Source organism: Equus quagga, chromosome 13 (genome assembly GCF_021613505.1).
Source record: "Equus quagga isolate Etosha38 chromosome 13, UCLA_HA_Equagga_1.0, whole genome shotgun sequence".
Classification (NCBI taxonomy): domain Eukaryota; kingdom Metazoa; phylum Chordata; class Mammalia; order Perissodactyla; family Equidae; genus Equus; species Equus quagga.
The window spans coordinates 49,034,754-49,106,842 of NC_060279.1; the positions used below are offsets into that span (position 1 = coordinate 49,034,754).

The following is a 72,089-nucleotide window of genomic DNA, read 5'->3' on the forward strand; positions in this document are numbered from 1 at the left end:
TCAGCAGCACAGACGATGCTGCAGCACACAGCATCTGTGTTTTCCACCCAACATCATCGGACATTTTCCAGGAGCCTGCTGATGCCTGTCTTCTGGATTCATTCCACACAAACATCCAGCTGAGGGGAGACTTAACTGATGGAAGCTCAACCCTCCTGATAGTTTAAGGTTTTCTTCTTTTTTATTATTATTTTAACTAATAACTTGTCTTGGCTATTCCTCATTTAACAATGGTTCAGTTGATGGAGAGAGGCACTTAGGAGCAGGGATGACCCGGCTGGCGAGCAGACCATCGTATCTGAAATAAAAATCAATTGCCTACCATGCAGATTGCAGAAGAAGCTGCAAATAAAATTACTGTAAATTTAATTAAAACATTCCAGCCAAGTCCATACATTTGGTATTGATTACCTGGCCTGCAATTTCAGGGAGTTAATTAACACAGCCTGTGCCTGGACAACAAGCAAAAGCCAGAGCAGGCACTGGTTGTCCTAGCAACAGGTAAGCGAAAGCAGCTCACAGATTAAATTGAAGGAAATACAGAATCTTATTGAATTAGACTTAAATGCAATGATTTAAAAATATGAAGAGGGAACTTAAAGTTCAAAATGCACTTCATGAACATGAGACATTGTGTGATTCTAATTGGGCCAGAATGGAGTGTTTGTACTAAAGGATGAGAAGACAGAGCGGGAAGGGTGGAGACGGGGGTCGCTCCAGATAATCCACTGCTGTTGAGATCATTTCCTCAGCACTGCTGGCTCAGGGTACCAACTCCTGCGAGAATTCATTTCAAAAAGAAAAACACCATTATGAATAATCTCTTAGGTCCATAAGTAGAATGAGTTCGTTTATTTTCCCTTCTCCAGAATGGAGGCATCCTATGGGAAGAAAGCACGTTCTCAGAGATTGGTTAGTAGGATGACCGTCACGGAAACTGCGTCTGTAGCCTGTGTTAACACACACACCCAAGGCCACTGCCTGCACGAACACCCAGGGCTCTCTCCTAAGCTTTCCCTGCACTAGAGGTTTTATTTTTTTCAGACAAGAAGTAGATTTCTGAATTTGGTGGCTACAGCAGAGAATAACTGATGATTGTGGACCTGAACAAAAATTAACCATGCACTTACAAAGAGGTGGCATCATTTATGCACATCAGAAACTGTACCCCCCTCCCCCACCCTCCCTCTCCCTACATGCTCACCTTGTCCTTGGATGCCTGAAAGTTCCTTATCAAGTCTAGTATTCTAGCTTAGAGCTTTGCGCCCTCTTAAAATACAAATAACTTCAGGAGGGGTGATGTAATTACTATGATGGTGATTACAAGTAATAAAAATTCCTAGTGACCTAGTGTCTACCACATGCCAAGAATGATGCTATGTGCTTTTCTCTATGTTGTTTCATTAAATATTCAAAATAAACTCTAAGAAACAGGGGGTTTTAACATAGGGGAATTTGAGGTTCACAATGTCAGTTACCCCAAATCACACTTCTGGTGCATGAAAAAGATAGGATTCAAAGTCAGTCCATCTTTCTCCAAAGTCTACGCTCTTTCCACTATACCAGCAATTTTCCAGCTTTTGCTAAGGAAGCCCTCCCCCTCACCTCCTTTTTTTTTTTTTTTATTAAAAGGGAACCCTCTGTGGCACTCTTATTCACAAACTACATAAATGCCGAGAGGACACGGGGACAGAGCCCACCTACTCAGCTGCCCTCACACAGAGGCCCTGAGACTCCTCTGCAGCAGCCTGGGGCTCTGAAGACAGTGTGGCGATGGCCCTTGACACCATACTGAGCAGAGAGAGCAGCCTTGATGGTTGAGTCCGTCTCCTGCCTCTCCCTCCCTCGTACCACCGCCACAGAATCCCAGCTGGCCCTGCGGGTCTTGGCTTTTTTTCTCACTAGGTATCAACAACAAACAAACACATAATCAAAAGGAAAAGAGAGATTGTACTCCAAAATGTATTTTAGCTGATCTTAGAGAGCATTTTACAGGGGTGTGGTTTCCTTTCCTAATCACATTTGATCTAAGGCCCAGAGTCAACATTAACTGAGCTGAAGAGCAGAGCCCCGGGAGACAAGCTCCAGACCCAACATTAGCCTAACTCCACAAGGACTATCTGTGTGTCCCTAGACAGGTCACTTCCCTCTCTGGGCCCCAATTACCTCCTCTATAAAATAGAGGGTTAAGCTGTATCACGAAACCATGTATCATTGTAACAATGTTTGTGTGTAACACCTGTACTATTATTTTTGTTAACAAATATACTTTAAAGGAAATTTTATATCCTATCATAAATAAAAAATAAACTAAAGCCAAGTCAGCCCCAGTGGCCTTGTGGCTAAAGTTTGGCACACTCTGCTTCGGGGGCCCGTGTTCAATTCCCAGGTGTGGAACCACATGACTTGTCTGTCAGTAGCCGTGTTGTGGCAGTGGCTCACACAGAAGAACTAGCACTTACAACTAGAATATACAACTATGCACTGGGGCTTTGGGGAGGAAAAATAAAAAAGAGGAATATTAGCAACAGATGTTAGCTCAGGGTGAATCTTTCCAAGCAAAAAAAAAAATAAAATAAAGTTATTTTCTAATATGTATCCACAGAACCATGGGACCAATGAAAAATAGAGTGTCTATTACCACTTAACAAATTGCAAGTCCCATCAGTGGTCTGTGTACTAGGCTTTGAGTAATGCTGGAGACTTCAGGAACTTTTATCTCTAGATTATTTCAAGAGTCTCTTCCAGTTCTGCCCTTCAGGGACTAAACTTCTGCTCCAAGATGGAAGGGAGATGGCTGAGCAGCATGCAAGGGGACAGATGGACATCCAAGGCAGGTGAAAGGAAGCAGGTAGTCCACAGCTACACACGGTGGAGATGACCGGAGGCAGAAAGAAAGTCCGCTAGGTGGTATCACACCCACCTAAATCCTATTAACCACCCACTGACCACCTGTAGTCCCCACCTGCCCTTGGAATTTCTTCCACCCTAGAGAGCCGAATGATAAGCAAACACATGGACCATAACATTGATCCTTACATGTGGACTCTCAGAGTGGACGCAGGACCCCACACAAATTGCACACAAGGTCCTTCTCTGCCCCAACGCCCACTGCTAACTTTGACACAAAGCTGTTCTTCCATTCACGAATGCCATTTCACCCATGTTGTCACATCTATGAGATAAGCGGGTAACTGATGCTCCTTTCGCTGATGAAGAATCTAAGGCTTTTAGAAGAAAACGAGTCACACTGGACACACGGACCTTAAAATCCAGTTCTGTTTCCTCCAAGCCACAGCTGCCTCTAGATAGATAATGCTACACACAACTCAAAATTCTCACCATAGAACTCAATGACTACCTTTCACAAACTTTCTAGTGCATAACGTTTCTCTTGACCAAGATATAGGAATTGTTCCAATTCAGGGGTCTGGGGCCAGGGATGCACAGAATGTGCAATTTCTCCAGTGGCTGAAGGTGGTTTTAAGATGCACAGTCAGTGAGCCACGCTTTGAACACCTGTTCTACCAGGTCCTAGAATAAGGAGGGAACATGAGATCCTGGGAGGCAAGACACCACATCTGCTGCTTTCCTCTCTCGGCTTGTTTCTTCCTGTGCCATGACCCCATCATGCCAGGGCCTGAAAGAGTCTTCCAGCCTTCACATTCCAGGCCTGGGCAGCGCTGCCTTCACCTGGAGTGTGTGGTCAAGTACGCTAATTGGCATCATGCAAATGCCTCCTCTCTTCTCACTTCACAGGCAGACTGTGTGTGCTTAGTCGAGGGGCAGGGGGAGAGCAGCGGGGATACGACCAGCTGCTCTGGAATCAAATTGCCTTCACTCAAATCTGGATCTGACTTTTACTAACTGTTTGAGTATAGGCAAGTTACCTAACGTTAACTCTTCTGAACTTGTTTCTTCAACGTAAAATAGGTAAAAAAAAAAAAAAAAAAAAAACCACTCAAATGACCGAAGATCAAATGAGCTATTAACCCTAAAGGACCGAATACAATGCCTGGCATGTAGTGAAGTTTCAAAAAAATATTCCCTGTTATGAGGATGACTAATATATTTCTTCCTCTGCTCCAACCCTGACTAACTGTTTCTGCTGTTTACAGAAGAAGCAAAGAACAGGCAGAACAGCCTCTGTGCCACAGGCGTAGGCCATGTGCTTAGACAGCCCTGCGCACAGGTGCTCCGTTCCATCTTCCCTAATAAGACAGCGTTAGAATTAAGATCGTAGGGAGTTGTATGTCAGCAGTCGGGGAGGCAAAGGAGGAGTCCACAGACCCTCAGCTCTAATTCTCCAGCCCAAGGTCACTGTTCAGTCGCCATTGGACCCTCCCTGCCTGTGTGTTTCCTCAGCCCATGAAATGGCATGAAGTTTCTCGGGCTGCAATTAGGAGAGTGCATACAGACCTGTATCTCTGTGTGGGACCTCATTAAAGGGAGTGATGAAGTGAAGGTCGGCCGTCTGTACAAGGACAAGGAGTGAAGAACCAAACAACAGAAAGCCAGGAGGCTAATGAGAAACAGAAAGTGCGTTCGGCACTAGGCATGAAAAGAGGGAATCTATTTGGGAGCAGAAACTCGTCAGAAGCTCCCCAAAATTGGCTAAAAAAAATCAGAAGATATAAATGTTTATAAAGATCTTAAGTTTAGAATCTTCCAAAGAGAATAAAACAAATGCAACAAAACTTTCTAGAATGTTAAACCAAAACAGAGACCCTACTTCTCATTATACAAATTTCTGCTGAGCATCTGCGATATTGCAAGACTATTATGAAGGGAGAAACATGTCCTTTAATAACAAATAATCCCATATCCTGGTGCTATTCACTATTCTACGTCTCATTGCTCCTCTATGCAGCAGCTATGCCCCGAGTGCCTCCAATCTTCTCAAGCCCCTAGAAGGTGAGGAACTGAAGGGGATGTTGTTTTGACTGCCACTGCATATTTTCCTTCTGTAATAGCGCGGTGCCCATGGCCACGGACTTGGGCAGTGGATCATCCCAGTGTAGCCCAGCCCCGTGCTCACAGGAACGGTCTGTGGTGGGCACACAAACCCAGCCTGGTCACAGCCCTGCTCTGAGGCTTTTTCACTGGAGATGACGACCAGACGTCTCTTTATTCTACTGTCGGGGGATAGAGGACCGGGACTCTGGCTGTCACAGGGCTACACCCTCCAGCGGGCAGAGGAGAAGGGCCACAGTTAGAGGACATGAAGTGACACACAAAGAGAAGCAAAAGTGTGTGTGCGCACACACACGCTTATATGTGTACACACACTTGTATGTGCATAGGAGAGAGCAAAAGAAACAGGGACGAAGGTAGAGTATCTTCAAAGTGTTTGAATCTTGGAATCTGTAAAACCTAAACCCAACTTTACTTTTGCTCTTTCCTTGTTTGGTTATAAAAGCTAAGAAATTATCTCGTTAGGTTGGGTTTCTGCCACTTGCAAACCGAAGTATGCTAACAAAGAAGAGGAAATAAAAAAGAAAATAGGCCATGGGGGCTGGCCCAGTGGCACAGCAGTTAAGTTCATACATTCAGCCTTGGCAGCCCAGGGTTCGCCAGTTCAGATCCCCGGTGTGGCCCTATGCACTGCTTGTCAAGCCATGCTGTGGCAGGCGTCCCAAATATAAAATAGAGGAAGATGGGCACAAATGTTAGCTCAGGGCCAGTCTTCCTCAGCAAAAAGAGTAGGATTGGTGGCAGATGTTAGCTCAGAGCTAATCTTCCTCAAAAAAAAAAAAAGGAAAATAGGCCATGATCTCAAGTTTCAAGGAACCTAAAACCTACTTAAGGAGGCAAGTGTAGCGATTTGAACCCCTAACCGGCACGAATGTACACTTACAACATCCCACAAGAATCTGCAAGGCCATGGAACAGAAGGCTCTTGGTTCTAACAGTTGTGTTCTGTAGCACTAAGCAATATCTGGTATTCTCTCTCAAACTGCTTCATTTGGGGCCACAAACCAGTTCTTGAAAGCAAGGAGATGAGGGCACAAACCTCATAGAAACCTACTATTCCAAGGCCTATACAGTGGGCCAGGGCTGCATTTCCCAGAGAGGGTTCCTTGGAACACTCATCTGGGGAGACGTGGAGCTGAGTCTGCTCTTTTCAAAATGGCACGCCCTGTGCCTAGCAGGGAGTCCAGCGTGTGGTGAGCACCAAATTGAAATTTATTAAACAAGTGACTAAAGCTGCCAGGAAAAGTTAGTCTATTTGCCCAAAAAATATGAGAAATGTTACATGTTTTATCCTCTTCTTAGAGAAACATGTTTCACTTTGTTTAGTACACTGTTCCCCCAAACCTTTTATCACTGAGGAAGTCGTTTTGCTGCGTAACACCAGTTAGCATTCCCACCTCATGAATCTAATGTGTGGACCAGGCATGAGCAAACACTGGACAAGTGCCACTAGTCAATAAGAGAACCGTTCCCACAGCCTGGCCTAGGCACAGCTAGAGCACGCTAGTTAGGAAGCATAGAACTTTCCAGCAGCATCTGCTCCATATTCCCACCCTATTTCCATTTCAACATGTTGCTTTCCAAAGGGGTAGGAGCCAGGGCTGTAGATTCTTAACTGAGCTGGAAGACTACCGCTCCATACACACACCCTACACCAGCCCAGACACAAACGTTGGCAGGTAATCTTAGCCAGAGAGTATTTAAATATCGAGGCAAGGACAAAAGCCTCAAATCTGAATGTAGCAGGCTGGCACAAATTAGGAAAGATTAATAGAGTCAGACCCACACTCTTTGAGTCATTTTTAGATAATCAGCAGGTTCTCACTGGCATTATCCTAATCCAGCCACCACCATGGAAGAAAATTCACTCGATGGCTCTTATGGTCAACTCCACGGGAACCCAATAAGCTATATTAATGTGCAGAGAAGATCAGGGCCAGGGCCAAAGGGGCAGAGAGCTAATTCTAAGTACGAAATGCTGCCAGAACTCAGGAGCTCTGCTTCTCAGGAAAGGCTGACATTCTCCCTTAGAAAACTAAATCATTTCAATGATTAATTGCATCCATTGAGTTGGTCTTTGCAAAGAGGGCTCTAAGAGCCGTGCTCAGGAGTTGATTCTTGGAAGTTCTTAGCCCAAAATACAATCGGGTGAGTGGCACAACGGGGGAGCCAAGATAGCTCTGACCTTTTCAACAATGGATGTTTTTTTAGATGTGGGAATTGAAACTGGAGCTGCAGCCACTCGTTTAAAGACAAGGAAGGGGCGGGGGGGGGAGGGCGAGCATGTGGTCCTGATTCAGGTGGGCCCCTTCAGCAGTCACTTAAAACCTTTGCTGTAATCAGCTTTACCAAACCTGCCTGACTTTAATGGTTACCTCAGGAGCTGATCTGTCAAGCGCGCTTTTCTTCTTTCTTCTGGAAAGAGAGCCTCCACTTCATCTGAAGAATTACTCATCCTGTACTCCATGTGATCCCATGGCACAGCCAACACATGACCCGCCTCCTGTCCCCAGGTGTTGACATGTGCCTGGGTATTAACCAATCACACTATGTGATTCACTTGGTCCCAGGGATTGGTCCCGGGAAAAGCATGTGACCCACACCAGCCAATCAGAATATTTCTTCTCATGGTTATCCTGTAAATTCTGAAAGAAGGAATCATTTTTCCCACTGGATGTTTGACTTTATTTTTCTAGAGTTGCTAGCAGCCATCTCCCTCATGTGAAGTAAGAGAGAACAAGACCAACACAGACAGTACCAGAACAAAGAGATGGAATTGGTGAGGCAGGAATGATAGCTGGAGCGAGAGAGAGAGATTTGATGACACTGTTTGAGCTCCTCATTTTAGGCATGCCTGAGGCCACTAAACTCTCTTTTTTACTGAAGCTAGTTTGTGCTGGGTTTTCTGGCACAACTGAAAGAATCCTGACCTGTACAGTGATCTCCCCCAAACTGGATTAGTTTATCTTCTCTGAAAATGGCACTAGTTACAATTGTGTTTTAATTGTCTGCCTCCATGAGTAGACAGTGAGCTAAATGAGCACTTCCAGGCCAGGGGAACCATGACTTTATCTCCAGCTCCTTGACCCATAAATGACAATAGGTTGGTGTATTCATTTCCTGTTGCTGCTGTGACAAATTACCACAAACTTGGTACTTAAAACAAAATAAGTTATTATCTTATAGTTCTGGAAGTCAGAAGTCCAAAATAAGTCTCACTGGGCTAATGTGAAGGTGTGGGCAGGGTGGTTCCTTTAGAAGGTTCTGAGAGGAGAATCTGTTTCCTTGCCTTCTTCAGCTCTTGGGGCCATCTGCATTCCTTGGCTCGTGGCTGCTTCCTCAGAGCACTCCTACCTTTTGCTTTTGTTGTCACATCTCCCATTACTCATTCTGCTCCTCCTGCCTCCCTAAGAACGCTTATGATTACATTAGGCCCACCTGGATAATCCAAGGTAATCTCTCCATCTGAAGAGCTTCAATTTACTCCCATCTGCAGAGTCTCTTCCAGGTTCCTGGGATTAGGATGTGGGTGTCTTTGGAGGGCCATTATTCAGCCTAGCGTAGCTTGTGTGCACAAAGCATTTGTAGAAAGAAAGTTTGTGAAGCATTTGCAATCTTTCCAAAGTCCAATGTTGTAAGCATCTTAATATCAGGGAAGGCAAAGGAGTACAGCAGAGGACAAAGAAGAATATAGCCACCAGATGCCCTCTGTGGGCTTCAGGGTCCTCATTGTCATTTTACCATATTGAATTAAATGTCTGAATCCCTAGTGAGTTAAGCATTGCCTTTATTCAATGTACGTTATTTATAGTTCCCCACAGAAACATAAACTTCTAGCATTGACAAAAAAGGAAGTTGGGGACCCAAATGGCCTTCCCCTTAAACCATGCTCTTTCCTGGGATCTAAGCATAGATGTGGCTTGCCCTAGAGGAAGAATATCACAGATTCTACAAGTGGGAAAGATCCATGCTCTGGGAGATCCAAGGAGGCTAGCTTTGGAGATGCTGTCTGGGGCTCCCAAGATCGCTCTTGAATGTCTGACATAAGCTGGTGCTGATTCACCCATCAAATTTCATGACTTAGAGAGAAACACATTGTGATATGTGTCAATCAGCTCAGCTCCCATTACCTCCCCTAGCTGATCTCCAGTTGCCTGTCAGGTTAAGAAAACCAAGATAGGAGTCACCAATTGTTAATAATAATAGTATTATCTATTGACGCTTACTATGTGCCAAATGTATTGTCATGCACATGCAGTAGTGTCATGCTAGCTGCTGTAACAGATAAACTCTCACATTTCAGAGGCTTAACATAATAAAAGCTTATTTTTCGCTCACAGAAAGTGCAGTCAGCAGTGGCAGGGGAGAGAGAGTGGTTATGCTCCAGGCAGCCAGAGACCCATCCTGTGAACCCCCATTCCCTCGAGCCTCAGAGACCTTACAGAGAGCTGGCAGGCAGGGCAAGATCGCGGAGGTCTGCCTCCTGGAGGCTTTCATGGGCCAGGCTCACACGACTTTCACTCATATTGTACTAGCTGAAACCCAGTCATCAGGCCACACCTAACGGCAGGGGAGGCTGCGAAACGTAGACTGGCTTTGTGTCCAGGAAAACGATGAACAAGTTTTCAAGGAACGCATAGCAATCCCCACCACCACACATTTCTCACACAATCTCAGCTAATCCTGCCAACAATTGTATAAGGTGGGCACCATTGTCATTTCCATTGTACGGTTGAGTCTCAAAGAAGTCAGTACCTCCCCAAGTTCGTGCAGCCCAAATTGTGCTCAGAATACAAGTCGTTCTGACTCCTAGACTCAAGCAAGGGAGATTCTGCCTGCCTGCTCCAGCGTCTCCTCAGGGATATTTGGCAATATCTCTAGATATTTTGATTGTCACAACTGGGGCGGGGTGGGTAACAGTACTAGCATTTAGTGGGCAGAGGCCAAGGATGCTGCTACACATCCTACACTGCACAGAAAAGCCCCCATAACAAAACATCATCTGGCCCAAAATGTCAACAGTGCCAAGATTGAGAAATCCTCTTAACATTACATATTTCTACTATTCTAAGGGTGAGGGGCTGGCCTCCAGAGGTTCTCCCACTGGAAAAGCTCCTGAGACTGACATGAAACTGTTAAATTTAAGTAACAGAGGGCTTTTTCCCTTTAATGCAAATGGCAAAGTGCCAAATCATTTAACTTATGATGGAAATTATTGCTCCAATAAAAATATATCCTTTGGAAATAGGACTGCAAATAAGCAGTGACATGAAACAAGCCTGAGTCGGGTCCAACCAGAAGAGCAAGTGGGAGAGGGGGGTGGGTGCCAAAGGAAAGCAGGCATATGATTTATTTATTATTAATATATATTTTTTAGCAGCGTCTGATCTTGCCTCATGTGCTGGAATGGACACTTATCCAAAGTAGCTTTGGCAAAATGGTTATTCTTCACCATGATTCTGCACCTATTTTGTGACAACACAGGTGAAAGATGAGATGCTTCTTGCATTAAGAAAAGTGTTTGATTTGCCGATCCCCAAAGCTCTCCCTTCAAGTACAAGGAGAAGACAGAGCTTCTCTGCAGTCAAGTGGAACATCACGCACCTTTGGATCAGGAATCCTGGCTTAAACCTTGGCTCCCCCTTTCCCAGCTCTGTGACCTTGGAAAATTACTCTTTGAGTCATTTTCTCACCTGTGAAATAGGAATAATAACCATAGATAGTTCACAGATTAGTGAAGATTAAATGAGAAAATCATGTACAGATATCAGCTCAGAGCCTGGCACATAGCTAGTCCTCGAATGCCAGGCCTTACTGACCTCCTCCTCCTCATCACTAGGTGCACTGCAGAGAGGGACAGAAGTAAGAACGTGCTAAGTCTTGGAGGCATAATGTCACCACGAAAAGACTTAACTGTGGCTCTGAACACACGTGGCAGAGCTCCAGCTTTTCTCCTTGCTATTACTGTGAGCTTGGCCACATCAACTCAAGGCCTCTGAGCCTCAGTTTACCCATCGGTGAAGTGGAGATAAGGCCTTCCTCTGGCATCTTCTCTCAAGGCAGCCATGAGGAAGTGGAAGTGTGGCAGGAAGTCTGCCAGGGTTCAAGCACAAGTCATGCCAGTCACTCGCCGAATGACCTTGGGTGAGTGACTCAACTCTTCTGCGCCTCCAGTTTCTCCCCTTGGCAAATGGGGAGAACAATAGTTTTCATCATGGTGGAAGACATATAAGGGCAGGGGTCCTGCCTGCTTCATTTGCAGCTGTATCCCCGGTACCTATGGGTCTGTCTGCTACAGAGTGGGCATTCAACAAGTATTTGTTGAAAGAATGAATACCCTGTCACATAGGGTTGCCATTTGGCTTAAATGGGATTATACCTGTGATGGCCATAGAATGGTGTCTGGCCCGTAGTATGTATAGAAGAAACACTGGCTATTATAACACTGTCAGCAGGTGTTGTCCAAATGAGGGGTCACTAACTCTAAATACACACAGCAACAGCCTCGGGTTTGGTTCACCAGAGCCAGGAACAGCCCTGGGTGCAGTCAAGACAGACGTCGGAAGTGCTCCTTCCTCTTTAGCTGGCTCTATACTCTGAGGTTTGCCACCGTCCCCCTGGCCAGGCATTATGCGAACTTGATGCTCCCCCCATGCTTACATCCCTGGGTTTCTTCTCCCAACTAGGTGTGCACATTAGACCTCTTGTTGAGTATCCATGGTAGTTCATGAGTGACTCTGTCTGATGCAGCGTGTCACTCCATGGGTCTCTGCAGCTTTGACTCAGGAAGATGGTCCATCCGAGGAAACTTTCAGCATTGAGACCACCCATGTGTACTGTTTGTACACATGGGCCTGTGTACAGTTCAAATCATCACCGTAGCAGACATTCCTAACTGGCCCTCATGTATGGATGGAAATAGCCACTCACCTTCCAGTCTATCCTCTCTTTGGTGGCTGCAGAAGCTGTAAAGCTAAATACTCTACTTCTCAGACTCCCCAAGGTTCACGATGTCATTTCAGTTTGGGCTCTCAGATGCACAAGCTTTAGAAGGTGGCAGTGAGGCAGAGACCATGCTTCTCTGGCAAGGGTTGCCATAACAATATTTGATTTTTCTACAGCAGGGTTAACAGAAGTCCAGGGAAGGGACTCTGGCTTTGTGGGTGTTAAGAGGCAGGATGCAGGGCACCATCTTGCTGGTGTGGATCCAGAAGTGGCACGGCTCTAGAGCCAATGGTTCTGATGGCAGCTTCCTGATCCCTGGATCGCATGAAGGTGGTGCACCCAGGAGCCAGGATGTGGTAGGGCAGCTTCTCAATTCTCCACCTCCTGAGTATAACAGGGGCCATTCCCTATGTGGGCCAATTCTGTATAGCTCTTCTGGAAGTTTTTCCTGGAACCAATCCTAGCTCTTCCAACCATTTTCTAAATACTGAATATCCTGCAAGTTGCTTTCTGCTTAAGACAGCAATTTCTATGTTCTGCCACTGAGCCATGACTAGCAGACTCTGCTTTCCCACTAGCAATTCCGATTTTCAGCTGAAGCCCCATTCTGTCCCTCCTCAGTTCTCCTTGGTCTGTAGGGGTCATATATACAACCCAGGCCTAACCCAATGGAAGGCCTGAGTCTTCTTCACATAGTCACTGCTTCAGGGGTGAGCCTGCGACCCCGGCCTCCCCAAGCAGGCTGACTCTCAGGGAGCAGTAGGAGTAAATCTCTCTCATTCTTTTCTGCCAGATGTGAAGTTAGCAGGCATCCTGCATCCATGAGAAGAAATCCTTCTGAGGATGAGTTCTCCACAGAGAAAGCTGAGCCAGCCAAGAAATGGAGACTAAGAAATCACATCTGTGGTGGCTTGAGCTCTTGCATCCACCTGCACCCAAAGTAAGATTAACCCTTAGAAAGTTAAGGTATATAAGCCAAGAGGGTCTCATTCATTTCTTTTTTGTCCAATAAGCCAGTGTGGATTACATTATCCAACAGTAGCAATCAAAAAGTCCTGATTGTCATACTACCCAATAGAGTAGTTTATGCTGTGGGCCTGTCTCTGCTTCTGGAAGTCAAAGGTTAGTGTAAATGTTTCCTGGGAAAGAACCAATTATGTCCATAGAATGTACAGAATCTGCTCTTCTCTCTACCCCTGGTCTGCCCACGGCCCCTTCCTCCTGATGTCTGTGCACGTGCATCCTAAGGATGATACTCCAGAAACCACCAGTCCAGAAAGCCCTTGCCTGTATAACTCACCCCACTAGCTTGGGCTTCTGAGAGAAACGAGGAGTTGTTTGTTTGCCACTTATTATAATTGATTTGTTTTTCCCCAACTGTGCACTCAATCTCGATTCCCTCTGCTGTAGACAGCAAATCTAGAGCTCAGAGCTCCGGGAAGTCTATTATTAGCTGCATATCGTTTGTCATGTGAGGAAGCATGGATTTTGGTGGCCATGGAGTTGACGAATGTTTTGGGAAGAGTGAGCAGGAAGTAAGATAGTTTTGCCTGGAGGAGAGAAGTTTGAAGGATTCTTAAAAGAGTCAAGAAGGATTCTAAGAGAATATGCCGAACTCAGTGGACTTGCCACAATGCTGGACACAGGGGTCCTGCTGGCAAAAGTCATAGCCACCATGGTGCTTTTACAGTGACCACTGTTTCTAGGCATAGTTTGGAGTTCAAAGGGTCTCAGATATAAGATTATTCTTTCGTTGTAATGGACTAGATGAAAGAAAATTGTGGAAGAGACAGGGCCTCCTTCCTGCCCGAGATACCCAGGGGAGTCTTCTAGTCCACCTTCCTGGTGCCATCTGCCACCTTCTCTTCAAGGGAAGCTTCTGGGCTCCAGGTCTCAACTGCTCCTACGTCAGATCCATACATCCCTGTTTCCAGTGGTGCCCATACGAGAAAGCAGTATGGTAAACACATGCACATCAACCTTTGCCAACACACTTTATATGTAGTCCCTTCTCCTTTGCATGCCACACTCTAGACACCACCTGAAAGTGGGTTTTAAGACTATATGGACAGTCAAAACAGGAGAGATTCGAGGCAAGTCATCAAATTACATCACCACTCTGCCACTAGTTTATACCACAGAGAGGAATGTATTGCCTCCTCGAAGCTAGCTAAAATGAAAGAAGCATGTCTGAAACAGCTTCCAATGCGAGCTTATATTTACCTAGCACTGTACCATCACCCTAAATTTGGACTTATAAATTCACCTCCTTTGATCTTCCCAGGAGCTCAGAAGGTCTGCAAGGCAAGTAGTTACATCAGCCCCATTGTGCAGGTGAGGAGATATTCAAGCCCAGAGACGTCCAGTGACTTGCTCAAGGTCAAATAGCTATTATGAGGTAGAGTCAGGACTCACATTCAGATTGCTCAATATTTAACCCAGCACATCCTTCATTCTTGTCTACAGTACAAGATGTCCAATTCCCTACAAGATACATTGGCATCTGCAAATTCTCCGCAGGGGTATCCACCATAATTAGAATTGGTGACATCAATTTATGACTGTCTTGTTTTGAAGTTCCTAAGAAGACTTAGCAATTTAACATGTCAGAGACTATCAGGAAATCCAGCCTTCTCATCTTGCCATCACCAATAATTCAGGGATAAGCTATGCAGAAAACAGACAATTCAAGCTTAAGCTTATCCACCATTGCTTCTTTTTGAGCAGAAATAGCCAAATGCTCTTACAGCATCTCTAGAAAACAGCAGTGACCATCCCTTATTTTAATGGCATGATAATTGAACTGAAGACACACTGGAATCTGAAGACACTGGAAGGTACACGGCATCCTCCTGCATTTGCAATTAGGGAAAATCGTGAATGGTGATGCTCTCACAAAAGCCACCAGGCGTAGCCACAGGGAGAAGTCGCATAGGTAAGAACAGAAAGCCTGTGATTAGCAGATAAGAAACTAAACTGGAAAACATGAACAGTACTGTGTAAGTTCACCAACTGCAATATCCCGACCCTCACTGTGGCTTGCATTACCCAGGGAAAACTTCAGATGAACTGGATTTATTTCAAATGCACATGGACATCCAACAGATGTGCTAAATGAGCAGACTCGACACCACTTTTACTTTCTCTCTTCAGTTGCTTTCAATATTAAGATTGAGGCATTAACAGTTAAGTATTCCTCCTGCAGGATGGAGCAGAATATTACAAACCGTCTTTGCAAGGGGGCTAAATCATGACTGACAAAACAAAATTTGTTAATACAATGGTTTGAGGCACTTGACAGAGATTTTTGTCAACAGTGTAGATTAAGGGATTCAAAAAAATGAAACTTGCAGATGAAATGGCTTTGATGTTTCTCATGAAAAGCATTTTGTTGACAGACTGGATCAGAGCGAAAAATGTGCATTTTCTCAATGCACGGGTTTTAAGTCTTCGACAAAACATGTATTAGTCCTGCTGTTTTTGCTCATTTGTCATAAACTCGAACGGCCTTGCCTTTAGCCATATGGACAGTGGAAAACCACCTTACAAAATGTTGGTTTGGTCCAAAGCAGTCATGAGGGATGGCCATGTCCTTTTTCAAGTGCTTATTGACTAGTTCCCAAACACATTATTTTATCTCATTCTATTAATTCTTCTACGCATCGGATTCTTTTTCCATTTAGAAAAGATCTTCTGATGTCAATCAAGACAGTTTGGGTTATCAGCAGCAGAAACCAAAAAAGGCTCCTAAGCCAATGGTTCTCAAAGTATGGCCCCTGGACCAGCAGCCACAGCATCTCCTAGAAAATTATTTGAAATGCAAGGTTTTGTTTCCCACCATAGATCTACCTGAAGGTGGGGCATAGAAAGCTACATTTTAACAAGCTCCTCAGGTGATTTGATGCACAGAAATGTCTGCGAACAATTGACTTGAGTAAGAGCCAAAAAGAAATAGATTGGTTCACACAACTGCAAAGTTCATGGATATACGAGACTTCAAACATGGTTGTATCCAGGAGCTCAAACAATGTCATTAGGACCCTTGCATCAATTTCTCTGCTTTCCTCTAGAGTGGCTGAGCTCTTAGTTAACTTCTCCCTTTCTGGTGACAATACGTCAGGAGCTCTAGGCTTATGTCCCATCTTCTTGAATACTACAAAAGAAAAAAAAATGTTTTTCCCCTGATAGCTCCAACAGATTCCAAGATGGGATCCCATTTGCCCTATTTGGTCCAGCTCAGATCTTGTGCCCTTTCTTGAACTTATCACAGTAGCTCGAGGATGTTAAACTCTGAGCGGCCAGTCTTGTTTTACCTACAGGAGCGGTTGGCACTGTAAAGTCATAAAGAAAGAGAGTAAGGAGGAATGGTCACCCATAGAAAATCCAAAGCGGATCTAGGAAGATGGGGGAATGGATACTAGCCAGGTGAAAACAAAATATCCATGAGAGGTTTAGTCTTTGGTCTTCCAATAAATTTCAGATCAAAACAAGGGTAGCTTCCTAAATCCACACATCTTATATTAGCATTGCTCTAGATACTGAAGGTGGAACCCTGCCCCTCTAATCCCACCCTCCTCCTCAGGCCCTCTCTGGCTTCTTGGTAAGTGAAAAGAATGGAGGATTAGTTCTTAACAAATGCAACTCAAAAGCTGCTAGCAAAGGAACTGGGAGAGAGGATTATTTAGCAGGGCCTACATGTCTCTAAACAGAGTTCCTAAAGATTGATGATGAGGAGGGTTCTAGAAAAGATTCCTTAAGGAGCATGAGGCACAGCTCTGCATAGATGGGGGTGGGGGCAAGTGGCCACCTTTGACTCTGTGGCCTTGTAGTATGGCTGCTTCCCTCAGTAGAGCCTTTTGTCCCCTATAGTTCACAGAGGAATTTATTTAGCAAAGGAATAAAGAACTCATGTACACGGCATGGCTTTCATCTTCAAACCAAGACTGCCACTTTGAGCTGTCATAGTTGTGCCATCTCAGCAGTCTAAATTCAATGTTTTACAAAAGAGAGAGAAGAAAGAAAACTTTATCCACATCCTGTACCAGTGTCTCTATCTAGAACAAGGAAATGCTTCCCTTTTTGGAACAAAATGGAAATGCTCAGTAAGTAATCTCCTTCTAACTTGAGAATTACTATCAAGAATAAATGTCTTGTCAAATGCCTCTTATAACATTGTTCGTAGTCCGACTTGCTGATTGTCTGCGCCCTGCCCTCCACACTTGGATCTCCCCAAGGGCAGAGGTCATGTTTAATTCCTCCCTGTGTCTTCAATGCTGGATAGGAAATCTTGCACAGAGGCAGCGTTGTATATGTATGAGTCACATTAAATTAAGTGGAAAGAGTGTCATTTCTCATGTTTCCTTTCTCCTGTTATTAAGTAGCCCCATTGCAGCATACACTTAACTGTTCTCTGCTTTCTATGCCAGAACGTTTGTTCCCTCCTCACTAGGCAGTCTGTTGACAAGATGGGCAGTTTGAAGGACTACCTAATGCCACCTTTCTTTCTTCTACAATCTAGCTATATGAGGATGACCTTGAGACATTTTTACGCCCAACTCCCTCACGTGACCACTAGAGGGCAGCAGAGCACACAGTGATGGCACAATGGCCATTTTGTCCAGCTTTTGTCTCCAGCTCTCCATTCCCCTCAATTATCCCAGCTTTCATCCTTTTGTTAACTTTGGCTTTATGGGTGCAAGTTTCAGTACCGGACAGCCTGGTTTGTTTCAGAGCGAGGAAGACCATTCCTTTTTTCTTTCTGACTTTGAATGTGATTCCTTGGAAAAATAATTTCATTGGCAAGCCAAATTACTCAAAGTTTACAAAAATACATCTGTTTTTTTAAAACATGGTTTCTCCTTTCAAAAAGGAAAATGTTAAATCTTATGTACCTATGTTAGGCTACAGCTTTCCCCTCTGAGCGCCTTTTCTATAAGATCTTTAGCTGAGCTGTTCCATCACTGCCTCCAGCCTCCATTCTTCTCCTGATCCCAAATCCAGTCTGGGAAAAAGCTCTCATTGGAAGGATAATTAAAGTAGATGAACAAGTCCTTCAGCCGCAGTTAATCCTGGTAAGCCTAATTCAGCTTCTATAGATGGAGGGATAAGTATGTTCCCCCATCAGCATCATTCATAGCTGGACCGGAGCCTGCACCAATAAATCACTCCCCAGATAAACGCAAGGTCATGGAGACCAAGTTTCTACATAAGTAAGATTTAATTTGGTCTAGGTTTGATCCAATTGCGCAGGTCAAGGAATCACTGTCAAAAAGAAAAGGCTACTTAGAGCTAAATTTCAGGAAGAACCAACACTTTGAATCCTTGCCTCCATGCGAAAATTCTCTTCAAGTTCTTGGAAAGTGCCGTTAATTTAACGTGCAAATCAGAAGAAACTTTTAAAATAACAACTTAGCAATAATTATTAAAATGAATGATTCCATTTCTAGAAATCTACTAAATATACATATACATGCATATGCACATTCACATTAGGATACTCATTGCAGCATTATTTATTATAGCAGATAATTGGAAACAACCTAAATGTCCAACAAGAGGGGATTACTTAAATATATTTTAATACATCCATACTATGAAATACCATATGGCTAAAAAAAAAGAATGAGGTAGACCTATATTCAATGAAAGGGAAGAGTGGCTGAGAAATATTAATAGCAATGTACTAAAAAACTAAATATATATATTTTTGGTTTTGAAAACTTTGTGTATGTATGCATGTAAATGAATGGAAATACAGACCTGTATTTACAAGGTCTGGAAGAATTCACAACTGGTTTAGGGGAATGTTGTCAATCTGAGAGAGGAGTGAGAAAGTGGAAATTTCACCATATTCTGTTATTACTTGTGCAGTGAATATTTTTTAAAGTATAAAAAGTTGCTTACACAATTGGCTCGAATTAGCCAATGCCGTGCCTGGTCACTTGTGATTCTTTGTTAACTAAATTGTATTTATTTCAGGCACTATTTAGCACTTGGTCTTTCTATCCTGAGGACAAAATAACAGTTTTAAGTTTTCACTCTTCAAGGATTTTTGGAAGCTGGTATAACTGTGCTGGCACGAACAGAGCCTATGGAGAAATGGAATACACATCGTTCTCAAATTGAGAGTGAAGACCAGCCTCTTACTATTAGCTTTGCCCAAAGACATGCAGACATTCCAGAGAATGGAAGCTGGGAAGAGACTTAGAGTTTTACTCAGTGCCCTCTCATTCACAAATGAAATGAGCGAGGCCCAGTGAAGTCATGGGACATCCCCAGCCCACAAAGGTACAGCCAAACTCTCTGGGTTCCCTGGCCACCTCATGGAAGGATCATATTATTTATTATCTGAAACCAGGATACTTTTGAGGGTGAAAGGTGGCACTATTCGTAATTACTCTGGGATGACAGCTGTCAATCAGGACTGTCCCAGGCCAAGTGGACACATAGTCCCTGTACCAATCCCCCCCAACCACACTAAACTCCACAGAAGCATGTCTGTGAAGTTTGTACCCCCATCACTGCCATCTCCCAATACAAGACCTGCGTGAGGGCCGGCTCTTCCAACTCTCGCTTACAGAAATCACCCTAAGTGCAGTCGTTCCTTGTTATTCTCATTGAATACTCACTAACTATCATTTTCTTGGCTTCTCAGAAGAAAGAAACTATCTAGCAAATAACTTAATCAGTCCTGGGAGAAATAATACCAAAATAAGACTACTGCTCTTCTCTAACGTTCTCTCAGTTCCTCTCAGAGCCCATGCAAGACGACACAGACATCCAGTTCTGGCTTTCTACCCTCCCCTGATACGGTTGCCAGATTTAGCAAGTGAAAACACAGAACACCCGGTTAAATCTGACTTTCAGATAAACATGCAATATTTGAGACGTACTTATACTAAAAAATTATTGCATATTTATCTGAAAGAAAAATTTAATTGGGTGCCCTGTGTTTCATCTAACAACCCTGTGACTTAATCTCACTCTGCCTCACTTTTCTGAAGCTCCAAAATGTGGAAAAGATTGGTGGAGCTTTTAGAACTACTGATTGCTGCCACTGGGAGAGAAACCACAGCGGCACCTATCGAATAACTATGTGAACATTTCCTCACATCTACCCTGTGGGAGGCGCGTTGGGCCAATGATCAAACCATATTTCTCTTTGTCCTCCAACTGCTCAGCAGGAAATAGAGGAGAGAAGATAAGACCCGATTTTGCTGGTCAGTCTGTCAGCTAAGGAGGGCATCCTTACAAATCCTTCACCATCTGACCTCCATCTCCCACCCTTGCCCCACTTCCTCTATCCTCACTCCCACCCCAGCCCTGCCGTGCCCTCCGCACCTCCCTGGACCACGCCACTCACCTGTGGCTTTGTTCAGGCTCTTACACCTTCCCAGAAGCTTTTCTCATCTCAGCCCAACAAAATCCTTATCTTTTAAGTCAATTGGAAGAGCACCTCCCCTTACACAGCCTCTCTCTATCCCCTTCACCTGCCTTATTTTCTTCACATCACTCTTACCACCTGACACTGCATGCTATTGTTTTTGTTTCCTTGCTTGTTGTCTGTTTTTCCCCTCTAACACGGAAGCTCCATAAGGTCAAAGACTCTGTTGACCTTGACCACCACCATGTCTCCAGTACCTAGAAGAGTGTCCAGTGCTTACACACTGCTGGACAATGATTGGACGGCAAGTCACCTCTACTGGGAAGCCTCTTCTTACCTCCCCTGGGAAAAATTAACGACTTTCTCCTTTGCAGTCCCACAGCCCGCTGATCCTCTTCATCTAGGCATCCAGTCAAAAAACAGTTATTGGGTACCAACCATGTGCAAAGAATTTAGCACATCACGTAACTTAGTCATATACTTATCTATCTCCACTCTAATGAATGAAATTCTTGAGAGTAGAGAATGATTTATTCATCTATTTAATGGTCCCAACAATTACGACAGTATTAGAGGTGCTTATTAAATGGATTCATTTAAATGACTAGATATTTGGGGACATATAGTAAAAGAGACATAATTCATTCCATTATTTTATTTATAATTGAGATGGCATTATTTTAAAATTGCTTTTACAATAGAATTTTTAAATTTAAGTATCTAGTTTGGGTTAGTATGTGGGTAAAGGGTCAGTTTCATACTTTGCAGGTGGAAGTGCGCACGGGGGGAGCCTTCCTGGAGGCTGGCCTGGCTTGCTGTAAAGAAAGTCTGACGGTACGGTGCCCTTGACATCACAATTCCTGCCCTATGAATTTGTCTTAAGGGAGGAAAAAGTGCACAGAGGAGGTTCCTGCCATCGATGTTTACGATGACTTGTGGGTAGAAATAACATGATCAAACTTTCAATGTGGAACTATGCACTCCTGGAAAATCATTTGTTAGCATATTTAAGAATATCAAAAGATATTCAAGATCTAATATTAATTGAAAAGAGTGCTAAAAGTAGTATTCCTACTATGATTTTGATAAGGAAAAAGAATATATATATACACACGCACACATGCGTGAACGCACACACACATACAGATGAGCAGAGTATAGTTATGTGCCACATGATGACGTTTTGGTCAATGATGGACCGCATATATGACAGTGGTTCCACAAGATTAGTACCATATAGCCTAGGTGTGTAGTAAGCTGTACCATCTAGGTTTGTGTAAGTGCACTCTATGAAGTTCACACGACAACGAAATAGCCTAATGATGCGTTTCTTAGAGCATATCCCCGTCATTAAGTGATGCATGACTGTACATAGCCAAAATGTTACCAGTAGTTAAATTTGGGCGTAGGATTATAGGTGCTTTTAATTTTCTTTAATTTTTGAATGTTTTTTGACTGTTTCAAAATTTTTACAATAAAATGTATTACATTCAACACCAAGTGTGAACCCTAATGTAAACTATGGACTTTGGGTGATCAAGACATGTCAGTGTTCACCCATCAATGGTAACAAATGTACTTCTAGTGCCAGATATTGATAATGGGGGACATTCTGCTTTGTGGCGAGGGGAGAACCAGGGGTATGTGGAAACTCTTTGTACTTTCTGTTCAATTTTGATCCTAAAACTGCTCTAAAAAATAAAATCTATATTAAAAAAATGTATTACTTTGATAATAAGAAAAAATGTAACTAAAAGAAAAAAAAATGTCTTGAGAATTGGAGATCAAGTAAAGCTGGAATGAGTTACCTGAGGATGTTGGCGAGAAGTCAGCCCAGCTGAGATAAGGTAGCCTAACGCCCAGAGCTCTGAAATCCTGGGTGGATCTGCCTGCTCGCTCCCCCACCTCTGCCAGGGCATTCCTGAGAGAAGGGGAAGACACTGGAGAATGTTCAGTTGCACGCACACCACACATACAGGCACACAAATAGGCATGTTCCCTTTTCCCCTCACAAGACACACCTCCTTACTTACACTCACAAAGGAAAACCTGTCCTGAAACCTTTCTCCAGATTCCCTCTGGGAAAATCCATCTCAGGGAATCCTGTGCCTCCAGAAGCCTCATCAGGAAAGGACTCTGGGGAGTATCAGGCTCCATTTTGATAAGTCCATAACACATCTATTGCATGTTGACATTTTCGACAGTTTTTTGAGGGGAAGCTTGTTTTGATTGGATCTGGAAATTATTTTAGCACTGAGAATTTTCCCACTTGACAGTAACCAAGAAAGTTTCAGCTCCTGATTAAAATAAAGTAGCAATGATCAATTCTGGCAACCTCAGAACACGGTAGAAGACTTATGAACAACATTAGATTTAGCTCTTTTAAAAATGCCTTCTTCTGTGCCATTTATGTCTGTAATCTTCTGATTCCTAATCATGGGCATTATAACCTTCCAGGGTCAGTTTCCCAGTGGAAAGTATTAACAGTGTCCTGACTCAGTCATTCACCATGTCATCAGGAAATACATAGAAACACCATTAAAGGAGCTTGGCTATATGAGCAGGTACTGTGAGGCCTGGTTATCCTAGGAAGCAGATAAGGCATATCTCATAAGTGTTCTTAGGAGGATGAAAGAAAATGAGGCGTCAGGGTCAGTACTAAGGAGGTACACAATAGGCATAGATGTTGAGTAGTGGTTGTAGGCAGAGTTATCATTGATTGTTATATTGTCATCATAATTAGAGCATGGTGATGAAATCAGGATGAAGGAGACTGAGGATATACATGCTGGGTCATTTTCCAGCTGTGTGTCCATGTATGTTTCCTCTGTCCTTTGTGGATCTCAGTTTACTTCTACAAAATCAGGGTGTTATACTAGAGGCCATCTGTTTCCAAATTCAACTGAGCATCACATTTTTTAAAATATAGATTCCAGGACCAGACCCCAATCCTTCTAATGAAGGAGAATTTATGGGGGTTGGAGTCCTAGGATCTGTATGGCTTTAAAGGTCCCCAGGTGTCTTGACTTGGACACAGTTGGTCCACAAAAAAGAATTCAGACACTGCTGGTTTATATGTATCACTGGTCTTTTCCACTTCTAACATCTCCTAATTCAAAAGAATCAAAGGGATGCCCAAAGGACCACTGCGTGTAGAGATGTGATCATCCAAACCTTTATGGATTTTAAGTGAGGAAATACTGAATACGACCTGAGGTGATAGACAAGGTGGATACTGCAAGTGCACCATACAAAGCTTAGATCTAGGGTTCACAAAAAATAAATCTGTAGGAGTGTAGCTAGACTAGAATATTGCCCTTTTTGTAATATTTACAACATACTCAAATCTTTTGGCTGGTGAAAAATACCTACTTGCACTGGAACTTTGTTTTGTGCATTTAAAAATACAACCACCAGAATTTCAAAATTATCCAGTTACGTTAATGTCAAATAAATGAGAGAGAGGGCTTACCTGAAATTAACACAAAAATATAAACCTTCAGTCCATAATCAACACCTCTGCACAAAATTATTCAGATCAGCCATTCTCACACAGTAAGGATTCAGAGAGAGTCTTTAAATGTTACCCTGAATAATCCTAGTCAAAGAAGAATTTTGCATGAATATGGAAGTTACCACCATAAGTGACTGCAAGCTGAAAATTAACTTAGCACTGAACACAGCACAAATCTTCAGGAAATACTTGGTTGGTCTCAAGGTTTACACGCCCCGTAGGCTCTGGGGGAGAGTGAAGGCGGCGATCCTTGCCTCAGGGGCCCTCATCTTGACAGTGTTTAATCACTGCATATCCCAGCTCATGGCCCTTCTAACCCCAGTGGCAGAGAACGTAGCAAGCTTCATGCAGTTTGTCCTCAAAGAGGAAACAGAGGTAACTCGCCTTCCGAACCCATTACACTATAGACGGGATATGCTCTTCTGAAAAGAAAGCCAGCAAATTAAGGTTGCTATAACTGACCACATCCCAAATGAGGACATAGGCTAAATCTTTTTCACGTTTTCAGGATTGGGAGACTATCTTGAGTCATTGGGATTGCTCTTCTGGCCAGATTTCTCTGTGTATGAGTGAGACTCACGGATGTTATACCTCTAACATGCTGGTTGACTCCACTCAGCCAGATGAACATGGAATCCTCAACTGCGTCTGCTCTTGCATCTAGAGGAAGTCATCCTTGGAATAAAAGAAGAACTGGACAATTGAATTGTTTTCAGTTTCTAGTTCAATGGCTGCATTCACTTAGTTATTAATTAATTAAAAATATTTCTTGATTGCCTCCATGTGTCAGGAATTATTCTAGGTTATTGAGATAGGGAAATGAATAAAGGTCGTATTCCATCAACCTCACATTCTAATAGAATGTAAGAGAAATAGACAAGTAAACAAATAAGGTCATTTTAAATAGTTACAAATTCTGTAAAGGAAAGGAACAGGATGATGTCATAGAGGGTGACTGGGAGAGAGTTACTCTAGATCTATGGTCAAAAACCCCTCTCTGAAAACCCTGCAAGATTGCAGGGATTCAGACCTTCAGCCTTCTCATCTAATAAGCACCCATTTGTTGTGGCTAATTCTGGAAATTAATGTTTCCCTCAAGATCCAGTGTTGAAAACTGCCCAGAATCCATTGATCCCCACCTTTATATACAAACCAGCTGCTCTCAGCAAACAAACAAACAAAACAATTTGAATTGGGACTTTGGCAGAAATGTGGAAAATATTCATTTGGAGACTAGCTGAGGACGAATCCACAATTATGCTAACTGAGTCATCTAACCAGATACCATATGGAAGATGAAACGAAATCCAGAAAAATTAAATATTGTAGATTCTGCCTTAGAGGAGTTTTCCGTATTTTAGGAAGCACACAGTCTATTGCTTGGAATGTTTCTATACCAAGTAGGCTATACGGCCAATAAAAGCAGGGTCAGAGCTTTTCAGGTAGTCCTTTACACTTCACAAAGGAACGATCAGCAGGATCCTGTGAGGGAGGTGATATATCTCCCTTATACACAGCTGAAAAATGTGGTTCAGAGGGGTTATACAACTTGTCCAGGGCCACACAGCTACTAAGTAGCAGAATCTAGACATGAATTCCAATTTTCTGGCCTAAGTTATGATGCTTCACTCTTGGGCAAATAGTGCCCAATTCTACCCTCAGATCGTTCTACTCTGACCTCGCCTTCGTTGCTAGGGTCTTGTGTTGCTGTTGACAATACCTGTCCACAGTACAACTCCTCGACTAGATCCCATGCAACACGTGGGCAGAACCGTTCTTCCCATCTTGATGCAAAGTGAGTAATACAGTAGAATCTGTTAACAAGAATGAGGAAAAATTGGTATCATGGTCTCTACTTCATAGATCAGAAAACAGAGGCCAACAGCCATAACACAGCTTCCCCAGTGATTCGACTAGTTCGAGGCAGAACCACGTCTGGAAGCAATGTCTCCAGAAAGCTGGCCTACATTCATTTCTCAAAATACTCCATCCCCATGCATCCCACTTCCTCCCACCCACCGCTCAGGCATACTTGGCATGGGAATTACCAAAGATGTAACGGGCCCCAAACCAGGAATCAGGCAACCTGGGCTGAAGATCAGGCTCTGCAATGAATATTTGGTTCAGTCAACATATACTTATTCAGTGCTTACTACATGTGCTCATAATTACACACATACACACACATATACAGTGTTTTAGACTTTTTAGGAAAAAAATTCTAATTATTAAACACATTCTATGAACCTGGCAATGTGCTAGGTATTTTATATACATATTTTTCACCCTCATAACAAGTAGATTTTGTAGCCTAATTTAACATAATGAAAATAAAGTGACTTTCCCAAGGTCATACAGGTGGCAACTGGCAGAGCCAAGATTGCTTCATTTCTTCAGAGAACATTTGCTCTGTGCCAGGCACTGGCCCAGCCCCGGGGATAGAGCAACGGATGAACCAGGCTGTAATTCCTACTCTCCTGGAGCTCACATGTCAGGGAAGGAAACAGATAATAATCAGTAAATTAATAAACTAATAGGACAATTGTCATTGGTTATACCTGTTACACAATCACATAAAGTAGACTAGTCAGGAACACCTCCATGTGACCACACAGACCTGTGATCTGAACGACAAGGGGACAGTCATGCCAAGATTTGGCAGAAGAACTTTCCAGGCAGAGGGAAATGCAAGTCTAGGCCCTAAAGAGAGAACAAGGTTGGCACTCTGAAGGGACAGAAAGAAGACAAACGTGTCTGGAGAGGAGTGAATGAAGGGAGACCAATGAGAGGAGGTCAGAGGGGTGGGCTGCGTCCAGCTCATAGGAACACCTTGCCCTGATAAGAAATTTGGATTTTATTCCAAGTGGGATGGGAAATCATTGTAGGCTTTAGCTTTATACATAGGATTTTTAAGAAAATTTCCCTTGTCCTACTTTTCCTTTTCAATAAACAAGTTACCCAAATCTAGAGGCAGTATTCAAAAACGAACAGAGAAGAAACAAATTTCTAAGAGACCGAGTTGCTACATGCTACAATTAGGCAAATTTAGTTTGAGCTTGCTTCAGAATGAGGAATTTATTTGAAGGAAAATATGTCTTACCCTATGCATCTTTTAACCTACAATAATGATGTGCATAATTACTTCTGTGAACCGAAGTCTAGAATTACAGTTAAAAATCATAAATACAATTAAGACTTCTAGTATTTTTTAGTAAATTAATATTTAGTTTTCCTTTGTAGATAGTGCAATAGCCTGATTAGAGGGTTTTAAAACAGTGGGGCAATGCAATCTCAATGTCATTTAGAGGGGTCCCTGCCTGCTTGTGTTGAAGGCTCTGTGGGGCCATCGGTGGGGGCAGGACTGTCACCTCTGAATCCGGGGCTCTCTCTCTCTCTCAGAATCCAGATGTTCCTCCTTACCTCAAAGAGACCTCAGTTCAGCGGGGACAAGGCTTGACATGAATATCTACAAGGTGGAAAATGATAATCAGCAGAAGAGAGGATGCTCTTATCAGACTTGTTTTATATCTTTAAAGTTGAGGAATTAGACTTGGTGCCTTCCTGCTCTCAAATGCCTGTTTTATCCTTGACAGCTGTGGGCACCTGGGCTCTTCCTGTGCGCTGTAGCTGATGCCACTGCTTTGTTGTATGTTCCACTTTTACATCCTATCACGCCATCCGCACAGGATACTGATGGCCTGCCCCGTTCTTCCTCTCTCCTCCTGCTCACATGTGCCTAGAGAAGGACTTAGTCCTTCCTTCCTTCCTGCCCTCAGGCAGCTAAGCACCCTTGACAAAGGCCCACTGGGAAGCCTGGGTAGGCAGGACTCATGCAGCTGGGCCTCCCAATCCTTCTCGAAGAGAGGTGGCCATGAGACCCGCTGGTGGCCCCAACTCTGAGCAACTCTCTGGTCTCACTGACGGCAGGACTCTGCAGGCACCAATGAGGTGCGGAGTGGCGACAAGTCTATGCAGAGCCTACCTCCCTGCTTTGCCACACAAAGTCAACAGTCTCCCACGCTTAGAGGGACCAGGGTAAAAGGAAAATAAAAATAAAACCAGAATGACAACAAAACAAACAAGCAAAAACCCCTCCCTTTACAGACTCTCAAGAACCCTAGCAGAAACCCTGGAATTTACATACCAAAGAATTTTGCCCTCTTAGTGCCATTGAGACTAAGTCACAGAGACAAGACTGCTGGTAATTACCTATTAGATTTTAAAAAGGGACTAAAAGAACTCCAGATAATTCCCTTCAATTTGACCCAGCTAGAGTTATCCAGCTATACAAACGACCCCACTGCTGTTTCTCCTGGGTTGCCCGAGTATTACTGTTGCCATGTACAGAAGGATGAGCTGAGTTAAATCACTCAAGAGGTGACACTCTTCTCAAATGGAGGTGGCCAGGGGTCCCGGAAAGGACTTGGGATTGCAATCACACAGTACTGGATACCATTCTCCCTGCTGCTGTTGGTCAGCCACGTGAGCTGAGACCTTCATCTTTAGCGGGGATCTTGGATGGTGGATGGGCTGGCACGAGCAGAAGGGAGAAGAGGGAAGTTCAGAGGGATAATTGTATTTAATGGTATGACATATGCAGAGACCCAAGCAAATAACAAGTAGTCAAAAAATATTAGTTTCCGTCTTCCCTTGCAGACAGGCCTGACACAGGTGGCTGATCTTCTGACATAAATCCTTGTCTGTAAGATTTAACACGGCATGTCCTGCAGCCCTTGCCCAAATTAAAAAGAAAATCTCTTCTCTCTTTACTGTCATCTGTATAAGAGAAAACAGAGTTAGAGAGTCTTGCAGCATAAGGGTCATAGAAATAACCTGGTACAACATCTTCATTTCACAGGTCCCGAAACTAAGGCTCAGAAAAGAAGAACTTGCTCGATGTCACACAGGAAGTTGGTAGAACTGTATCCAACAGTCCATCCAACATAGCACAAAGTGGCCTATGGACAGGTGAAATGATTATAAACAGCAACACCACGATGACAATACCTACGATTTGTGTATCACTTTCTACATTCTTAACAAGCATTAACTCATTAAATCTTCACAATAGTCTTCTGAGCTATGTTCTAGTACTGTCCCCATTGTAATAGCTTTCCCAACCTTTCCCAACGGTGAAGCCAGAATTTGAACCTAAGATTCCTTGGCTTCAAAGCCCTGCTCTCATCTACCACACTCCACAGCCTCCCGTGCTTAGTTATTGGGCTCAGCTATTGGCCTAACAAGGAATGGCCTCTAGAGAAGATAAAGTTATAAGACATAACCCTTGCCTTGAGACATCTAACATTTTATTGGGGAGAAAAAAAAATACACACTTAGAATAATGATTCATAGCAGTCAAAGACAAGATGCTCAAAGAGGTGAGATGCTATTATCTAGGCGTGAGTGAAGGGAGAAAAATATGGGTCCAAGAAGCGAAGGAGGTCTTTTGAGACAAGGTACAACTTGAACGGGCCTGGAAGACAGTCTGCCCTGCGAGGCCATGCTGGTGCAGCCGGTTTAGGTGGATGTTGGTTTTAAAAATACATCCACGATCCTTCGATGCGCCTCCCTTCAAGAAGTGGAGTTTAGTTCTCCCCTTCAATACGAGTAGGACTCAGTGACTCACTTTTAACAAACAGAATGTGGCAAAAATGGCAGTGAGTGACTTCTCAGGCCAGCTCATAAAAGGCACTGCAGCTTCCTTCCTCTCAGATCAGTTGCTCTTGGAGAAACCAGCTGTCAAGTTGTGGGCACGCTCAGGCAGGTCTATGGCGACATTCACACGGCAATGAATGGAAGCTTCCTGCCGACAACCTGCGAGGATTGACGCCTCTTGCCAATAGCTCTCCTTTTGGAAGAGGATCCTCCATCCCCAGCTTGGCATGAAGTCTTTACTTGACTGCAGCCCTGACTGACACCTTGACGGTAACTTCTCGAGAGACTCCAAGCCAGAGCCACCCCTCTCAGCTGCTCCCAAATTCCAGACCCATAGAAATTGTGAGATAACAAACTTTAAGCTGCTAAATCTGGAGGCAATTGTTTACACAGCAATAGATAACTAATCCAGGTGGTAATGCTTTATATATATTGAAGAGACGTGAAAAATAAAGAGGAAGAAGATTATAAGGTAAATGATAGACTCCAGATATTCAAACTCTAGTTCTAATGCCCTGAGACCTAAAAGATGCAGGTTAAGCTGGAGTTAAGTGCAGAAAAGCTCTGTCTCCAAGTTAATAGCCGGGAGCCAATTTCATGAAAGCTCACTTAGTAAATTTACCAAGCAACTATCCAGGGTCACTATGTGCCATCAAGAGTGGTGAATACTAACTAATCTTTCTCCTGAGGGGAGTCAACTGGCCCCAGAATAGAAATATTCCTCTTCGGTATACCCAAGGGCAGTGGAAAAAACCCCGGCTTCTCACGGGTGATCTGACTTTGTAATTACAATTCCAGGTAGCGATCGTTAAGCACACGCCCCACCCCTCCATTTACAGATAAGCATTTACCTATACACACACACACCAGCCAGCAGAACAGGATTCAGTCCCAGCGCTGTGTCCTTCATCTGGGTCACCCGTCGCAGGAACATCCACCACATCGTGATCCTAAAGAAATGATTACCATTTCTGGTTCTAAATAGGACCACATTATTTTCTACAAGTGTCAATTTTCCCCTGCAATATTACATTTTCCAACATTTAGTTTTCTAGCATTTTGCCATGACTATCTGTGTAGATTAGAAAGGTTCTTAACTGTTATCTGTAATAGATTTTGCCTGTAGCAAAATTCATGCAGGCACAATAGAAGAACAAAGTGTACTCTGATGAAATTGCAACCATAATTTCCAGATGCCTGACATTTATTGCTTATTGCTATTAGAATTCAAGTGCCTATTTGTTTTGTACTTTGCTTTTACTCTTGCATCACAACATATAATGGGGAAAAGATATTTTAAATGTTGGGTTAAGTATCACAGATCAACGCGAGGCAGCAACATAATCAATACTACTTAAACATACTCCTAGGCAATTAATTTTTAAAGAATCAAATTGTTGTACCACATCAAAATTTATAATGATACCACAAAGGGTGTTACATTCTTTATTGTTTAATTAAAAGCAACATTTAGCACTCATGCAGCTAACTGTTAAGACATCACAACATAAAAGGTTTGCTCATCATTACGGTGAGAGAGGTACAACTGACTCCACATTTTTGATTATTAAATGTTAATTGTACTTTATTAGCTAGTATGCATTTATCAAATTACTGGCAACAATCATAAGGACAGCTATAAGAAGCACAGCCTAATATAGCCATCCTACAGCGGCTGGAGGCGCTGCCCTCATACTTGATATCTACAAAATTGTCAGCATTTTAAAGGAAGAAAACAAGTGGGTTTTACGGCTACCATGTTGATAAAGTTGAATCCAGAAAATGGGATAGAGCAAAACATGCATAGGTTCAGGGAAAGACACAAGAAGATGCATACATAGAACAGAGAGAAGAGGCCTAGGATATAAAAACAAACACAGAAAATTATACTGACAAGTCCAGGCTGAAAGAAAGAGGGAGGGAGGGAGGGAGGATGAGAAGAGGGGAGAAAGAAAGGAAGGAAGAGCACTTTTCAACCTTCTGGGTTCAGACACAGAGGACTGAAGAGTCAAGATAGGTGGATGGTGCTGTCAAAGTCAGGTAGGAGATTTGCCCAGTCCAGAGGCACTGCCCAATGCTAAGACTGTTTAGGCTCTTCCAAGAAAACATGGTAGGTGGAATGAGAGCATTTTGCCCACATTATCAAGTTCATGGACCAGCTAGGAATTGAAGAATATCAAGGGGGCCTGGAAAGGGCATAGAGATCAACTAGGCTCCACCATGAACCCCTTTTGTTCATTTCCCTGTACAAACTCCACATTTGGAAAAGATTTGTCTAACAAACCGCATTTAACCTATAATCAGTAATGTGGTGCTTTGAAGGCAAATATATGACTTCTACAAGCCCTTTCGCATTATCGAAAGTAGCTTTTGGATCCCATTGCTACTGTTCAGACCCGAATCTAATCTTTTCATTCTAAGGTTGAGAAAAAACGCCTTCCCTGATACTGATGATGATTGAGATTGACTCCAAAGACGGTGGTTACACCCAGGAAGCAGGGGGCATTGGCCTGGTCTTAAAGGGAGCTCCACAAGCATGTCCTTTCTGCGGGGAAAGACCATGGCCTTATAAGCTACCAATTGCTCTGCTCCCTGCCCCAGGACCCTGCAAATTTGCACATCCTCCTTGGGTAAGCTGTATGAAGAACCTATCAGAACATATAAGGCCTGGGTTCCTAAACTGGATGTCCAGGCAACTTTTCTCGGAATTACATAGGATACTGGGAGATTCCAAAGAAACAGGCACAGCCACTCCCCTCAAGGAATCTATCAAGACCAGGCCTGAGTAAGAGGCTAGATAATTTACACAGAACTCTGCAGTTAGGTAAAGAAATTGCAACTATTCCATTTTCTGTAGCTGACCTCATCTTGATGGCATCCTAACCTTAGTCAAAAAAAGGGAGCAAAAGGATTTAAACATTCCATCTATTGGTATTTCAGTCTCTTCTGATTCAAACAGATCTTTTCATGACTGAGTCTCTTTGGTAAATAAATCTTGGAAATGTGTTTGTGTACTCTGTGTGCCTGCATGTGTATAAATTGACATCACACCATTTGCATAACCATTAAAAATCACTGAATTCAGGATACTATGAAATTCACTTCAGTAGTGAGGACTGGACCCAAGAAGCACAATCTGTAAGTGCGAGTTTATGTGTGTTTGTGTAGATGTGTGTGTGAATGCAGGGGATGGGGGTTCTCAGTTCAACCAAGAAAGACTTCCTGGATCTGGACTGAGTTTGAATACAGGCTAAGGAGTGTGGGATCAACCTCACAGGCAACCTCTACTTATGCACAATCAGAGACACCATGATAAAAGAGCATTTTAGGGAAATGATTCTAGTAGGTTTTGCAGGAAAAATTAGCAGGAAACAGCATAACTTCCTGTTCTCTAATCCAGGCATGGGTTCGTCTGAGCAAAGGTGGCGGTGGTGGGGGTGGAAAGGAAACATGGGTATAGCGAACATGGATGAGGAGGTCATGGTGTAGGAAGGAACAGGGCCAGGAAGGAGAGACAGCGGGAGGAGAACAAGTTGGCATTCGAGATGAACAGCTTGGTTGGCGTGTTTCTTTGAAATACTATCTTTCAAGACTCAACAGGACACTCAGGTAAAGACCTGTTTCTTTCTCTAGGTGTCTGGATATGTGTGATACAGATTGCAACTAAAACAATGAGAACGACACTAATGTTAAACCACTCTCTTAGGTATTTCCCTAAAACTCATGATATACCAAGGACAGGAGAACAACGGATAGCCGAGAAAAATCTGTTCACCAAAGCTAACTTCCTTTTCCCAAATCACTAAATGGCTTGACACAACAGGAGGTAACTCTTTTGCAAGGAAATGTTCTAGATTTTTTAGGTTATTTTATAATTTTTTTTTTTGAGGAAGATTAGCCTTGAGCTAACTGCTGCCAATCCTCCTCCTTTTGCTGAGGAAGACTGGCCCTGAGCTCACCTTGGTGCCCATCTTCCTTTACTTTATACGTGGGACGCCTACCACAGCATGACTGGCCAAGCAGTGCCATGTCCGCACCTGGGATTCGAACAGGCGAACCCTGGGCCCCCAAAGTGGAACATGTGCACTTAACCTCTGCGCCACCAGGCTGGCCCCTAGATGTTTTTTTTTAAGGCGTGGAAAATAACATAACCAATTCTTGTAAGCCTACCTGAGGATCACTTTTGAACCACATGCTTTGAAGAACAGTTAGCTCAGAGGGAATACCGTGCCAACCCACATACCATCGAATGTGGCGTTCTTCCTCATCAAACTCTCAAAGATACTTGTAAAGCATTTTCTGTGACTGTTTTACTCCTTTTTTTCAAACTGCAAAGTGATTTAGCAGACCCCACAACTGTCAAAATTCTTTACCTAATTTTTGAAAGAGAAATAACACATAAATGTGGTTTTACAATCCAAAAAGTACATAAACCTACAAAATTAAAATGTATAAGTCTCTCTTCTTCCTCAACCCTTTGCATTTCAAAGATGGCCATTCTTAACAGTTCCTCATTGATCCTTCCAGATACAAAGGACATAAAACCACATTTATGATTTTATTTTTAAATTTAGACAAATGCAATCCTACAGACCATTCGATAGCTTGCCTATTTTGCTCGCTTATGCATCATGGGAGTACATCGATGTCTATATAAACTACTCTAATCCATAATTTTAACAGCTGGATGGATGTGCCATATTTATATAGGCAGTCTCCTGCTGATGGACATGTAGGTTATTACCAATGTTTTGGTATAACGCTCAATGCTCAAATGAATAACCTCATACATGTGTCTTGGTACAAGTTTATAAGAATATCCATAATTTCCTAGACACGAATTTCTGGGTGAAAGTAGATATTCATTTTTAATTTTAGTAAATATTTTCAGATTGCTCTTCAAAATGGTTTTACCAATTTATATTTTCACCAAAAGTTTTAAGAGTACACATTCCATCATACCTTTGTAAAGTTTTGTTTGTTTCTTTAAGTACACAGTATGATTAAGTATCTTGTTGTAGGGAGATTAGCTCTCTGTATTTTTTTGAACAAACTTGTGAAAACTCGAGAACATACTCTTGCAAAGCATTTTAATCAAACGCCTTCCCTAGTTTTATACTGAGAATCCTTAGCTGAGAGGTTCCCCACAGCTTGCAAAATTCCACAAGTGTCAAGTCTCTGGTTCAGCGAGCTCCATCAAGAATTCACATTTCCAACAAACTTGGCCAGTGCTGAGATTGTCTCATAAAAGCAACAAAATAGAACCAATGACATTTACATCACACTCAACATGGGAAGCACAATAGTATGTGGAATCACCTGAAAAGAGAGATCTTTAGTATCTAGGAGAAGAGATGTGATCAGAGAGATGATTGATGGGTTAGCAGTAAGATTAATGTTAGGATGCTGTCTACAGCATCACGGAAAGAGAAAAGTGAATAGCAAGAATATATTTACCTGAGCTTCTAGATACTGCCAATGTTTGAAATCATTATTTTTATTTTCACAAAGAAGGGAATGACTGAAGGGTAGTACCAAGATGACACCAACGGCAGGTGTAAGGAAACACATGATGAATTCAAGTAATCTCACCTGTAATTAAAGAAATTCAATCCATTAATGTCTTCAACTCAGACTGCACATTAGAATCATCTGAACAGCTTTGTAAATCATTCAATGCTTGTGCCTTGCCCCAGGCCGTTTGAGTCTAGACCCAAGCATTGGTATTTCTTTTAGAAGTTCGCCCAGGAGATTCTAATGTGCAGCTAAATTTGAGAACCTCTTCATTAAGGGCGTCCTTTAGGGTTTAGCTATATTCTCAAGGTCTTCCTAAGATCTTTAGCTAATATAGGGACCTCTTTCCTGAAGCCTCATGACTATGCCTTGCTACAACTATCTGAAAATCAGTGCTTGGCATAATACCTATTAGAAAGCCATGTACGCAAAAGAGTTAGCCAGATCAGGCGCAACAGAATACAGTGAATGTAAAGTTCCTGCGGACCCTTGAAGGAAGCAATGTTTTTAAAAAAACTGAAAATTTATTGATGGGAGTATAATCTGGAGATCATTTTAGCAATTTAAATCAAGAGTCTTAAAAATGTGCTTATCTGTTGACCCATAAATCCCATTTCTAGAAACCATGGATATGTCCAAAGATGTAGCCTGGACTAGGATGTTAATTGCTGGCATTTTTTATATTATAAACTGGAAACAATTCACCTAATGAATATTAATTAAATAAATTCAAGTTCAACTACACAATGGAATATTATACAATCATTTAAAATAATATGTTTAAAGGATAATATAGCTAACAGATTAGCCATTCATTGACATAAAAACTGTTCAAAATATATTTTTAGTGAAAAAGCGAGTTGTAAAATTCCACATGTAGCATGACGTCATTTCTTTATAAATGATACAATGGTAGCACATTTATTGAGGACTTCCTTCATTCCAGGTACAGTTCTAAACACTTTGTAAATACTAACCCATTCATCCTTACAACGCTAGCAATGTTACTATTTTCACCTCATTTTAAAGATGAAGCCACTGGGACACAGAGAGTTTACTAATGCGCCTGAGGTCACACAGACAATAAGTGGCAGAGCTTGGCTTTCAAATTCACACACTCCAGCCCATACCTCATGCTCTTAACTGCTACACCATACTGCCGATGTGTGTTTACGTGCATAAAATGTCTGGTAGGATCAAAGGGAAGTTTTATTTTCTATCTTTGCTAATAAATATCTATTTTTCCTACGTTTTAAATACCTATTTTTTAAAAATAGATATAAAGTATCTATTTTCTATAATGAGGATATGTGACACAGTTTTTATAAGCTAGTATGTTTTTAAGAAATGGAAAATCCTTCGAAACACCAAAAACCACAAAGAAAAAAAAGACTTACAGGGGACAAAGATGCAATTCACAGAGGGCAGCTGGGCATCTGCCCAGTAAGGAAGGTTGGAGAGGAGAGCCAGAGTCTCTGAAACTCTGCCCCAGGTCTCAGCCTGACGAGTACTTTCCCTACCTGTTCTGATACGCAAGGGAAGATGCAAATGTGTAAAGTGAGGAAGATGGCCACAGCCCGAAGGTGAATTTGTGAATTCTGCAGGGCAAGAGTTCTTTCGGGGTAGGAGAGAAATCAGGGGGAGAGCTGAGTAGGGAGACGGAGCCAGCGAAGGGATATCAAAAACATGTAGAGACTGGTTAAGTGGGAGGGTTAGTTAGCCGTAGATGGAAGGACAGAGAGACAAGATACCACTTCTATAAGACCTTAAGGAAGGGGGTCTATGAGGGAGAATCCCCTCTACCCCTCTCCTGCCCTCTGTGAGATTTGATGAGCAGCTGGGGCGGGGCGAAGGGCAGACATTGAAAGCTGGAGCAGTCAACTTATTGCTGAAGAAACGGAGCTACCCAGGCACAAGTGGGAGGACTTCAGAGCAGCGATTTGGAGCTCAGCAGAAGCTAGACCGCAAAGGTCTATGACAGTGCTGTGTAGCCCATTTACCCTCCTCCGAGTGACATCAGTAGAATTAAAACACTGAACTCAGGCATCTGGCACAATGCCCTTCCTATCGGCCCAGGGGCCTGGCCTTCTGGCTCCCTGAGGTCATTAGTGTCTGCCAGCCAATGACGCTAGGCTGGAATTCTCTCACTTCAACCAAAGCTTCAGTGGGTAGAACTGCTTAGGAAAGTAGGACATTCATTCTGAGTTAGGGAAAAATTCTAGAATATATTTCAAGAAATGCAGCTGGCTGTGTTACTTTTAGGAACATAGAGTCATTCAAACTGTGATAAGTTCAAACTATTGCCTAATAAAAGTACTTTCGGATTCCACGACTGATTTATAACCGATATGTAAATTTGTGCTTCTAAAGTACTCGAAGGTGCTAGAAAACAGAAATTAAAACAGATTCTATTCAGTATTTTAAGTACATCACTCCATTTTATTTCCATTTTCAGTCTCTATTTTGAGAAGGACTCTTCCTTTCTTTATAGATTCCCCATCCTCATTACTGACAAAATAAGGTTAAATAAATAAAGTTTCACTCTACACTTTGCCTCACTTAGCAGATGCACTCAATATTTTCACACATTCACACTTAAAATTACAGCAAAAGAACACATTCAAGCCAAGAAATGACTGTCCTTCACAATCATTCTATAACCAGAACTCACAAATTAATGAGTTTAATAGCATATTTTTCCTCCTTTGGCCACTAGCCTCTTCCTGTCTTTAGATATAACGTATGATACCTGGGAAGCATATGAAAATTATGCACAGACATGCACCCAGATTGTAAAAGCCTCATTGTAGAAATAGCTATCCTGACAGTAAGTACTCACATAACTTTTGTGCCTCCTTATTATTGCAGTACATAACTCACTCCTCTGCAAGTTCAGATTGCATATTACAGCACATTAATGTTGATCTTCCTTATAGCAACCTATCATATGGTTAGCATTCTCATTTATAACCTAAATTACTTTTATTTCTCCAGCCATTTCACCTAACTGCTTTGAATCAACTGGGAAAGTGATCACATATCCCAAGTTGAAGAAATATGCAGTAATGAGGGTTGGCTGGAGTACAACGTTACCCGTATGCATGGGTGTGCCCATCCCCGAGATCAGTGGCCCTTCTGAATCTACAAAACCCAAAAGGGATGTGTGTTGGGGCTTCCTGACTCCACTTAGAAGCAGCCCCAGCAGTGGGTAGAATTGAGGACCAGCCATACCTTCAATAAACACTCTAGCTAAATATATTTTTTAAAGCGAGGGAGAAAAAAGGAGTTTGGAACACTTCAATAGCTGCCCATTTACCCTAAGATAAGGATGGCAATGTTGGCCTTCCCAGGTCTGGCTCCTGCCTGCCTCTCTGGTTTCTGTACCCCTATGCTTTGTTCACTGCACAGCAGTCCACTAGCCTCCTTTAGGTTCCTTGAATACAGCATGCTCCCCTTCACCACAGGGCCTTTACATATGCTGTCCTACCTCCTGAAACACTCCTTCCCCCACCCCACCTTACGTAGTTAATTCCACCTCTTCAAGAAATCTAGTTCAATCATTAGTTCCTCAGAGAAGCTCTTCCCAGGCCTCTCTGCCTGAATCACTTTGCTCCAGTAAATAATCTTGGGCAGGATAATTTATTGAAATTATCATTGCATATACATGTGTGATTTTTCTTTCTTTCTCACATTTCAAGCCTGTAGTTTGGCCTTGTTGTCCTTCCTTGAATAACCAAGTTTTGTAGGGCAGAGAGCAAAGGCATCCTGTCTTTGCCAGCAGTTTAAGCTCTCTAAAAAGACAATGCCAGGTGTCCACAGAGAAGTTGGAGGAGTAGAGGGCAAGAGAGAGTGAGAAATCCAGTGAACAGTGGAGACCTTCTCTTTACTCCTAGACAAACCCCTGAGGAGATGGCAATACCTCCAAAAGATGGCTGTGTGGGGTTTCTAGAGAACTGCTTATGAGTTCAACAGTAGCATGCCTCTCTCCTTCAAGGATCCTCCCTCATTGGACAAAAAGATATCAGCAATGACCACGAAAGCCCTGATTGCCTGGAGCCTGGAGGACTACACTACTCTGTCCAGGTACCACCAGAGTCCCTGAGGGTGAAGTGATCAGGAAAGAGGAGGCAGTCCCAAGGCAGACAGAGATGGAACTTCCCACCCACCCACATGGGGGAGAACTAAGACAATTTAGCAGAATGTGATACTTGTTGCACATCTGAGTTTAGGGATTGTTGTTCACACCTGCTGTGCTCTCAGATTCCTGCTCAAACATTTTGCTCATCTACATTTCTCAGGTTTTCAAGTACATGATTTTTCCATTGATATCTTTCTCCACCTCTCCTTTCTAAGTTCCATGAGGGCAAGGACTATGACTTTTGCTCACTATCTTACCCCCAGGGTCTAGTATAGCACTTAAGACACAGTGGGTGTCCATACATTCCTTTCTTTGATTTAATTGCATACAGTAAAATGCACAGATCCTAAATGCGCATTTCGATGGACTTTGGCAAATGTATATACTCATTTAAGTAACACCTCGATCAAGGTATAGAGTATTATCATCACCCTGAAAGTTCTCCTGTGTCTCTTTCAAGTTTTAACCCTCTTCCCACCAGACGTAACCACAATTCTGATTTCTCTCTATGAGGAAACACAGTTATGATTCTTCATAGATTAGTTCTGCCTGTCCTTTAATTCGATATAAATGCAAATATACAGTATGAGTTATTTTTTATCTTGATTGATTCTCACATTGTGTTTTTGAGATTTACCCATGTGTTGTATGAATGAGTAATTTGTTCCTTTTTTGCTGCACACTATTCCAGTGCACAAATTTATCACAGTTTGTTAATGCGTTTTCTTGTTGATGGACAACAAGAAAATTTAAACATGTTGTTTTGAATTTCTTACTATTATGAGTTAAGCTGCAATAAACATTCTTGCAATGAACAAGTCATTTTGTGGAAATATGCTTCCATTTCTCTTGGGTAAATAGGTAGAAGTTGAGTTGCTGGATCATAAGGTAGGTGTATTTTGAACTTTATAAGAAACTGACAGTTTTCCAAAGCGGTTGTCTAATTTTACACCTCCACCAACAACACGTGAGTGGTCCAGTTGCTCTGCATCCTTTCCATCGTAAGATATTGTTAGCCTTTTTAAATTTTATAGATTTTAGTGAATATATAATAGTTTCTTATTATGGTTTTAATTTGCATTTCCCATCAAGCTTAAAACATCGAACATCTTTTCATGTACTTAGCGGTCATTCATGTATCCTCTTTTGTGAATTTTCCAAGTCCTTCAACTATTTTGTCTTGGGTTGTTTCTCTTTTTGCTATTTATTTGTGGGAGTTCTTCATATATTCTGGATACAAGTTTTTGTGGATATATATGGCATACTTTGCAGAAAATACTGTCTACATTTTCCTCATTCTGTGGTTTGCCTTTTCATTCCTATAATGATGACTATTAAGGAGCAGAAATTAATTTTGATGAAGTCGTTTATTATCTTTTTCTTTTATAATTTTCACATTTTGCATTCTATCTAAAAAATCTTTGCCTAAGCCCAGATCACAAAGATATTCATCTATTTTTTCATCTAAGAGTTTTATAGTTTAAGCTTTTACATTTCAAGCTGTAATCTACTTCCAGCTGATTTTGTGTATGGTGTGAGGGATGAGCAGCAGTTCAAATTTTTTCCCATACAGATATCCAGTTATCCAGCATAATTTGTCAAAAAGATTTTCCTTTTCCCATTAAATTGTATTGATGTTCTCTTGAAAAATCAATTGACTGTATACATGTGGATCTATTTTTTGACTTTCTTTTTTGTTCCATAGATCTATTTGTCCGTCCTTACACCAGTATTACACTGTCTTGATTACTATAGCTTTATAGCAAATCTTAAAATCAGGTAGCATAAGTCTTCCAACTTTGTTCTTCTTTGTTTTGGCTATTTTAGGTTGTTTGCATTTCTATACAAATTTTATTAGCAGCTTATTTATTTCTACCAAAAAAGCCTGATGGGATTTTGATTGCAATTACACTAAATCTATAGATCAATTTGAGTGAAATTTGACATCTTTATAATACTGAGTCTTCCAATTCCATGAGCATGGTAAAACCATTTTTATTTAAGTCTTTACTTTTTCCTTGACAGTATTTTATAGATTTTAATGTAAAGGTCTTTTACGTCTTTTGTTAAATTTATTTCTAGATATTTGTTGGTTTTATTATGAATGGTATTTTAAAAATTCTATTTTCCAATTGTTTGTTGATAATATACAGATATACAATTGATTTTTGTACATTAGCTTTTTATGCTGAGACCTTGCTTAATTCACATATCAGATCTACTAATTTTTTAAGATTCCTTTATATGTGCAATCATGTCATTATGAATAGTTTTACTTCATCATTATCAACGTTTTATTTCATTGAACTCTAGTAAAACGTTGAGGAGAAACTGTTTAGAGTAGAAAAATTTTCCTGTTCTCAATCTTAGGATGAATGTTTTTGATATTTCACCATTAAGAATGACATTAACAAATGATGTTAATGCTTTCAATATTTCACCATTAAGAATGAGATCTTTTTCAGAGATGCCCTATATTAAATTGAAGAAATTCTTTTTTATTTCTAATTTGCTCAAAGGTTCTTCTTCCTTTTTCATAATCATAAATGTGTTTTGTATTTTGTCAAATACTTTTTCTGCACTTCTTGAGATCATCATATCACTTTTCTCTTGCACTCTGTAAATGAAGTGAATTACATTGGCTTTTGAATATTGAAAGAATCTTACATTCCTAGAATTAAACCCACTTGATCATAATGTATTGTATTTCTTATATACTTCTATACTAACTGCTAATATTACATTAAGGATTTTTTTAGTGTATTTAATGAGTGATACTGACCCTCAGTTTTCTCTTCTTGCAATGTCCTTCTCAGGTTTTAGTGTGCTGGCTTTATAAAATGAGTTAGAAAGTCCCTCCTCCTCCATTATTTTTGATGAGTTTGTATAAGATGAAGGTTATTTCCTCCTTAAACATTTAATAGAATTCACCAGTGAGGTTGGTGGAGACAGGAGTTTATTAGTGAAAAGGATTTTAATTCTGAGTTAAATTTTTAATGAATATTTAGAGCTAGTCAGATCATCTATTTCTTCTTTAAACAGTTTGGATTACTGTATTTTTTTAAAAGTTGTAAAACGTGATGGCATAAGGTGCCTGTAGTGATATCCTCTTTCATTCTTAATGTTAGTCTTTGTGTTTTCCCTCTTCTTTCTGGTTCAGTCTTGTCTGTAGTTTATCAATTTCACTAATATTTGTTAAATAATATCAACTTTTGGACTTCACATTTATCTATTTTTTCCATAGAATATATATATATATATTCCATAGAATATATATATATATATAATACACACATATATATACAATTTCCTCCTTTTAACTTACTTTGACCTTAGTTGCTCCACTTTTCCTAGTTTCTCAAGGTAGAAGTTATATAATTTATTTTAGATCTTTCTTCTTTTCTAATATAAGTATTTAAAGACATGATTTTCTCTCTTAGCACCACTTCAGCGGTGCCCTACATATTTTGATATTTGTGTTTTCATTATTACTTACTTCAAAATATTTTCTAATTTCCCTTATGAATGTTTCTTTGAACCATGGGTTATTTGCCAGTGTGTTGTTTAATTTTCAAATGTGTGGGGAATATGTAGATATATTTTTATTAATTATTTCTAATTTAATGTTATCCTGGTCAGAGAACACATTTTGTATTATTTCAACCTTAAAAATTTGGAGGGACTTGTTTTATGATCCAGAACCTGGTCTATTTTGGTTAATCTTTTATGTGTCCTTAATAAAAATGTATATTCTGTATCTGTTGATTGTAAGAATTTTATAAATGTCTATTACATTGTGTTGCTTACTAGTACCTTTTCTGCTTTTTTTGTCTCCTTGGCCATCAGTTACTGAGAAAGGAGTGTTGAGGTCTCCCATCCTGGTTGTCCATCGATCTGTTTCTCCCTTTAGTTCCGTCTATTTTTCTTGCATGTAGTTTGATGAATGCACATGCCTTAGAAGCATATACATTTAGGATTCTCTCTTCTTGATGAATTGACCCTATTATTATGAAATGTCTCCTTCTTATATCTGGTAATATTTCCTGTTTTGAAATCTTCTTTGTCTGTTTAACAGAGGCATACCAGCTTTCTTATGAGTAGTGTTTGGTATACTGTTTTCCTCTTTTGATTTTCAGTCTATTCACATTTTCATATTTAAGGTACATCAATTATAGATACCAATTAGCTGTTTATCCATCCTGAGAATACTGGCTTTACAATTGGAGTATTTACTCCCATTTAAGGTAATATAGTTATGGATAAAGATTGGGCTTAAATCTATCATTTTATCACTTTTGTCTATTTTTCTTCTTCTATTCTCTGATCCTTGATGCTCCTTTCCTGCCTTCTTTTGTATTCATTGAGTACTTTTTAGAATTGGGTTTTTTTTTTCTCTGCAGGTTTTTAATCTGTGTCTGTGTGTTTTCTGTGGCTGCTCAGGGAAATCGCAATACATATTTATTAAATGAGTAAATGAGTGCTGCAACATGTACCCACCTACAATCCACCTTACCAATCCTTCATCAAGGCTAGGAGAAAATATTAGTTCATCAAACACCATGAGAAATTACAGCAACAATTTAGACCAGAAGGAAAATGACAATTCTCCAGAAACCAATCATGCAGACACAGAAATTTACAATCTAAATGACAGAGAATTCAAAATAGCTGTCATAAAGAAACTTAATGAGTTACAAGAAAACACAGAAAGACAGTTCAATGAGTTCAGGAATAAAATTAATGAGAAGAAGGAATATTTCACTGAAGAGATTGAAACTGTAAGAAAAAAAAACAAGCAGAAATTCTGGATATGAAGAACACAATTAATGAAGTAAAAAATAATTAGAATCCTTTAAAAAATGGAGCTGATGTTATGGAGGAAAGAACTGATGATTTAGAGGATGGAAATATAGAAATGCTACAGGTGGAAAGAGGAGAGAGAACTAAGACTTTTCTTTTTAAATGAAGGAATTCTTTGAGAAATATCAGACTTAATTAGGAAAACCAACATAAGGATTATAAGTATTCCAGAGGGAGAAAAGAGGGAGAAAGGCGCAAGGAGTTTGTTCAAAGAAATAATAGCTGAGAACTTCCCACATCTGAGGAAGGAACTGGATTTACAAATACATGAAGCTAACAGAACATCTAATTATGTCAAGGCTAAAAGACCTTCTCCAAGGCATATAACAGTAAAACTGACAAAAGTCACTGACAAGGATAAAATATTAAAAGCAGCAAGGCAGAATAAAATAACCTACAAAGGAACCCTGTCAGGCATCCAGCAGATTTCTCTGCAGAAACCTTACAGGCTAGGAGAGAATGGAATGATATATTCAAAATATGAAAGACAAAAACTTTCAGCCAAGAATACTCTATCCAGCAAAACAATCCTTCAGATATGATGGAGAAATAAAAGCTTTCCCAGATAAATAAAAGCTGAGGGAGTTCATTGCCACTAGACCTCCCTAAAAGAAATGATTAAAGATGCCCTCATACCTGAAACAAAAAGGCAAAGGTCTAAAAAGCTTTGAGCAAGGAGATAAATAGACAAAATCAGAAAACTGTGGCTCTCTTTCAGAACAGGGAAGCAAATACTCGATTATAAGTTAAAAGATAAAAGCAAGGAAAGCATCAAAAGTCAGTATAAACACTTTAACTTAGTCACAAACTCACAACACAAGACAGAATAATTTGTGACAACAATAACTCAGAAGGGGAAGAGGAAGGGACAGAACTTGCTTAAGGCTAATGGAAATAAGAGGCTAATGGAAATCAGAAAAAGGACTACCTCATCTATGAGATCTTTTATACAAGCCTTACAGTAACCACTAAACAAAAAATCAGAGTAGGGTCACAATTCATTAAAAAAGAGAAAACCTCCACAGAAAACCACCAAAATGAAATGGCAGTCAGAAATACAAAGGAAAAGAAACAATGGAAACAAAGAACAACCAGAAAACAGATATAAAATGGTGGTATTAAGCTCTCATATATCAATAATCACTCTTAATGTAAATGGATTAAATTCTCCAATCAAAAGACACAGAGTATCCTTGTCAAACTCTTCCAAAAAATTGAAGTAGACAGAACACGTCCTAGCTCATTCTATGATGCCAACATCACCCTGATGCCAAAACTAGACAAGGACAACACAAAGAAGGAAAATTACAGGCCAATATTGCTGATTAACTTAGATACAAAAATCTTCAACAAAATATTGGCAAATTGAATACAGCAACACATTAAAAAGATCATACACCATGATCAAGTGGGATTTATTTCAGGGACACAGGGATGGTTCAACATCTGCAAATCAATCAATGTCATACACCACATTAAGAAAATGAGGAACAAAAATCTCCTGATCATCTCAATAGATGCAGAGAAAGCATTTGACAAGAGCCAACATCCATTTATGATAAAAACTCTCAATAAAATGTGTATAGAACGAAAATACCTCAACATAATAAAGGCCATATATGACAAACCCACAGCCAACATCATACTCAATGAGGAAAAACTGAAAGCTATCCCTCTGAGAACAGGAACAGGTGAAGGGTGCCCACTCTCACCACTTCTATTCAACATGGTACTGGAGGTTTTGGCCAGAGAAATTAGGCAAGAAAAAGAAATAAAAGGAATCCAAATTGGAAAGGAAGAAATGAAACTCTTGCTGTTTGCAGATGACATGATTCTATATGTAGAAAACCCTAAAGAATCCATCATAAAACTATTAGAAATAATCCACAACTACAACAAAGTCGCAGGGTACAAAAATCAACTTACAAAAATCAGTTGCATTTCTATACACTAACGATGAACTGGCAGAAAGAGAACTCAAGAATACAATCCCATTTACAATCACAACAAAAAGAATAAAATACCTAGGAATAAATTTAACCAAGGAGGTGAAAGATCTATACATTGAAAACTATAAAACATCATTGAACGAAATCAAAGAAGACATAAAGAACGGAAAGATATTCCATGCCCATGGATTGGAAGAATAAACATAGTTAAAAATGTCCATACTACCTAAATAAATCTACAGATTCAATGCAATCCCAATCATAATCCCAATCACATTCTTCACAGAAATAGAATAAAGAATCCTAAAATTTGTATGGAACAACAAAAGACCCTGAATACTAAAGCAATCCTGAGAAAAAAGAACAAAGCTGGAGGCATCACAATCCCTGACGTCAAAATATACTACAGAGCTACAGTAATCAAAACAGCATGGTACTGGCACAGAAACAGACACATGGATCAATAGAACAGAATTGAAAGCCCAGAAATAAAATCACAGATCTAAGGACAGTTAATCTTGATAAAGGAGTCGGGAACATATATTGGAGAAAGGAACCTCTCTTCAATAAATTGTGTTGTGAAAACTGGACAGCCACATGCAAAAGAATGAAAGTGGACCATTATCTTGCACCATACACAAAAATTAACTCAAAATGGATTAAAGGCTTGAATGTAAGACCTGAAGCCATAAAACTCCTAGAAGAAAATATAGGCGGTACACTCTCTGACACTGGTCTTAGCAGCATCTGTTCAAATACCACATGTACTCAGACAAGGGAAACAGAAGAAAAAATAAACAAATGGGACTACATCAGATAAAAACCTTCTGCAAAGCAAATGAAATCATGAACAAAATGAAAAGACAACCCATGAGCTAGGAGAAAGTATTTGCAAATCATATATCTGACAAGTGGTTAATATCCAAAATGTATAAAGAACTCATACAACTCAACAACAACAACAACAAAAAAAACAAACAACTCAGTCAAAAAATGGGTGGAGGATATGAACAGACATTTTTCTAAAGAACATACACAGATGGCCAACAGAGACATGAGAAGATGCTCAGCATCATTAATTATAGGGTAATGCAAATCAAAACTACAATGAGATATCACCTTACACCTGTCAGAGTGGCTATAATTACCAAGACAAAAAATAACAAATGTTGGAGAGGATGTGAGGAAAGGGAACCCTCAAACACTGCTGGTGAGTAAGCAAACTGCTGTAGCCACTGTGGAAAACAATACAGAGATTTCTCAAAAAATTAGAAATACCATAAGATCCAGCTATCCCACTACTGGGTATTTATCCAAAGAATTTGAAGTCAATAATTCAAACAGACTTATGCACCCCTATGTTCATTGCAGCATTATTCACAATAGCCAAGACGTGGAAGCAACCCAATTGCCCTTCTACAGCTGAATGGATAAAGAAGATGTGGTATATATATACACAATGGAATACTACTCAGCCATAAAAAAGACACAATCCTCCCATTTGTGACATCATGGATGGACCTTGAGGGTATGATGTTAAGCAAAATAAGCCAGACAAAGACAAGTACTGCATGATTTCACTCACACGTGGAAGATAAACTAATACACGGAAAAAGAGAACAGATTAGTGGTTACCAGAGGGGAGGGGGTTGAGGGGGCAAAAGGGGTAAAATGGCAGGTGTGTATGGTAACAGATAAAAATTAGATCACCCGTGGTGATCATGATGCAGTCCATACAGAAACTGATAAATAATAATGTACACCCCAAATTATACAATGCTATAAACTGTTATGATCTCAACAAAACAATTGGAAAAAAAGAATTCTTGCCTCAAATCTAATACAATTGCTTTTTGGTCTAGTTGCATTTTTTTACTCCTTCCTTAATTCAATGATTTTTCCTTCTAACAAATACACATTTTCTTCTTTGGCTATATATCAGAATCGCCTTTGAAGATTTAAAAAACTACAGATGCGTAGATCCTATCCAAGATGCACTGAATGAAGATCTTCCAAAAGCTTCCAATACACATGAATTGAGAACCACCGCGCTATTGAATGCCCACTAAACTCCGGACACTGGCTACAAGCATCAGTCCTGTACCACCTCCCACCAACCCAGCCCAGAGCAGCTTCCCTCACAGCAATGTACACGAGGTCCTTCTCTCTTCTCCTGATTACACACAAGGCCAGAAAGGAAAAAAAAAACAGAGACTAAGAGGCTCATTAGGTTTCTAATAGTTTTCCTTTTTCTTTTCTTTTTTGGAGATCGGCCCCTTTGAAGCACATCATGACTCAAATAACTCCCATGGGGGAAGGGAGAAGAGGAGTGTTGGAACTGCAATGGCAGCCAAAGAAATTTATGAAAAACAAAGACAGAAAAAGAAGAAAAAGGAAAGAAAAGAGAAAACCCTCATCAATAACGTACTAGAAGAGATTTCTTTAAAATACGGGCATTACCTCTTCACATTTCTTCTCTGTGTGCTCTGCAGATGGAGCAGACTGTGGCCGTGCATTCTTGGAATGCCTGGATTATTTCAAAGCCACTGGCCGCATCTCTGGCCAGTGTGAGCTTTGTTTGCTTATCATGATCAGCTCCCAGAAGCCAGTGGGTACTCAACACCTCCAGCGGAGTCTTGGGGCCCTACAAGGCCACGAAGCAAAGTGAAACCACCAACACACTTTTCAGTGCGTGAGCTCCTTCCTCTCTTCCAGGCGGCAGAGCCTGCTTCGGGGTTTACCATTCACCCTGAAAGCTGGGTTTAATTGCGTCACTCAGAGGCCTGGCAGCGAGAATGGAAGCGTGTTGCTCTGGTGAGGACACCCAAAACACCTTTCCATCCGTTTTTGTTTCCCTGGAAGCTGTACAGTCGGAGAGAAGGAAAGAAAAACAGGAAACTACAGCAAGGAATGCTTCATGGAATAACTGCTATGTGAGAAGATCCCAGGGGAATACATTAGTGCCCCTAATGATAGCTCAGACTTGTTCCTTTCCAAATTACTAGTGTTACGTGTGCACTGCGGCAAGTGTCCATAACGTGAAATTGTACCCTGCTTTTGCTTTTATTCCATCTTTTGGGTGGACAAGAATTGGGTGATTATATTTTGCACGGTTGCCCAGAAAATCAGGTAATGCTGTAGTTCAAGGAAACAGACACCAGGTAAATAGCACCTGTTTACAAGTGCCCAGCAGCCAGAATTCAAAATGCCCATCACCTCCCCCACGCTGTGGGCCTGGACGCCAGGCATAGGGGAACTGCGGCTTCGCGCACAGGTGACAGGGCTGATGGCGTTGAACCGGGTGTGTCTTGTAAGCTGTTCACGCTAGTTTACAGAAAGGCCTGATAAGAACAGAGAAAGCAAGCTTCCTCCCAAACCAGAGGCTTCAAATTGGAGGCCGGCAGGCCGGATATGACCTAATCATGGCTTCTGTGCAGCTCTATGTGTATCTGCGTATGAATTAGAAAAAGACATTCCTTTATCTGAGTAGACTTCCTTAGGACCCTCAGCTCAAACACAACCTACCCAGTTGCACATGGTGGCCCCGGTTGCCAGACATGCTTTGTCCGTTGGTAAAATATCAGAATATTTCACACACAGAAAAACAATATTTACATTTTCCCTTGAAAACTTGGAATTGTGGAACACTGAATTCACATTCCCACGTCACAGCTGTAATTGAAGACGAACAGCAGCTGCCCACCTGAGATGGACCGTGTGCTCTCCAGTTTACTGCAGTCCACTCCACTCCCTATCGTCCTTCACCTCTCACTTAACTCATTGATTTAACTTGCCAGGCACTGAGAACATTAGATTTTACAACCATTGTCAAGGTCTTCAAAGCTTTGCTCAACACATCCAGTCAGGGTTAGGTTTCCTGCTTGCCTTCCTGAAAGAGTGAAAAGCCCTTACACAGAGGTTGAAATGGTGGGGTCTGGAGTAAGATAGCCCTGAGTTCAAGGAGCTCTTCTGCCACTTCCTGCCTATATGACCTCCGCCCGAAATCTGGTTCCCATTCTCTCTGCCTTTGCTTTAAGGTTCAGCCTGAACAGCACCTCCTCCAAGAAACTCTCTCAGACTGACTCCACCTGCAGGGGTCAACCTGAACCTTAATACCAAAGATCTGTGCCCTCAACACTGAACCCACATCCCCACATGGCAGCTGTCAGGGAAGATGAATCGCAGCTGCCCACATGAGATGAGCCATGTGCTCTAGACACGCTGCAGGGAGCTCATGTACCTGGCTGAAACAGAATGTGAAATCTTGTGTATACGTAACTTTTGCATTTGAGGAAGAAGATAGTAGATGCCTTTCATCAGATCTCCAAATGGATTGGTGAACATAAATAGCTTTAAGAACCACTATTCGTAGCATTTATCTATACCACTAATTTTCCCCATGGGACATGCTGGAGTTTACTTCTTTATATTTTATCATTCTTAATTATTATGCTTGTTTATGTATCAGGCTAGATCGCAGTCACGCTGCGGTAACAAACAACTCCAAAATCTCTGGAGCTTAAATTAATAAATGTTTAATTCTCACATAAAACCCACTTTGGGTCTAGATGATTCTCCCAGGCTGCTCTCTTCCATGTAGTGAGGCAGCTCATACTTCTACAGCAACTTACGCTTCCACAGTTGCCAAGACAGGGGAAGAGAGGGATGGACCAATCAATCAAATTCTTCTTCCTGCAGGCAACGCTTGTCATCTTCTCTTACATTTCATTGGACAAAACAAGTAACGTGTCCTTACCTAACCGGGTGATGGCAAGGAAGTTCTAACCCCTCATATGCCCAAAAGAAGAGAAATTAAAATATCAGTGAACTGTGGGAATGTACCTGCTTCCCAGTTTGGCCTAAAAGAGTATAGTGTTGACCTAAGTAACTACGGAAAATGGTATTTTGACTAGAAATTGTAAGGCTAAAGGAAAAAAAGAACTGTATATAATTGTTGCACGCTAGTTAGTAGTTTATTTCTCTCAGGGGCATGGGCTAATGAGTCTGAAGCTGCATGGATATGAGGGTTGAGCAAATATGTAAATAAATGTAGATAATGGGAGCCAGGTTTCTCACTGCGAGAGAAAGAAATTGGCAAACAATCAAGTGAGGAAAGCTAGAATTAAATCTGTGGTGCTGAATTAGAGACAAAGGGACAAACTCATGTTCATGTAATTCATATATAGGTAGACAGATACAGAAATAACTATAGAGAGGTGTATACATTGGTTAGTGTACACACATATATTTCCTAGCTCTGTCCACTGACAACACTCAGAAGCAGTGACATGCCAGTTAACAATGAACACACCCGGGGCCAGATCTTGGTTTCTAAACACCATTCTTCATTAGAAAGAATCACGGCTTCTCAAAGAAACAGTTGACCCTAGGCATGGAGCATGAAAAATGCAAGATGAGTTTCACCATCTTGTAGCGACAAAAAGTAAGGAAGTACTAAAAAAAACATGTCCATGTCAAGGGGACATAAGAGCCAACCTGAAAGAGCTCTCAGTGGCCCAAACTGGAGAAACTTGAACAACAAAATAAGTACTTAGTATTAGATTATAACACAAAGTACAAAATAGGGATGCATGAGTCCATATAGATATAAATAAATGCTTACATAGAATAACAGGGAGAAATCTTCCTTGTTGAAGATCTCTGAGTTAGATACGTAGATACTCCCTACCCAGGAGGGGAGCTTAATTCCTCTCCCTTTGAGTGTGGGCTGGATTTAGTGACTTACTGCCAAAGAATAAACTATGGAAAGGGAAAAACAATAACTTTATAGTGGAGAAACCTGGCAGATACTGCCTTAACCAAATGGTCAACATTAATATCACCAGTGATAAGTCATGCTGATGTTATATAGCCCATGATATACGTATGATGTAAGAAGAGACTTGAATCCCAGTCCCACCACTTATCACCTGTAGGACTCTGAATTTCTCTAGGCCTCAGGTTCCTCACCTGGAAAATGAGAGAAACAATAAATCTCTTCCCATACGATTACTGTGAGTAAATGTGATACGTGGAGATCTTAGAACAGGGCCTGGCATCAAGTACTCAGTGCATAACTGGCTATTATTAGATTTCTTTATCCTTTCCAGTGCCCTGCACAGAGAAGACTCTAAGCATAGTTCTTGGTCCTGACGGCATGGTTACTACTGACTCAAGCCAATCATTTCAGAGGTTAAGTCTTACATCCGGCAGGTCCCAATGCAGGATTTCTGGGGCATCTCATCTCTCACTGGGTGAATAGGAGTATTTATTATTATATCTAAACATGAGGGTAAGCCTTGGAGCACAAGGAAAGGTCAGACTATAGGGTGGGTGGAAGCACTAGCCCTGGAGTTCAGACCCCAACTCAACCCGCAGGAGCTGGGTGATCAATGTTTTTACCTCTTTGAGCTTCCTCGTCTGCTAAATGGCTATAATGCCAGCATATATCTTAATAATAATTTAATAATCCTCCTCTTAGCAAACTGCTGGTTACACAGTAAGTAAGAAATAAATATTTGTTATTACGATACAAGATAAAAAGAGGAATCTAGCTGCTGGTACGGACATATTCCATTTGATGAGAAGGACACTTAGAAATCTCTCATCACAGCCGGGAGATTTTCTGGGGATCCTTACAGGCCCTGAGATGAAGGAAGACACAACGGTTCCTTCTTCCTCAACCCCGCTGTCTGGAAAGGGGCTGGGGGACTGAGGCCAGAGGTCCCAACCTTGGCATCTGGGCCCATCGCCTCTCAGAAACAGCTGCTCCCCCATCCCCTGCCACTCACAAGCCAGACGGGCTGGAGGAGGTGGATCTGAGCAGATGACCCCTGGGATTCACAGGTCACACACAAGCTGGGAGGGGGAGGGCCCCAAGGAACAGCAGCTGTTGTTTTCTGGGCTGGGTCCCCCGGGGAATATTTGTTTAAGTTTCAATGAAATGATTTTAATTTAGTGGATCTATGTTTTATATTTAGCTGTTTCAAGAAAAGATTTTCAATCTATCCCCAGACCTCCCCAGAGGTTGTTGATAGTAATTTAAGTACTCAATTATTTGGTCTGATACGAGAACAATTGTTAGAGGTCACAGGCCTGGCCAGGGGATCCCCACGTCGACCACTGAGACACTTCCTTCTGCTTTTGTGATTATTTTATTTTACTCTTTTAAACAAATAATAGAGTTACGTGATTCAAAATAGTAAATCTACTAAACAATTGTCTTCTACCCATCCCCATCCCCTAGTGCCTTCCTTAAAGACTATGACTCAACCAGTTTCCAGCTTTGCTTTCTGGATCCTTCCAAAGACTTTTTTTTTGCCCAAGCAGGCAAATATATGAAAATACACATTTTTTTTTTGTTTTATATTCTGCATTTATTTTTACCAGGAAATATTTCTCAGAGCCCCATGGTTGCTGCTACATTTTTGCTTCCATATGCTAACATTGATACCGAATGTAGTGACAATTTAAATGAACTAGTGTTTTATTAATAACATCTGCATTCATTTAAAAATGTTCTTATAAGTGTTTAAGAATACCTATACTACGTCATATGGTGCAGCAGCTAAAAGAAATGAAGTAGATCTGTGGGTATTAGCACCAAGAGATCTACTAAAAAGAAGTAAGTTTTAGAATAACTACACTTTGGTACCATTTATATAAAAACTGTCCCAAGAATACTCCAAATTCACCGAGTACCTACATAAAAGCATACGACACTCTCAGGAAAGTTACAAGCCAAACCAAGAACAATGGGAAAGGGAATAAAACGGATGAGAGTCAGGGGTGGGTGGTCAAGGGGTCATTAGCAGAGCACACACTGCACTGGGACAGACCATTAGGTGGCACTTCTTGCTACGGCTGGCATCAACCCGAGTGCTCAGTGCCCATGTCGAACTGTGATTTGGTGTTTTGAAATTACCCCTGCTCATTAGCTTTATCTTTACGGTTCAAATATTTTTAGCAAATGAACTCGTGTATTTCTTTTGAAATTAAAAATGTGTATATAAGAAAAGATTCTCTGTGCAAGGCTTATATATTTCCCCCACAAAAAGAGCTTGGTGCATATGGCTGTGTAATCCACAAACTGTGACCCACTGATCCATAATCTATAATTTTCCAAATGCTAAAGGATGCTTCCTCAACACTTCCAGTTGGACTTGAAATGCATCAGGAACCCCACCTCCAGTGCGCGAATGGCTTCTCAGCACTTTGGTGACTGACCCCGGTTGTTCAAGTCCCAAACCCAGTCTTCCTTCTCAGCCTGAGCCACCTGGATACTGAGAAATAGGGGAGGAGGATCTCGCCGGAGTGAATCCCGCCTAACAGGCTGCAAAGGCAAGCAACGCTTGTCAGAATTCATCTCTGATAACTTCCGGGGGTCAACGAATGTTTCAGAAAGGGCCAGATAGTAAGTATTTTTAGCTTTGTGGGCTAGATGGTCTCTATGGAAATCACCTAACTCTGCATTGTAGCACAGTATGGTGAATTGGTGTGGCTGTGTTCCAATAACACATTCTTTACAAAACAGGCCTGTGGCAGCCCATGGTTTACAAACCCCTGAGGCTGACAACTGGTGTTGCCAATACGTAGTCTCTCTAACTCATCGCTGGACTGAGGTATCAAAAACTCAGCGTCAGACACAGATTCTGGGCCTAGATCAGACCTTATAGATTGGGAGATGTGTATAGAGTGAAAAGCTCTAAAGAAATTCCACCCTAGCATTGCCCAGTGACCCCAAGGTCAAATGACTCTCTGATGGTGTGTGATGTTCAGTTTCCTGTGCTCAAGGAAATTCAGGTACTCAGTGGGCACGAGTTCACACCAGACCCCCAACTGAGGGAGTGCACAGGAGCCAGATGGAGAAGGGAAGTTTCAATTTTGGTTCTCAAGTCTGTATTTCGCTCTCTCTGCACTGAAAGCTTGTCTCCTTAATTTAAGTAGAAGTATAGAGAACTGCAGTGTAGAAGTCAGTCACAAATCCTACCTGGGTTAGGCAGACTTTCCCTGATAAGACCCTATCTATTGTAAAGCTCCTACATCACACAAGAAATCTATCTTTATCTTAAGTAATAAGCATTATGCCAGTCAATCTGTCCGTGGCAGGTTGACACATCATTAAACCAAGGCATGAGGATTAAAAAAAAAAGGCCCCATCAAACCATCACAATTCCCATTTCTTTTATACGTAACAATAAAGGCAACTCTTAAAATTACAGGATGTCCTGCATTCAGCCTGGCCAAGTGGAGTTATTTTAAGTTTTCTCCAAAGATGTCACAGCAAGTGGAGTGCCAATCTCAAAGATACTGAGTAGCTCAAGGAACAGAAGAGACAAAGTCAGAAAACACAACAGAAACAATCATTTTCAAGTCCTCCTAGAAATTGTTAAGAGGTGGGGGTTTTTTTGTACCCAATTAGAGATGAGGGGAAGTGGGGCAAGATCTAAAAGTTGTGATTAGCTTATTTTTTTTCCCTCTTGCTCCCAATTAAAGAGGGGTTTCTCCTTCCACTAGAAATGCAGTTATTAAATCATGATGTCTTTCTTTAAAAAACCAATTTATAGCAGAGGTCTCCATACCACTGCCACTTCTGCAAGGTTGCTTATAATTGCTCCATGGAATGCTTTGACTAATTAAATCACACAAGAGATTGTTTCTTAGTAACACACCTGGTCCAGGCTTTGTTGCTGGCTTTCATTAAAGGGCTGTGTCTCATGCTGCCTTGTAGCATAAAAGGATATTAATCAGGTAAATGGCCATTAAAAGTCATATCAATGTTTGCTGTGCGGTGATTATTTTCCTTAAATCTTGAACAAAGGAGGTTTCTTTGAAATCTCAGGGTTGGCCTCCAACCGCAGGAGAGAATAGCCACACGGAAATGCTTTGTTTCTCAACCTCACTAAGAAGGAAAAAAAGGAGCAAAATGTAGGGTGTGGCAAAAGTAAGATTATATTCTCTTTGTTCCACTGGGCTATCTCGGGAAAGAAGGGACAAGTTGGACAAACTGAAATCAGTGTACAGCAAGTGGGGACGACAGGCAAGAAGCGCGCTCGCAAGGCCCCCCATTCCGGGAGAGGAAAGCTCCACTTTCCAGGTAATGCTGCTAATTAGGTTGCATTTCAGAGCTCTAGTTAGAAACAGAAATGCCCAGGGAATCAAATGTTACTTGCATATTAAACTGAAAAGGCAAAATGTTGCTAAACGTTTCTTTCTGTCCAGAAAGCGCCCTTCATCTTCTCGCTGATGAGGTTCTGTATCTGCACACGGAACATCGTCAAGCCGCCTCGATTTCCCAGTTCTCTGCCCCTCAGCCCCGGATCAGCCCTTCTGAGTCGGTGTGTACGAATATAACCACGCCCACTTGCCTGCAAACATTCCATCGGGCGGGAAGGAGGGTGGCTGCATCCGGGTACGCTGGAAAAAACGGCTAGCTCATCCACCCTGGACCCTGCCACCTTTTCCTCTTTTCTGCCATAAGTCACTATTTGTTCCGGATTGAGCAAGTGGCCTGGCTGAGGCTGGGATAAAATGTTCTGCTTCAGAACCCAGGCCCTGGAATACAAATTCCGGGGTTGGAATCCCAGGTCTGCCACTTGGTGGCTGTGTGACTGTGAGCAAATTACTTAAACCCTCTGTGCCTTGGTTTTCTCATACAAAAAATGTACAATAGTAATAACCTCCCATAGTTGTTATGAGAATAAAATGAATATTTAATATACTATACATACGGTCTGAAATATGTATTGTCTAATACATGTATGTGCATCATATGTATATGATGTCTGATACATAGTAAGTCCTCGGGATATATTAGCTATTACGCTCTAGATAGCTGCCAAAGGCTTACCCAGAATATGCTTTTATTCAGAACTGAGCGCCAAACTGAGGACTCGGCCACTCAATACTCTTCAGCAGGTCGCCCGTTGTGACTCTGTACCCAGAGACAGGGGTGTGAGCTTGAACTGCTTCTCGCTGAATCGACCGGGAAACTCAATCAAAGGACGGGATTCTCCCAGCAGAGAGGCTGGTGCCCAAGGCCACGTGCCCCAGGCCTGGGCTGCCTCCCAGGCACCAAGCACAGACGAGGGCCGGGCGGCCGCGGAGCCGTGCGTGGCTCAGCTCCCGGAGCGCGGGCCACACGCCTGCGACAGCAGAGCCCGCCGGCCCTCTCCTCCCCTCCGCCAGCCGGCGGAGCTGCCAGTGACAGGAAGGCCAAGGCGAGGTGCTCAGCAAGAAAGGGAGCTGAGGGCTGTCCCTGCTGGGATGCCCAGGGGCGGATCCAACTTTGAACATGGCCCAGCTGGGAGGCCTGGACGCGTCTCCGCGGTTCTTCCCTCTCCCCTGGCACACCCGCCTTTCTCGCGCTGGCTAGAGCTCCCGCCTGCCTCTCCGGTGGTGACAGGATGGAGGACCGCACCTCTAACTCCTAAGAGCCAAGGTCCCGCTCTCAGCGCTCGCACAGAACTTGCCCCTCATTGGCCAGGATCCAGTCACGTGCCCACCCCTGACCCAGCCACTCTGGGGCCAGGGGAGCTTGTACTCTGATTGGCCAGGTCAGGGTCACAGGGTATTTCTGGCGCTGTGAGCGGAGTCGGAACCGCCTGATGATGGCTGAGAATTGGGAGCTGGGGGGTGCTTACAGAACTGAGATGTTGCTACTAGAAGTAGCATGAATGGGTGCTGGCCCAGTAAAATGGTGATGTTCCCTAGAGTGGAGAGAGGACAAGGAGGCGGTGGAAGACTGGGATGGGGGCAGGAGAGCACGCGGGAAGGCCATCTCTCGGCAGGCGTCTGTTGATGGTCTGCCGAACTGCCCCAAGAGGGTTGACTGAGCCGACGGGGACGCCTCTGAAAGGCCCTGCAGTGACTGCAGAAACTGGCCTACACCTCGAAGGCTGTGGTTCTCACATAGGAGCTTTTTAAACATCTCGGTGCTTGAACCCCACCTCCAGAGATTCTATTTTAATTGTTTGGGGTGGGAGGGAAGTGAGGCTAGGTATGGGTAGTGTTAAAAAGCCTCCCCAGGTGATTCTGTTGGACAGCCATGTTTGAGAACCGCTCTCCTGCAGCATCTGCCTTCCATTGTTTGGTGAACCTGCCCACAAAAGGGGGAAAAAGTGTATCCAAGTCCCAAGAACCCTCATCCTAGCTAATCAAACCAATTTTGCCCACTCAAGGTTAGGAGAATTGAGCCCGGGGTGCTCGGGGAGGCTGGGGGCTTCTCTGTTGGATGATGAGATAATAAGTATATTAAAGGGCGCCTCCCTTTATCTTCTGGCTGTTTTCCTTTTGCACTGCTTCCTCTAATATCTTTCTATCCTAATCTCAACAGCCGTGCTGTCATCATATTAATTTACAACACAAATTGTCGAAAAGGCGGAACGTTTGAAAAATGTGCTCAGAGGGAGAATTTCTCCCACTCTTACTCTCGCTGAACACCGGTTTCATTTCTGTTCCTTTTCTTTGGACCCATTGGATGTTTATATGAGTTCTATTTTTACAAATTACAAGAAAAGAATTGCCATTTAATAAGCTACGTTTCTGATGAGGAAGTGAAAATAACCAGCAAGCATATTAACTGTAAAGTACGTCCACTTGCTGGCTTTAAATGCCGAGGAAAGATACAACCACCGCTGGGTTTCTAATCTACTTCGATTTACTATACTGCTTGTGCCGACTAGCTTTCCTGTTTTTTTAATCTGTGATTTTTTTTTGAACCATTTAACAGGCTCAAGAAAGGCTTAAATTCATGAAGAGTAGATCTATAATAGGTTTGTAAGCAGGAAGTTAAGATATGTGTTTTGGGGTCATCCCCAGTGTGGGCATGTTATATTCACCCAGAATAGCCATCTCCTGAGGCCGAAAGGAGAAGAACAGCACCATCGGGATACTCCCCGCCCAGGTCTGCTGATACCAACATGTTCATATTACTTGTTAAAATTGAGAGGACTCCCTCAGATGCCACTCTCTTCCCTGCTTTCACATACTCAAATTTGTTCTGTCATCATGAACGTTTTATTGTCTTTTGTTGTATTCTTTACATCCTCTCTTGTATTTGCAAACCACATCTATTTTACAGAACACTTTTGTATTTGTTATCCTGTTTTGATCCTCACAGCCACTCTGGAGTAATGAAGTATATTAAGGACACAAGTGCTGCTAATGATTCCATTGTTTCAGGTTATGTCTTAACTCATCAATGAGTGTACAATTCCATAGTGGATTTTTGAAACACTTTTGACATATGATCATGTGTTAATGGTCTTTTCTCGTGGGTGCATTTCTACATAAAACAAAAGCATAGATTTTTATCACTCAGTATTGTGTACTGGTCCTTGACCCCACCATCCCACCAAATAGGGATCAAGTTCAAAACCCACACAGGGGCCAAGAGAGAGGAGAAGTTGCATGGGAAGGGCTGAGGGGGGGACTATGGCAATCAGAGAGCACAGTCCACTTGTTGCCGTGAAAAAACAAGGGCCAAGTGTTGCCAGGTCTTCCATTGTCTCACAAGAAACTGCTAATCCAGATCTTCATGTAATCTCCCTGCTTCGGAATTACGATAATATCTTTTTTACTTTCTCTTTTTAACCCTGTAGACCATTTTTTCTGGCTGGATTTAACCCTTGAGCGGTCACCTGTGGCTCCTGGTTAGCCCTTATTTTTTCCTTTTTCATTAGCTCAGGATTGGCAATGACAACATAACTTACTCCAAACAACCTAATCACTATGCCCAGGAGTTCTGCACGGCCATGTCAAATGATCTTTCCTCGTCCCTGGAACCCCCTGCACCAAACAGTTTTGACTACTGTCTCCATCTTTTCCTGTTGTACTTCAAACACAATTCTGACACTGTACATATCCCTCTGAATGGCAATTACTGGTGTAGATGTTTCTCTCCTACTACACAGTGAGGTCCCTAAAAGCTAAAACTGTCTTTTTCATCTTTGTGTCCACAGTCTCTAGCTCACAATGGACACTCAATTGTTATTTAATGAATGTAGAAAGATTTGCACCACTGCTTCTAAAAGGAACAAATTGAGTGAATTAGAGAAGTGGAATAAACACTACTGTGAGGTTGCGAGGATGCACACGTGCGCACACACATCCCCCACCCCTCCCAGTACCATCATCACCTCACTCAAGTCCTGTGGTTGGCCCACCAGGGAAGGTAAGCCCAAGGCTCTTTTAAACAACAGTAATACTGAATGTGATTCTGGGAATAGAGAGGTAGGCAATGAGCTGGAACTGGATGCCGTGCCAGCTGCTTAAACATTTAGGTTGGGCTCTTGACCTACATTTTCTCCTACTTGTTTTGGGCTCCCATGATCAATCGTATCCTACTGGGTTGCCCTGGACCCCAGCCAGAGGGATGTGGACAAGGCTGCCTCTTCCTTGTTTCTATGTTGCTTCCCTCACCCCAACACCCTGTCATTTCTCATATCCTATTCATCCTTCACAGCAGCTCAAGACCCATCTTCTTCTGGAAAGTTCCCTGGCTGCCTTTGCCACCTCTTCCTCCTCCAAATTTTGGTAGTGCTTGTAATCTAGCCTTCCCCCTTTGCCACTTTATTAAGTTCAGTCTTTTCTGCTTTAATGCATAGTTGCGTTCTTAAGAAATTATTGTTGTGGGAAATTGCTATGTAAAAAACATTTGTTTTGATGGGGAAAATAGAAATTAGGGAATAGACAGCTTCAGATTCACAGTAACAAGTTATATTTTCTGCACTAATTTTAAGAAAAATATATACCTGTGTATAGCTATAAAATGTAGATATCACTGAACAAATCCAGTATTGGAATAAGTTTAATTTCTGCTCAAGCAAAGACTTGTGTCTTTTGTTTCCTTTTTTATTTTGGTGAGGAAGATTGGCCCTGAGCCAACATCTATAATACCTGTTGCCAATCTTCCTCCATTTTGGATGTGAGATGCCACCACAGCATGGCGTGATGAGCAATGTGTAGGTCAGTACTGGGACCTAAACCTGAGAACCCCAGGCCACCAAAGGGGAGAATGCAAACTTAACCACTATGCCAGCAGGCCAGCCCGGCCAGTGTCTTTTTATACATATACTTAACATCTTTTTCTCATTTATTCATTCATTCAGCAAATATTTACTGAGCTCCTACCGTGTGCCAGGCACTAATCTAGGTACAAGGGATACAACAGTAAACAAGCAACAAGATCCCTCAGGGCACTGAATTGACATTACGCTAGGACAAGTAAGCAAGTTTGAGCAGCAGTTAGTACCATGAGGAATAACAGGCTGGCGGGCTAGAGAATCCCTGGGCATGTGAGGGAGGGAACAGGCTTAGCCAGCTGGTGGAATACACGAAAGGCAACGTGCAAAGCCGCACAAAAGGCAACGTGCAAAGCCGCTCAAACAGTAAGCTTCCATCGCGTATGCAACAATGTTGTGTTTTTCTATTAAGTAGAGGTTGCTAGTTCCTAGACTCTGCTGGTCACTGAACTTTATTTTTAACATTTTAACTGAAGTATAACAATTACACAGGAAAGTGTGGAATCATAAGTGTATAGCTCAATGAATTTTCTCCAAGTGAATGCACCTCCATATCTACCCAGATCAAGAAACTGAACATCGCTACTCCCCATGCCCCAGAGGCCCCCCTTGTGCCCCTTTTCAGTGACTGACCCCCCTCCTGTTTTTAGTTTGGCCTGATTTTTATATTGGTATGAATGGAATCATAAGGTATTACTTGGTAGTCTTTTATTGAGTATAGTGCAATTTATTTCTCCATTATACTGTTAAGGGGTAGTTGATTATTTCTAGTTTTTGACTATCAAAAATACTGTTATTATGAACATTCTTTTTCCAGACTTTTGGTGTATGTATGTATGTATGTATCCTGTTTAATATATAGGGTTATATTATATAGATATAATATGTAAGCATACATATGTTCAACTGTAGTAGATACTGCCAAAGTAGTTGTACAACTGTGGATGATTTTTCACTCTCATAAAGATGTCTTTTGATCTACAAAAATTCTTAATTTTATATAATAAAATGTATCAATTTTTTTTTCTTTTTGAGGAAGATTAGCCCTGAGCTAACTACTGCCAATCCTCCTCTTTTTGCTGAGGAAGATTGGCACTGAGCTAACATCCATGCCCATCTTCCTTTACTTTATATGTGGGATGCCTGCCATGGCATGGCTTTTGCCAAGTGGTGCCATGTCCATCCGCACCTGGGATCAAAACCAGTGAACCCCGGGCTGCCAAGAAGCGGAACGTGCAAACTTAATCGCTGCACCACTGGGCTGGCCCCTCTCTTAATGTTTTATATGACCTTTAAAGAAGTCTTATCTACCCAAATCTCACAGAGAAGTAGAGTTATGGTTACCCAATGACAGCAGAGAGAAATATGTTTGGTACCCCAGTGATCCACTTGGATGCCTGTTGGTCTCTCTTGACTAATGTTACCTGTAAATACACAATTGCAGCAGGCATGGCTTGGAAGGGCATGGCAGCCAGAGCTTGGACTGCTCAGGAATAAGGATCTGGATCATACAACAAGGTAAGCCACTGAGCCCAGCAGAGATGCTAGCTAAGGTGAAGAGAGTCAAGGATGGCCTTAGAACAGGGAAATGGTGAGTGCCAGTTACAGTTGGAGACCAGCTGCGAGTGGCTGGGGCTGCAGATTATACCACTGAACTTCTCTTTTTAGGTTTTTCTTGGGAAAAGGGGCTCATGGGAATTCTGGAGGAGTTGTTCCTAGACATTATATAAAGTGACTCTGAGTGGAACAAGGGTTGGACTGTAGTGGATGCTGTCATCTGCTGGGCCTTGCATCAGCACCATAGACATCGAGCCTTGCATTATCAATCTACTCCCAGTTATCTGAGCCTTTCATTCCCTTCTTCCATTGTCTGGCACAGTGATTCTTCACTATGGCCTTCCTGGCTTCCCTGACTTTTCTACTTCATTTAATGTAGGCTGTTACTATTTCCAGGCCTGTGGAAGCCACTCTGTGTGTTTGCATCATCTTGTAGGGTCCTTGCCAGGATGTTAAACTCTCTGTACCTTGACAGAGTCTTCTCAAATCACTAAACTCTGTTTTGTTGACTCTTATGTTCCCTCCTAGATCCGGCATCCTCAGAATACAGCCTGTGCATATTTTCTGGATCTTGCTGGTACATGTTGGCTAGACCCTGCATCTCCTTTCAGGTCTAGCCCCTTTCTTTCCTTATCAGGCCCAATATATCCCTGCCCAGGTCATCTTGGACTTGACCCTTGTTACTTATTGGCTTATTGGCCTGGAAGAAACTGGGGGAGGGGTTGGCATGTGTCTTGCACGGGAAAATGCCCTCAATCTTCAAATCAAGGGAAAGCGGCAATCCATTGAGGGAGGTGTGCCCAATTTCTAGAGGTTCAGAGATTCAAGGGAATCTTGAGATTCAAAGTTTCAGTCTGCTTTAATTCTCTTCTTTCCTGATCAGGGCCCAGGCATGACAGACATACTATCTTAGTCTGTTTGGACAGCTGTAACCAAACACCACAGACTAGATAATTTATAAACAACAGACATTTATCTCTCACAACTCTGGAGGCTAGGAAGTCCAAAATCATAGTGCCAGCAATTCAGTGTGTGGTGGGAACCTGCTTCCTCTTAGAGGCCATCCTCAGGCTGTGTCCTCACATAGTAGAAGGGGGCTGGCAATCTCTGTGGGGCCTCTTTTATAAGAGCACTAATCCTAATCATGATGTCTCCACTGTCAGTCACGACCTGATCATCTCCTAAAGTCCCCACCTCAAGTACTTTCACCTTAGGGCTTAGGTTTCAACATAGGAATTTTCGAGGGACACGTTCAGACCATAGCACATGCCTAGGTTTAGAGTTTAACCTTTGAGCTCTATCACTCCTGAAGAAGTCCTGAGCTGTAGAAGATTCAGACCTCTTTATATGCTACCAAGGAGGCCCTATAGATTTCCTCCTTTACTTTTAATTGCCAATTTATCACTCTTAACCTTTTGTTATCTTTTTCCAAAGCATCAGTGGAGCTTAGCAAGTTATCCAAGCCTGCTGTCCTTTTTGTTATCGTTACCACATGTTTCTTAAATGCCTGCTATTGCACCAGCTTATGAATTCCTTTCTGCTCATGTGCTCTCCCATTTTACCACCAGTAAAAACTTTAATAATTGCACTGCTGCCTCATGCCAAGGGCTGTGTTCTACTTACCGCCAAAGATGAGTCTTCGTTGCCACTCAGGCAGCAGATGATCCCGCTCCAAAATCCTGTCTTAGCATCTGCTTTCTCCAACCACCTCTAGTACCAACTGTTGCAGCTTTGGTTCCCCAGAAAGCAGAATCTGCGTTGGAGACTAGTGTGCAGGAGGCTTATTAGGCAGGTTTTGGGATCAACTCCCATGGAAGGGATGTGTGAAGAGAGAGCAGGGCCAAGGGAGAAGTTAGACTGTGAGGCAGTCTCAGCCAACTCTGTGTGGAACTCTGAAGCCAAGGATGCTCAAGTTGGAGTGAGGGAGCCAGCACTTAACACACTCACATCCCCCAGTCATTGCTAAGGCTGCCCAGAGAAGGGGGCGTCGCCTGGAGCAGGGAGACTCTTTACCTGAGGCAATTGTAAGGTGTTGGAGTGCTGCCTGCAGAAAGCCCTCAGTCGTCGCCCACTTCAGAATGTAATGTAATTTACCGTGTGAACAGAGTAAAAGAGAGCAAGTTAACACTTCCATTTCTCCTCCAATCCAAATACTTCCATTTCTTTCTCTTCTCTTATTGCGTTGGACCTCTGGTGTAGTGATAAATACAATGATGATAGCCAACATTTTTCAGGGAGAAAACTTTTCACGTTGTGTTCTTAAATACCATTTGTAGTGTAGATGTTTTTGTACATACCTTTATCAAGTATGAATTTCCCTTCTCTTCCTAGTTTTTAAAGAATTTTTCTTGGAAATAGGTGTCGAATTTAACTAAATGCATTTTCTGTATCCATTGAAATAATCATATAATCTGTTAAGATTATTCCCCTTTATTCCATTCACATGGCAAATTATAGTGACTTTAACATGTTAAACCAAACTTAGATTCCTTTTTATACATCTGTTGATTCGATTTGCTAAAATTTTGGACTTAGATTTTTACATCTATGTTTTTGAGAGATTGGTCTGCAAATTACCTTTTTTGTAATGCTTCGTCAGATTTTGCTATCAAGACCACACTGCCTTCATAAAATGAATTGCAAAGTATTCTCTCTGTTTGCATAAAACTGGTATTATTTATTCCTTAACTGTTTGGACTAACTCACTCGTAAACCCGTCTGAGGCCAGAGTTTCTTTGTGTGAAGGTTTTTCTTGAGGATTCCTTTTCTTTACTAGAAACAGGACTATTCAGATTTTGTTCTTTCATTGTAAGTCAGTTTTGGTAAATTGTATTTTTATGAATTTATCCATTCATTGGATTCTCATCTTTTTAGAAGCCGCCTTCTGCTACTTGCTGCCTGGTTTGTTCTGCTCTTTGCCTTGAACTACTTTTGAATCAAAAATTGCTTAAAGTGGAAAAGTGACTAAGACTATTAGGCTCACTCCTCTGCACTTCCTTTCTCTCTAGGATCTTGACCTCTCAAACCTTCCTACCTTGGTATCTCTCCAATGCTTTCAAAAAGATATCTTTTTAAACTTTGTTCAATGTTTCTAGTTGTTCTTAGCAGAAGGGTTGGTCTACTCATCCCAGATAGGTGGAAATGGAAATACTTCTCATATTGTTATAACAAATATCTGACTCATAAATGCAAATTGCATTCTGTAATTAATCTGTCTCATATCCAAATAGTGTTAGGAGTATTTGTGCTGTAGGAAAACACCTGTGCATTCTTACACTGCACTCTTTCTCCTCTACTGTATAGCAATGTTCTTAAAGACAGAGACAATGTATCTTTGAATAGAGAAGCAAATTTGGATCCAAGCACTGAAAGCTTATTCATGCAATTTGAAACTCACTAAAATAATCATGCTAAGCATATTCAAGGCTCTCAATTAATATAGTCTATTATTATCACTATTATTTTAAGTGCATTGTTGTATTTTTATAAGACAAACCTCAGCAAAACACCAAAGAAAATTGTCACAGTAATATAATTAGCAGAGAATGGCTCAGTTATTTACCAAATTCAGTAAACTCAGTTTAACGACAAAGCAATCATCATGTAAAACTAAACGCTAGACTCTCTTTTACCTAAAAAATCTTAGACTATGATCATCACCACGCATCTTAATCGCCTTATTAAAATCACGAGTGATCTAGTTTTAGACCAGACACATACATAAAACAGTGTGACACAATCATAAAATACATGTGCTAGCAAAGGAAAGTTTATGTAGCTAAAGCAAAGAGATAAAAGATTATCTAATAAATACAAAATTCAACCAAATTGTCCACCTTTTCTGCTTAAATGTTTTAGAGAAAGGTAAATTTTGAAGGATGTAAGCTCTTCCCATTTGTCTGAATATAAGCCAGCTTCTTAGATGGGTTTCCTGAGTTTCTGTTTTGTTTTGGGAATTTACAGTGTCACGCAATTTCAAGGAGATAGTCTTAGGCAAAACGGGCCATGATATTAAGAGATAAGTGAAGTCATCTGGACCAAGCTCTTTAGGAACAACCATACTTTGAGGAATTAAGATAGATTCTGGCTGTAGGTGGAAATGATAGTGGTAGGAAAACTTTAACTGCTAGTTAGCCTGGTTACACTCTGCTCTGAAATGCCTTTTGTTAACCTGATCTCTCTATTTAGAACTCCATTACCCTGTGTTTAAAACAAAGGCGCCCATTCAAAGCAGGCTGTAATTGCAATCTTACAGCAAAACAGCATTTACCAAAAACATGCCTTTCACAATGTGGTACAATTTATCACCCCCACGGTGCGTGACACACAATTACATTTGTCACTGCTTTAATTGGATATTACGTGTCAGTAATGACTCACCATCTCCAGAAGTTATGAAAGATGAATTTCTTACTACCACACTTCAGAATTTGTTCCAAAAATAAAACTAAAAATCATTTATTTCTCAGTAAGGGTAGAAGCTACGTTTGGGAGAAACACTAATCTCATCTCTGTTTTAGAAAAATAACGATGTATTTCATTTATTGAGAGCAAGATGATTGCCTACAGTGTTTCTCATTACCCCTAGATCACAAATGAGTAAATCATTGTCAGACAAACCAAGGTTAAAACTGAGTGTGTACATTTTAACAAGGTGCAGCAAATAAATAAATAAATAACTCCATCACTAGGAGAGAATTGTTAATTCAGAGAATTTTTCAGATTCTGTGATCTGATAAACTCTGCAACCCAGTCATCACTGAAATTAAATTAGGTTTCAGAAAATGAATATTTCATTTTTAAGATTCTGTTGCTTGGAGACCTGAGAAGAGAAGGCTGGTTTAGCCCAAGACAGGAGGGACATTACGAAGGCCAGCATTTTCTACTCCTGGAAACTGCCGGAAAATGCCTGGGAAAAATTACACAAGGGAGGCGAAACAATGATGATGGTACAAATGGATTCATTATAAATGCCACAATGCATGTCATTTCTTCCAAGCTAAGGGAGTCTCTCTCCACCCTTCACCCTTATTAGTAAGATTTAAATTGGGCAAAATAGCACGATACCATAGACCCAGTGTACCTTTTAACAGACACAGTTTTTAAAAAGCAAAACAAATGTAGCCTCAGTGGCAAAACAAAGGATGCTGTTCTTACCAAGGCGGTCCAACAAGTGATGGAGATACATAAGCGCATCTCTACATGGTGGATACCTCTACACTCATCTGGCTACATTTTAATCAGCATCATAAACACTGAATACACTTTCCTTCCATCACCGTTGAAGCTAGAACATTTTTAAGAGATCTTCCACTTTTTGGGTAGGGTAGAAGGTTAATTGTTTCCCAGATTGTATAATAACAGAACCTCCTGAGCTTTACCTGGGCATATAATTATCCATCTAAAGATTACTCTTCCCAGTCTTCCTGGTGGGCAGGTATGGCCAGGTGAATATATTTTGAGGAATGAGAAGCAAGCAGAAGCCATGTGTGTAATTTGCAGATCATGCGTTTTTGTAAGGAGGCTCTTACCCTCTACTCCTTCTTTTCCCGTCCTGTGGGCTGTTGTGGGAAGGTAATGGACTGAGTCAGGTTTACCCATGTGGAGCTATCCTTAGGGCATGGCAGATCAGCAAGGTGGAAGTAACCTAGATGCTTGGATGATCTTCTGGAATAAAGGGACTTAACCAACCCTCACGTCCTGTCCAATTCTGGACTGTAACACAAGAGACAGATAAATGTCTGTCTCGTAAATCTGTATTCGGGGGTCTGTTTTTTACAGTAATGTAGCCTACACTCTAATGAACACATTAGATTTGGGTAGACATGGTCTTAAAAGATAGTTTTTCCTCCTATCATTTGTCCAACTTCATCACCATTCTACCCTACTCTTGGTTCTCATCTTCCTTTCTCAGTTCTTTATAGTAGATACAAATTAGGGTGACAGCCTAGCTCTGCAAGGCCTTATTAGAGCCACCTCTTTCTTTTTGGTTGCTGCTAGCCCCTACCTAATCCCCATCCAGAATTCTAACGTGTGTTCCAAATGTGAAATGCATCTCTAGCTGTGACCCTATCTCCATGACCACAGTGCCCAAGAAAAAGGCATGTGACACAAGCTGGTAGAGTCGGAGTTCTTTCCTGGGATCGTCCTGGAGAATGGGCACTTTCTCTCTTGTGAAACAGAAATTTGCTGACTTGTGAAGCCCTTTTGCAATTATTAAAGAATGAGGTCAATGTGCAGAAAGGAAGAAGAGAAACCACAGTGCTTGTCTCCAATTATCCCAAGCAAGGAGCCTAAACTTCACAGGCCGTATGAGCCAAAAAAAAAGTTATTTTGGCCTGGGTTAGTTTGAACTGGGTTCTTCCATTAGCAAGTAAGAGATCCCTAATTAATGCTCTTTGCAAATTAACTTCATTTTTGCAACACTGTCCTTGTATGCTCAAAAAGGCCCTTTGGGCTTTTTTCCCTAGAAGCGTCAAGAATCAAACAGTAAAAGATTAAGAAAACTCAATGCCACACAATATCTGGTTATAGATCCGTATCCTATATTTAATCAAATTTCACTCTTCTTCCAAGTTAAACATGAGTTATTGGAATCCATGAACGCTGTCCTAGTTTTGTGACTGCCATGCTGCACCAACTGGTTAGTTCAAAGCAGCAGCAAGATCAAAAGAAAAAAGTATTTTTCTGTTATAATTTCTACTCAGCACACAACAGGGAGGTTAATCATCTTGGGAAAGAAAAAAAATAGAATGCTAAACCTAAAAGCATATACAACACCGTAAGAATGGCTGCTCTTTTCTGTACATCTGAATGATAGAAAATGAAAAGGTTGATAAGCTATCTGTTCATAAAGTGAGGGCCATCTTACAGGCCAAGTTTGATTAAAGAATCAATCCCAGTGATCTAACTACATCATTTTAAAAAGAAATTGAAGGAGGAAGAGGCAGCCACTTCTAATTTTAGAATGGGGCACTCTGGGAATCCTGTAGAGGTGGATGTGACTGGCCGCGTTAATGGTGAGTGGGTTGTTTCCATATTGCCACTACGGTGATCCGATCATGTAAGATAAGGAACTGTGTTTGAATAACTGATGAACAGTAATTCTTCCCGACAGACGGAGGCTTAATTTTAACCAAATAAAACTACTTGCTGAAGAGGATGCAGGAGTCGTTTCTGAGGTGTGAGAGTGCATGGACAATACACATTTAAGGAGGAATTCCTTTCGTGTTCTTGACACCAGAACTGCTCCCAAGAATCAAAGTGGAGAATAATTCCTATGACGACTAGGGGCTGACAAGGGCCACCACATCAAAATTCTCCTCTCTCCAGCTGCCACTCATCCCTGATTGACAGAATAGACAATCCCTGTTGGTAGGGCGTCAAAGATGAACTTATTTTAAATCTAATAACCAGTAGGAATGTGTTCTAGCCTTTCCCGTGATTGCTGGGCTCATGCTAATATCCTTTGTCCAGCAAGGACTAAGAGAAGCCTGTAAGGAAGAAAAGGAGTGGCAGGTGAGTTACGTTTTTCATTTTTATTATAATTCTTAATTATATATTCATTATATATATTCTTAATTATACATATATTCTTCATTGTTCAGAGCATCACTATTTTTCTGTGGATTGTATCTCTGTGAATGTCTGCCAATTTATAAGACTGGGTTGATAGATAAGTTACTTTCTTCTCCATTCGAGTGACAAGTAGTTATTGTACAAATGAATCTACAGAAGTGTTAGGATAGAAGGTTGAAAGAGAGCACCAGACATCATTTTCCAAGAAGTTAACAATCCATTTGAGGGGAAGGCAGTACTCGGTAAGAAGCAACATGAAAACTTAAAAGACAGCAGCCTACTTGAAGGTACCTCTGTGTAAGTGGAACAGACTGATATTTCTTAAATTTCAGTCACATGCATGCTAACCGGATGTGGTTTATCTTTTGCCATTTTCACATACCAATGGAATTATTATTATTTACTCAATATTTTTATGTAAATAAAACCACTTATTTTTTCCTTAAACAACCCCATAGTCAAAGGAAACTTTAGATCACTACCATACATGGAAACATCGTTTTCTATAGGTTAGCAAGTATAAAAGGAAATACACTAAAAATAAAACAATGTTCAAAAATTTCAGCTAGATATTTTTGCCCGTGGAAAGCTGGAACTGCAATGTACCTGTATAATCTTGAATCATTTTTCTTTCACACAAAGTCATCCTGGCACCACCAGTAATGTGTGCCCTCTAATTAGCGAGCCACTAGTTAGGAAATAACAGTGGAAAGGATTCGGAAGACTGAGTGATCTGCGGGCCAGATGATCTGCTGAGGCTCCGTGGAGAAGGCAGCATTTGAATGCACCTTGAAATGACAGTCAGGATGGTCTAACTGTTGGGCCCAGGGCCAGAAATGATTTGGGCATTTATGGAGAAGAGGTGAGACACCGGAGTAGAATAAGTGATGCTAAGCTTGTTTTCTTAATTAGCCATCATATATGACCTTGGACTTCAATAATGGAAGACAATTAATATTTACTAATCTCTTACTATGTACCAAGCACTAAGCTAAACACTTTCATATATATTTCCTCTTTTGATCCTAATAACTTAGGGAAATAGCTATTATCCTCATTTCATAGATGAGGAAACAAAGGCACGGAACTAACTCAAGGTTACCTAGCTTTGACAGGGGTGGAACTGGGAATTCCAAGGCAGTTCCTTCTGAATCCAAAGCCGGTGTTTTCTACTTCACACTATGTTTCCAGTGAAGTCATGACCCAGAAACCTTGGATCATCTTGGGAAAAATCTCATAAAAGGACTCTGCAGTGGGCGCTAGGAATGCAGAGAAGATGAAGGGAGCTTCTCCTTTGCTAAGACCCTGAGCCACAGAGGCTAACAAGCACCCAGGTAGAGGTACAGGTGCTCCAGCACTTCCTTCTCTTCTGGAATGTTGTAGTTTGTCCTTCAGTAATGAAAACAAGAGTTTCCAGTTAGGCCTCCCAGCTCTGAAACTGGAAAATATCAGCTGTTCATATCAGCGGCACCAGTGACCAAAAGTTGACCTTGCTGAGTTAATCAGTAGAGAAACTAATCAGTTGGAAAAATGCAAATTTGTTTTCTGCACGAAGTTGGAAACTCATTACCCTGAACCACTCCTTAAATTAAGTTCAGAGCAGTGCCTCAAAATCTGGGTCAGCTAAGGAGGAGAGTGAGGCTGGAAGAAGCAGGCTTGAGAGCAGAGGCACTCTGAATCCTGTCATTTAAGGCGTTTGTATTAATTTCTCCTGAGGCTCCTTAACTGTGTCTACAGAACAGAAAATGGCCAACTCAGTTTGGATTAGACTGTTTTTTTCTAGATGTCATGTATGTATATGGATGAACATTAACTTGTATCGCATTTTGGTTTAGAGTTTGAACGCTGCACCTGCTCCTCTGGCCCAACTGTCAAACCTTAAGCTACTTCATCTTTCTAAATAAACAGTGGATTGCTCTAGCAATATGGTACCTGGGTCATAAGACTTCAGAGGTGAACACGTGGACTAACCTCATCTGTTGCTACCTAGAATCTCTGG

The 72,089-nt window shown here is 41.6% G+C and overlaps 1 long non-coding RNA gene across 1 annotated transcript; it reads right to left on the reverse strand.

The window, feature by feature from the left end:
- Nucleotides 1-30,329: 30,329 nt before the first annotated feature.
- On the reverse strand, nucleotides 30,330-48,601 carry LOC124251416 (uncharacterized). Its single transcript, XR_006891752.1, has 3 exons — nucleotides 48,393-48,601; nucleotides 34,929-35,063; nucleotides 30,330-30,421 (listed from the first exon to the last, which is right to left on the reverse strand). It is a non-coding gene; the product is annotated as an uncharacterized LOC124251416 (long non-coding RNA).
- Nucleotides 48,602-72,089: the final 23,488 nt, after the last annotated feature.